Source organism: Rhinoraja longicauda, chromosome 9 (assembly GCF_053455715.1).
Source record: "Rhinoraja longicauda isolate Sanriku21f chromosome 9, sRhiLon1.1, whole genome shotgun sequence".
NCBI lineage: Eukaryota > Metazoa > Chordata > Chondrichthyes > Rajiformes > Arhynchobatidae > Rhinoraja > Rhinoraja longicauda.
Window position 1 is genome coordinate 53,297,972 of NC_135961.1, and position 72,089 is coordinate 53,370,060.

At 45.3% G+C, this 72,089-nt stretch overlaps 2 protein-coding genes across 2 annotated transcripts; both read right to left on the reverse strand.

Annotated features, from left to right (window-relative positions):
• Positions 1–14,454: 14,454 nt before the first annotated feature.
• Positions 14,455–31,422, reverse strand: LOC144596745 (uncharacterized). The gene is made up of 2 exons (XM_078405490.1): positions 31,301–31,422; positions 14,455–17,753 (listed from the first exon to the last, which is right to left on the reverse strand). The coding sequence occupies exon 2, from the start codon at positions 17,738–17,740 to the stop codon at positions 15,650–15,652; it is 2,091 nt and encodes a 696-aa protein (XP_078261616.1). The 5' UTR covers positions 17,741–17,753; positions 31,301–31,422; the 3' UTR covers positions 14,455–15,649.
• Positions 31,423–36,728: 5,306 nt separating this feature from the next.
• Positions 36,729–43,490, reverse strand: LOC144597005 (uncharacterized). Its single transcript, XM_078405908.1, has 2 exons — positions 43,293–43,490; positions 36,729–39,137 (listed from the first exon to the last, which is right to left on the reverse strand). The coding sequence occupies exon 2, from the start codon at positions 39,117–39,119 to the stop codon at positions 37,083–37,085; it is 2,037 nt and encodes a 678-aa protein (XP_078262034.1). The 5' UTR covers positions 39,120–39,137; positions 43,293–43,490; the 3' UTR covers positions 36,729–37,082.
• Positions 43,491–72,089: the final 28,599 nt, after the last annotated feature.

Sequence of the window (72,089 nt, forward strand, 5' to 3'; positions counted from 1 at the left end):
GCGCAACGCCAGCACTTCCACTTTCCCGAGCAGTTCACTCACACTGAGTGTTCCATGTTTCAGCTGGCAGTCTATTGTGAAGAAACGTTCCAGTTGCTGTTGCTGCCTGTTCAGTTGATCCTCCACAGCTTGTATTCTTTTTTCAGTCTGGTGGATCTCGTTTATCACCTGCTCTATGCGTGATATACAGGATTGCAGATCTGATGAACATTTTGAAACTTTCTCCTCTCCTCTCCGCACTTCTTCACCAAGCGATTGACAATTGCTCTCTGCCTCAGCTCTGCTGACTTCACAAACAATGGCAGATATACCTCCTGTGGGCAGAAATGATTTTACTCAATAAGCAACAGTTCACCAAATTGTGTGAATTTTGCAGCACTGAAATTGGCCCATTAGCCAAACTGTTCCCTGCTGGTGAATGTAACATTGGAACCATCTCCTATCTTTCCTCATCTAACTTCTTCTAACTTCTGCCAGCATATCCCGAATTTTTACACAGTTTAAAAAAAATGTCCACCAGATCACACCCTTCCTATCTTTCTTCAAGCCCATCATATTTTGATGGAAAATGCAAGTTTATAGAAGAATCTTTGTAAATCATCCCTTTTCACACAGATAGGCACAAAATGCTGGAGTAACTGGGTATCAAGCGATGCTGCCTGTCCCGCTGAGTTACTCCAGCATTTTGTGTCTATCTTCGGTTTAAACCAGCATCTGCAGTTCCTTCCTACACATCCATACACACATATTTTGCATCCTCTGCCAAAATATTCTTCATTCAAAATAATGATCAGAATTGTACATGGCTTTCCTCAGTGTAGCCTAATCAAGATGTAAGGGCTCAAATTCAGTGTAGCCATGTGGGTTTTATTGCAGGGGTGTAAAAAAGGTGTAAAAGCTCCAGCTCGATTATGTTGCCAGGACATCCTGTTGTCAGCAGGGGAGCGCGGTTTATGGCTAAGGGTATCCTTTGATATGGGCAACTGGCTTTAAGGCTTTGATGGTTAGCCATCATTTGAAGTGTTAAGAAGAACAACTTGCCATATGGACTGCCCTTTGTTCCCAAGAAAGAAGAGGTCACGATGGACACAACGGACACAACGGACACGGAGGTCCCGAAAGACACATAAAGACTTATAGGACATTGTAAAACTTGCCATATAAGGTAGCAACAGGAAATGTACTGGCACATGTATTTCGGGTATAAATATGTGTAATTGTTAGCATTCGGGGAGAGAGACTACACTAGCTTCCTAAGCGTTTCTAAACGCTTCGATTTCTAGACTCTCTCCCACCTGGGTGAGTAGAATAAAGAGGTTAAACGAATTCGGTTGTCTGCCTGTTTTTTCTAATAGGCCACAGACTACAACATTTGGCGTAGTCGGCAGGATCTCTTTGGCACCGTCAACCACGAACAACTAAGCGGCATCGGTGGCTGAAACACGTCCGAAGGGGACAGAGTGCACTTCTCGACCGTTGTTCAAGACGGACATTGACGTTTTTCAGATACTGAAGTCCCTCGTTTGGGGTTTGGGGTTGATTTCGTGTTCAACTGAGATTCACGGACGAACCGATAAGGATAAGGATAAGGATAAGGATCCGGATTTGGAAGGTAAGGGGCGGTCACTCTTGTTGTCATTGTCTTGGTCTGGGTGCAATTAATATTTATTGGTAATATTTATTGGTAGTATTTATTGGTAACATATTTTCGGGTAATTGGCAATCAGACATATGGGACAGTCTTTGGATAAGAGTGATGGCGGTGCCCCGGTACAACACATGTGTTATTTATTTATTTGCTTCGTTAATGAAAAGATTGGGAAACGAGGCCTGGCCATTAGGAGGTACATGGAATGTAGAGACTATCAAAGAGGGGGTGCAGAAGCGCCATCAGGAGTCGAGGGAGCGTTGGAGGGAAAATGCAAGTAGTAGAGGGATATCAGTGTGTGATAGGTTGGGAATACCGAAAACATGCGATATTTTGCAAGCGGAATGTAAGGTGTATGATCTAAAACTTGACTGTGATATCCGAGCTCAAGATGAATTTAAACCTGGTACCAAAGGGATATATCCCACCCAACAACAACAAAAGTCAGAATCCGAACCACTGGAGTCTATAGCGGCTTTATTAGGTAATCAGGAATCCGAGGGTGACGAGGAACCCTGGACGTGTCCGATCCCCACAGCCCCACAGGCAGAGCCACCGGCTGCGGTGGTGCCAGTCCCGGTTCTACCCTCCCCGTCAGGATATTGGGGACTACCCCCCCCCCCCCCCGATTATAAGGCAGCTTCAGGGAATATGGATAGGTCCCAGACAACCGTTGGTGAAAGGGTTAGGTTGCGCCACGAACAAGAATCCGCACGATCGGCGCTAGAGATTGAGGATACTGCCCACCCTAGCCTTTTTCAGTACACCTCATGCTGCCCAGCAGGTTGAATTATTTGCCCTCACACGGGCCTGCCACCTTTGCGCTGGCCAATGTGCTAATATTTACACCGACTCACGATATGCTTTTGTGGTTGCACATGATTTTGGTAACCTGTGGCAGCACAGGGGCTTTTTGACTGCAGAAGGCACTCCTATTAAAAATGCCCTGTTTGTCATTAAATGTAATTCGCATACATCTGTCAAGGATCCCATTTCTTTCGGGAATGCATTGGCTGACACATTGGCACGCACAGAGGCCCTGACCCCTACCATTTTAGTTTCTTCAGGCGAACAACAGCAGTTTTCTGCAACTACCGCTATGCCCAGTGTTTCGGAATTCTGCCAGCTTCAGGGGGACGCCCCCGAGGCTGAGAGGCACCAGTGGAGCCAGGATGGGTGTTCCCCTCGCGAATCTGACTCGCTTTGGGTTACTGCCTCTGGCAAAGTTTGTGTCCCTAACGCGCTTTTACCTGTTTTGTTGTATTATGTGAACTCTCTTACGGAATGTTGGATGTAATAAATGCTACATGGTATCACCCCAAAATACATTGGGGTTTACAAATTGATTTTATTGAATTGCCACGTGTACATAGTTATAAGTATTGCTTAGTTATTGTTGATGTGTTTAGCTGATGGATTGATTTTGCTATTGATGTTGCTATTTTGCTATTGTTACTCCTGCTATTAGGAGAAGTGCACTCAAGAATTATATGGTATTGTGGTCAATCTGTATTTACTCCATGACATTTATGTAAAGACGATCAGATGATGTGCAGAGGAGACAAAGGCACAATACCCTGGAAGGCAGAAAGAATAGGACCCTGCTCAGGATAGTTTAATGGTTTAATAAGACCAGAGCTAAACAATTGAGAGACCAAGCCTATTGGGTTGTACCCTGTGGACATGCTTTGTGCCAGTTTAATTTCCAATGCCTGACAGATGAATTTAGTTTTCCATGTAAGAAGCAGCAGCCGTATCAGGGTCAATCTAGACGAACTCGAGGGTTACATCAGTCATCCCTACGAGAGGAGATGAGGGGAAGAATAGACTGGGAAAAATTGGAGGTTACATGGGAATTTTGTTTTTGTCTTTCAGTCCAGGTATTTTTAAATTCATGTTACAAGTTGACAAAGCTTTTAATCAGGCGTAGCAATGTCATGGTGAACTATTTTATGGATAGCACCTTTCCTTATTCCTATTCCGTGCATGCTTTACTATTGACTTATTTACTGCCTAGTATTGAGAGCGATAACCATTTGCTCGGAGGGTGAGCTGGTGCTTTAGTACACCAGGTCTGCGCGGTTCTTTTTGAATCACTCACAGAGCCCTGGCTCCAATAATTGGTGTACGGATTATGACAACCAATCAGATGACTGTGGATTTCAATGTTTTAATGGGTGGTCCTTGAGACCCTATCTTAATCAAACATAGGAGAATTGGCCCCGGATACAAGTTAATTCTCCTCATGACTCTCCAGAAACACCAATAAATACAACTTGTTTCTGTAGAATGGGATCTAGACCAAATGAAGTTAGCCTGTCTGTGGGATTCAGCACATGCACCCATATCAGTACTGCAGTTCCCCCAAGACCTCTTAATGGGACTTACTTAATATGTGGGAGCTGAGCATATGTCTGATTACCAGGACTTTCGCCACGGTATGATCAGAGATCTTATGAGACCTGGACAGGGTGCTGTTATCTAGCTTTTGTAATCCCACATTTACGAATCATAAATCATCCTCCACAGCATCCAGAGTGGAGCTCTAAACGAGCTGTATCGGAGTTTGAGGGGTTTTGGTGGCTAATATTCCCGAGATGGGGAACCGCTCGGGCGGGAACTGAAATTTGAAACTTAGCTAGTGCCCTGGAACAATTAGCAAACTGTACCGCTGATGGACTGTACGAGACTCAGGAACAAATAAGCCAGTTAACAACTGAAATGATGGCCCTGCGTCTTGTCGCTCTCCAGAATCGTATGGCTCTAGATTTCCTGCTAGCCGAGGGAGGGGGTACCTGTGCTATGATAGGGCAAGAATGTTGTACATTTGTACCAGATGTATCCTCTAATATCACCAATATCGCGGGACATGTGAAGGAGGTTATAGAAAGAGCATTTAGAGTTTGAGCCCTCTGAGGGGGTGCTGTGAACTGTTTATGTATGTGCTGTTATGTTTGTGTGCCATTGTATGTTTGTTCTTAGTACCTGAACTGATGTACAGCGCTTTGGTCAATGTGGGTTGTTTTTAGATGTGTAATACAAATAAAATTGACTTGACTTGACTAAGAAAATAGGGGCAGATTTAGCCCAAGATCGAATTAATGCTTCAGGATGGGATTGGTTTGGTTTAGGATATTTGTGGGAGCCGATTCTCCATTATAGCAGTATCATTGCATTAATTGTTGTGATTCTGTTAATCTGTTATTGCTTCGGCCCATGTATACGCCAAATATTTGTCAATCAACCACTTTAAAAGACTGTGATTATAGTATAATCAAAGAGGGGATGTAAGGGCTCAAATTCAGCGTAGCCATGTGGGTTTTATTGCAGGGGTGTAAAAAAGGTGTAAAAGCTCCAGCTCGATTATGTTGCCAGGACATCCTGTTGTCAGCAGGGGAGCGCGGTTTATGGCTAAGGGTATCCTTTGATATGGGCAACTGGCTTTAAGGCTTTGATGGTTAGCCATCGTTTGAAGTGTTAAGAAGAACAACTTGCCATATGGACTGCCCTTTGTTCCCAAGAAAGAAGAGGTCACGATGGACACAACGGACACGGAGGTCCCGAAAGACACAAAGATTTATAGGACATTGTAAAACTTGCCATATAAGGTAGCAACAGGAAATGTACTGGCACATGTATTTCGGGTATAAATATGTGTAATTGTTAGCATTCGTGGAGAGAGACGACACTAGCTTCCTAAGCGTTTCTAAACGCTTCGGTTTCTAGACTCTCTCCCACCTGGGTGAGTAGAATAAAGAGGTTAAACAAATTCGGTTGTCTGCCTGTTTTTTCTAATAGGCCACAGACTACAACAAAGATACAGATTAGAACTATCTCTCACGGGCTATGTAATATGTAAATGGAAGGAGGGCAGTATCCATCACCAAACAGTCCATGCAAGAAATGTCTGTCTCAACGTGAATGTTATATGAACCTTCAACAGTGCAAAGGTTTTAGAGCCACAATTAGTTTTTACTTATGCAGTGAAGTCTGCTTCTTTGAAGATGTATCCAATAGTGTAGGTGAAGGGGAAGCCAATGGAAGTATTTGGATTTTCCAAAGGCATCGCAGACTTCACTGCCAATGTTAATGAGATGAGATATTTTGCTCCATGTCTTGCATTTGGCTCCATGTCTTGAGAATTTGTCCATTTTTCCTAGGGCTGCTGTTTGCTCATCTCCTCATTTGTTACCAAACTAATCATACAGGAGGCTGAATAGCCTCTTCCTGTAAAGTTACAGATCATGGTAATATGTTTTGTATTTCTGCTACATTCATGAGGGGTAAGAAAGAGCCACCCCTGCCACATCTCTCTGAAATCATCCTCCCTGGAAAGCCTCCATTCCTGGCCTCCGTACCCGGTCATGTCTCCTCCAAACATGTCAGACGATTAGGGAGATTTGACAGGAATGTTTTCACCACTGGGAGAATGTGGCGCATGAGACATTACTACAAGATAAGGGACAATAGACAATAGATGCAGGAGTAGGCCATTTGGCCCTTCGAGCCAACACCACCATTCCACCATTCAATGTGATCATAACTGATCATTCTCAATCAGTACCCCGTTCCTGCCTTCTCCCCATACCCCCTGACTCTGCTATCCTTAAGAGCTATATCTAGATCTCTCTTGAATGCATTCAGAGAATTGGCCTCCACTGCCTTCTGAGGCAGTGAATTCCACAGATTTACAACTCTCTGACTGAAAACATTTTTCCTCATCTCCGTTCTAAATGGCCTATCCCTTATTCTTAAACTGTGGCCCCTGGTTCTGGACTCCCCCAACATTGACTGCCTCTAACCTGTCCAACCCCTTAATAATCTTATATGTTTCGATAAGATCCCCTCTCATCCTTCTAAATTCTAGTGTATACAAGCCTAGCCGCTCTAGTCTTTCAACATATGACAGTCCCGCCATTCCGGGAATTAACCTAGTAAACCTACGCTGCACGCCCTCAATAGCAAGAATATCCTTCCTCAAATTTGGAGACCAAAACTGCACACAGTACTACAGGTGCTGTCTCACTAGGACCCTATACAACTGCAGAAGGACCTCTTTGCTCCTATACTCAACTCCTCTTGTTATGAATGCCAACATTCCATTGGCTTTCTTCACTGCCTGCTGTACCTGCATGCTTCCTTTCAGTGACTGATGCACCAGGACACCCAGATCTCATTGTACGTCCCCTTTTCCTAACTTGACACCATTCAGATAATAATCTGCCTTCTTATTCTTACCACCAAAGTGGATAACCTCACAGTTATCCACATATCGCTTCAAACTGAAGTAAGCAGAACCTTGAGGAGAAGGGTCCGAAGAGGGGACTCAACCTGAAACGTCATTTATCAGTCTGAAGAAGGGTCCTGACCCGAAGCGTCACTTATCTATTTTCCCCAGAGATGCTACCTGACCCGCTGAGTTACTCCAGCATTTTGAGCTGTTTGAAGTAAGCAGAAGTTCTCTCTTACAGCAGCAGGATAAGGCCACAATCCCTTAGGTCTGTCCCCTCATCTAATGTAATTGTGGCCAGTCTGTGTTGACCTCAACTTCAGACATACTTCCTCCAATATCATGAGCTCTTCATTTATGCACTAGACTTTTATGTGGCATCTTGTCAAATGTGTTTTGGAATTCTCGAGGGCCACAGAGAACATAGAAAAGTACAGCACAGGAACAGGCCCTTTGGCTCACAATGTCTGTGCCAAACATGATGCCAATCTAAACTAATCTCGTGAGCCCGCATGTGATTTATACTCCTCCATTCCCTACATATCCATATGCAATCTAAAAGCCTCCTAAACGTCATGAATGTATCTGGCTCCATCACCATTCTTGGAAGTTTGTTCCAAATACTCACCATCCTCTCTGTAAAAAAAACTTTTATAAGATTCTGGTTCACTATTCCACATTGGGTAAACCAGCACCCTCTCTGAAACAAACATTGGGGATATATTGTATTTATTAACTTTCCCTATCAAACAGAATATTCTGGAAACACCCAGCAGTTCAGGTGTAACTGTGGAAAGAGGGACAGACAGTGTTTCAGGTCATAGACCCTTCATCAGAACATAGCTTGTAATGTTAATGCTTTTTCTCTGTCCACAGATCCTGCCTGACCCACTCAATGTTTCCAGCAGTATTTTTGGAAAGGAAAGAGTCAGTGTTTAACATCTTTTCATTCACTGTCAAGATCCTTTGCAATGTCCGTAGTCTGAGAACAACTGCTGGATGTTCTGAACTTCCCTCTCACTCGGACTTCTGATAAATCAAAACCAGATGCAATCTCGTGGATAAACTAATACATTCAATCTATATTTGGATCTTTACTTGGCAATAACTCACCTGCTATGGTGCCAATAATGGGAATAAACATTATCCCAATGCTTACATTCCGCCCGATTTCCATAGCCCTCTCATGTTCCCTTTGTCTCTCCAATGCTTTCTCTGCCACTCTCAGTGACTCTCTTAAGCTCCTCATGTACTGTTCTTGCTGGTCCTTCTCCTGTCTAATGGTTGGTAGCTGTACTTGTAACGCGCTCAGTTCCTGTTTCTTCCGTTTCATCTCTTCTTGCATTCTGCCTTTCTCTTCCGTTAACTTCTCACAAACTGACTGAACTTCTCTCAGGTAGCCAAAAGCCACCTCATAAGCATCATTTGCTTCACGGTGTGCTTTCTGAACCAGCCGCTGGATCACATCAACATCCGCTGCACTCAGGGCTCTGTTCCCAATTCTGGTCAGGTTGCCGGCCAGCAACTCCACAGTTTTCACCTGTCTTGAGAGACGCTCTCCAATCTTGTTGGCAGCTTCTCCCTCCATAAAACACATTGCAACCGCCATGGTCCCTTTAGAAATACAGAGGGGGAATATTAACAACGTTGGGGGCTCCAGGGTCCTGGAATATCCCTATTTTCTCTTTTGAACAAAATATATTAGCTGCTCTCTAATCCTTCAGGACCTGGAATGTTAATATTGAAGATGCAAAGATCTTCACCTGGGCCCCAGCAATCTCTTGTTTTGCCTCTTTTAATAACCTGCAATAGATCCACATGAGGACATGTCCACATGTAATGAGGTCCTTCTGCAGTTATAAAGGGCCCTGGTGAGACCACATCTGGAGTATTGTCTGCAGTTTTGGTCTCCTAATTTGAAGAAGGTCATCCTTGCTATTGAGGCAGTGCAGCGTAGGTTAACGAGGTTAATCCCCGGGATGGCGGGACTGCCATATGAGGAAAGATTAGAAAGACTGGGCTTGTATTCCCTGGAGTTGAAAAGGATGATGGGATCTTAGAGAGACATATAAAATTATGAAAGGACTGGACAAGCTAAATGCAGGAAAAATGTTCCCAATGTTGGGGGAGTCCAGAACCAGGGGCCACAGTCTAAGAATAAAGGAAAGGCCATTTAAAACTGAGGTGTGAAAAAACTTTTTCTCCCAGAGAGTTGTGAATTTGTGGAATTCTCTGCCGCAGAAGGCAGTGGAGGCCAATTCACTGGATAAATTTAAAAGAGAGTTTGATAGTGCTCTAGGGGCTAGTGGAATCAAGGGGTATGGGGAGAAGGCAGGCACAGGTTACTGATTGTGGATGATTATCCATGATCACAATGAATGGCGGTGCTGGCTCAAAGGGCCAAATGACCTCTTCCTGCACCCATTTTCCCTGTTTCTATGTTTCTATGTTTAATGCTCTTCAAAACACCCCAAGCACCATGTCCTGTGTAGATTAACTTAGTTTAGTTTAGTTTAGAGATTTTGGATAGAAACAGGCCCTTCAGCCCCCTGAGTCCATGCTGTCCATCAATCACAGGATCACACTGGTTCTATGTTATCCAACTTTCTCATTAAATCCCTAGATATGAGGGACAATTTACAGGGACCACATCACCTACAAACATACATGCCTTAGGGATGTGGGAGGAAAACGCAGCACCTTTGGGAAGCAACCTGGTCATTAGATCGTGTAGATTTCACACAAACAGCACCCAAGGTCAGGATCGCACAGGGGTCTCTGGCTCTGTGAGGCAGCAGCTCTACAAACTGCACCACAATTCACCACAATTAATTTCCAGTCCTCCTTTACTGAGATTTTACCTGATAGCAAGCAGGAGAGTCTGGATCACCCACACACACTGGCATGGTCTCCCTGCTCCTTCAAGATGAATGAAATTCCTCGAAAGGTGGCTGAGGAATGGCGTCACTAGTGCCATTCATATTGTCTTTCCACTGACTGGATAGCATACAACAACAGCTTTTCTCTGTACCTCGGTGCACGTGAAGATAAACTGAACTAAACGAAAGTCCCACCTGCCCTGGAAATGAGCTCAATGATCCATAAAGACAAAGCCCTCCCTCCTGCCCCAGCTCCACTGCACTATCTTCATATTTCTTGCCTGACTAGCATGTGGCATGGACAGTAATCCTGAGATTACATTCCTGAAAGTCCGGCTTTTTAGCATGTGCCTCAAATTCTCTTTGCAGCACTTCATTTCCATACCTACCCGTGTCAATATAGACCCAAACATCTGGCTGCTCACGTTCCCCTGTCAACGTCCTGTGCCATTTACAGATATGGGTGGAGAAACGGCAGATGGAGTTTATTTCAGGCAAGTATGAAGTGTTGGACTTTGGAAGGTTAAATGTTAAGAGGAAACTAAACAGTTAATGGCAAGACCCTTAACACATTTGATGCACAAAGCGATCCCGGGGTGCAAGTCTAAATCTACCTGAAAGTGGCAACTTAAGTAGATATAATGAGAAAGACAAATGCTATGCTTGCCTTCATCAGTCAGGGCATTGAATACAAGAGGCAGGAAGTTGCATTGCAGCTTTATAAAAGGTTCGCTGGCTCGTATTTGGATGTCTCCTTGCACGACACAAACTTCTTTAATATCTTCTGCAGTGGCTGTGGATAGCAAGGTCTTCCTGTCTATTTCTGTCTGCACACATTTTTCATACAGCTCCTTGTCCATCTTAACAAGATCCTCTCTGGCTTTTGATGCTTCATCACAGTCTGATCCAAACATCTCATGTTCCCATTCCCATACCCGATAACTTAATTCTGTTCCCAGTTTGGGTCCCCTTCTAATCAACCTCCTCCATTCAGAGTGGTGAGTGACAGGAACACATTGCCGGGGGTGATGGTAGAGGCAGATATGATAGTGGCATTTAAGTGACTTTTGGATAGGTCCTTCTATATGCAAGGAATGGAGGGATATGGATTATGAACAAACAGATAAGAGTTGGTCTTGGCATCATGTTCAGCACACACATTGTGGACCTAAGGATTTAGTGCTGTGCTGTAATACTCTATGTGCTATGTTCTATGTGGCTGACCTTGGTTTTGAGAGTAGGAGTGCAGGTTGAACAGTTTCCAATTGTCCTGATGAGTGCCTCCTCTTCTGCAGACTTTTGTTTGAGGTGGATTCAATATTTTGACAAGAAAGACAATTACAATTGATGAAATCTTCCAAGTTTTGCTTCAAATAGATGTCAACTCCATCACTCTCTGCTGAATTCACACCCATTCTAGCAGTCAGAAAGTTGAGCATTAGGTGTTTGGGCCATGGATGGCTTTTACAGTGCTGAGGAACCAACACCCATTTAAGTCTGACAACTAGTTGCTGAGTCTCCTATCCTCTGGAAGGGCCATTTCCTGCTGCACTTTGTTAAGAATATAATTTAAACAATTATTCCCTTAAGTAATTGACCTTAAAAGTAAAGTTCATCTGCAGGCTTCAAAATCTTTTGAATGTACATAGTTTTTATTCCCAGTTGTCCTCAGATGAGTATGGGTCAGATACTAGAAAGAACTAGACCAAGTGGGTCCATTGGGCCCAAACATCTACTGCACTGGGCTGGAATGGAACCAATGTCCTTGGGAGAGTGTTTGCTAGTGCTGTCGGGGAGGATTTAAACTAATATGGCAGGGGGATGGGAACAAGAGCAGGGAGACAGAGGGGTATAAAATGAGGGTAGAAACAATAGGTAACAAGGTGAAAAGTAAAAGTGGCAGGCAGACAAATCCAGGGCAAAAATCAAAAAGGACCACTTTGCAACATAATTATATAAGGGGCAAGAGTGTTATAAAAACAAGCCTGAAGGCTTTGTGTCTCAATGCAAGGAGTATTCGTAATAAGGTGGATGAATTAAATGTGGAGATAGTTATTAATGATTATGATATAGTTGGGATTATGGAGACTTGGCTTCAGAGTGACCAAGGCTGGGAGCTCAACACCCAGGGATATTCTATATTTCAGGCGGAATAGACAGAAAGGAAAAGGAGGTGGGGTAGCGTTGCTGGTTAGAGAGGAGATTAACGCAATGGAAAGGAAGGACATTAGCTCGGAGGATGTGGAATCGATATGGGTAGAGCTGCGAAACACTAAGGGGCAGAAAACGCTAGTGGGAGCTGTGTACAGGCCACCTAACAGCAGTAGTGAGGTTGGGGATGGCATCAAACAGGAAATTAGAAATGCGTGCACCAAAGGTGCAGCAGTTATAATGGGTGACTTCAATCTACATATAGATTGCGTGACCAAATTGGCAGGGAAGAGGATTTCTTGGAATGTTTGCGAGATGGTTTTCTAAACCAACATGTCGAGGAACCAACGAGAGAGCAGGCCATTCTAGACTGGGTAATGAGGAAGGGTTAGTTAGCAGTCTTGTTGTGCGAGGCCCCTTGGGCAAGTGTGACCATAATATGGTGGAGTTCATCATTCGGATGGAGAGTGACAAAGTCAATTCAGAAACAAGTGTTCTGAACTTAAAGAAAGGTAACTTTGAGGGTATGAGACGTGAATTGTCCAAGATAGACTGGCAATTGATACTTAAAGGGTTGACGGTGGACATGCAATGGAAGGCATTTAAAGATCGCATGGATGAACTACAACAATTGTTCATCCCAGTTTGGCAAAAGAACAAACCAGGAAAGGTAGTGCATCCGTGGCTAACAAGGGAAATCAAGGATAGTATTAAAACAAATACTAGAAGCCAGAAAAAGTAGCATACCAGAGGACTGGGAGAAATTCAGAGTCCAGCAGAGGAGGACAAAGATCTTAATTAGGAAAGGGAAAATAGATTATGCGAGAAAACTGGCAGGGAACATAAAAACTGACTGAAAAAGCTTTTCTAGATATGTGAAGAGAAAAAGACTAGTTAAGACAAATGTAGGTCCCTTGCAGTCGGAAACAGGTGAATTGATCATAGGGAACAAGGAGATGGCAGACCAATTGAACAACTACTTTGGTTCTGTCTTCACTGGGGAAGACATAAACAATCTGCCGGAAATAGCAGGGGACCGGGGGTCTAATGAGAAGGAGGAACTGAGGGAAATCCAGGTTAGTCGGGAAGTGGTGTTAGGTAAATTAAATGGATTAAAGGCTGATAATGGCAGGCAGTGACTAGTGGGGTACCGCAAGGCTCAGTGCTGGGACCCCAGTTATTTACAATATATATTAATGATTTGGACGAGGGAATTGAATGCAACATCTCTAAGTTTGCAGATGACACGAAGCTGGGTGGCAGTGTTAGCTGCGAGGAGGATGCTAGGAGGCTGCAGAGTGACTTGGATAGATTAGGCGATTGGGCAAATGCATGGCAGATGCAATATAATGTGGATAAATGTAAGGTTATCCACTTTGGCGGCAAGAACAGGAAAGCAGAGTATGAATGGTGGCCAATTAGGAAAAGGGGAGATGCAACGTGACCTGGGTGTCATGGTGCACCAGTCATTGAAAGCAAGCGTGCAGGTGCAGCAGGCAGTGAAGAAAGCGAATGGTATGTTAGCATTCATAGCAAGAGGATTTGAGTATAGGAGCAGGGAGGTTCTGCTGCAGTTGTACAGGGCCTTGGTGAGACCGCACCTGGAGTATTGTGTGCAGTTTTGGTCTCCTAATCTGAGGAAAGACATTCTAGCCTTAGAGGGAGTACAGAGAAGGTTCACCAGATTGATCCCTGGGATGGCAGGACTTTCATATGAAGAAAGACTGGATAGACTAGGCTTATACTCACTGGAATTTAGAAGACTGAGGGGGGATCTTATAGAAACATATAAAATTCTTAAGGGGTTGGAGAGGCTAGATGCGGGAAGATTGTTCCCGATGTTGGGGAAGTCCAGAACCAGGGGTCACAGCTTAAGGATAAGGGGGAAGTCTTTTAGGACCGAGATGAGAAAACATTTCTTCACACAGAGAGTGGCGAGTCTGTGGAATTCTCTGCCACAGAAGGTAGTTGAGGCCAGTTCATTGGCTATATTTAAGAGGGAGTTAGATGTGGCCCTTGTGGCTAAAGGGATCAGGGGGTATGGAGAGAAGGCAGGTACAGGTTACTGAGCTGGATGATCAGCCATGATCATATTGAATGGCGGTGCAGGCTCGAAGGGCAGAATGGCCTACTCCTGCACCTATTTTCTATGTTTCTATGTTTCTCTGCACCCTATCCTCCCCCCCATCCCCCTCTAACCCCTCCCCTCCCCCCCCCACCCCCCCTTATCTTCCTTCCTCCCCCTCCCTCCCTTCATCCCCCTCCCCCCACCCTCCCTTGGAAATAGATTTTAACTTTAAAATGTGAATAACTTTAAAAATATAACACCGATTTCAATGAAACTTCTCCCATTATCACCAAAGGGACGACGGTGAGTAAGGTGGGCCTAAAATTGTGTGCCGTTTTGGCTGTAGTTCAGGAACAAACAAACAAGAGTTTTAGTATATAGATGTCATTAAGACACATTGGTGATCTTAAAGGAATTATCAATGAATGTGAGAAAATTCAAGGATTTGGTCAAACACCTCATCAAGCATAAACAGTTTATTGAAAAGTTAATGCGAAAAATTGAACATATTCTGGGATATCTTTAGCAAATTACAAACAGCTTAATCTCGGGCAAATGTGATCCTCGTCATAAGTCTCAATTAAAGCAATTCAAAACAATTCTATTCTAATAAACAAATAATAAATCAGAAATGCAAGATGTTTTACTGAATCACAGAATTAGTAGCACAGGAGGAGGGCAATTGGGTGATTGAGTTAATGTTAGGTGTCTGGCAAGAAATCTATTCAACCTCATCCTTCCACTTTACACAGAGCCCTATAATTTATTTATATGGAGCTTCAATTTATTTAGCTTACATGCCTTCCCAAATCTCCTTGGAAAGCTACAATCAATTATATTTCCATCATCTTTAGAAACAGCAAGTTCCAGATTATAACCACTTTCTGGACGAGTCCTTTCACTCCCAGATCACGTGCCATTTGTCTATTATTTAAAATCAGTGTCTACTGGACTTGCTAATGAGAACAGTTTTATTCTATTTAATTAATCCTGCTGTAACTATTCCTTCACTCTCTCCAGAATCATCAAATCATTCACTACAACACTGGTGAATATTTCAGTTGTGACTTAACCTTAGAAAGGTTCAGACTCAGTGCCTCTGCTTCTGAGGCTCCAGATCCCATTTCGCTCACCACCTTCTTCCACTGTAATAAATTTACGTGAAAATGTTTTGATTCTTTGATGTTTTGATTCAAAGTGTCATACAGCATGGGAGCAAGCCCATCGGCCAAATTCATCCATGTTAACCAAGTTGCCCATCTAAGCTAGTTCCATTGGCCACGTTTGTGGCATAACTGTCTAAACCTTTCCTATCCATGTACCTGTTGAAATATTTTATAAATGTTACTATACCTGCCTCTATGACATCTTTTGACAGCGCATTCCATGTACCCACAAGCCTTTGTGTAAAACATTGCAGCTCGGGCTCCAATTAAATCTTTCCCTTCTTACTTTCAACATATATACTCTCGTTCTTGATTCCCTTGCCCTTGGAAAATGACTACGTGCATTCAATATTTTGTCTATTGTCTAAGATGCTGTTTTTCATGTAACCTGCTGCCCCCTTCACAAAAAAAAGCAACACCCTCTTTATTAAAATATAATGAAGATAGAAATGATAAACTGCATTGATCTTTGGGAAGTGGAAGTGAGGTCTGTGAAGGAGCAGACGATTACTGAAAATCATCAATGACATCCTCTGCTATTTCCACATATCCCTCATGGATGCCTCCTTGCACGGCATTTTGAATTTCTTGAATTTCTTCTGGAGTGGCTGGGGCTAGCAAGGCCTTCATACTGTTATTCATCCTATCTATTCTCGCCTGCACACGTTCTTTATACTGGTCTTTGTTCCTCAGAACAAGATCCTCTATGGCTTTTGATGCTTCATTGCAGTCTGATCCAAACTTCTCATGTTCCCGATCAAACTTAAATCTGTCCCGATTTGGGTCGAGTCCCAGTAATTTCCCCAGGCTGTTGACTCGGTCCATCAGGTGGTGGGTGGAGACTTGCACATAGGTTTCAGCAATCATGTGGACAAGGCTCGCAATGTTAGTGGCCTGAGAGATCTGTGTGTACAGTAGATCCTGTGTCAGCTGGTTCAGTGAATAGCCGGAAATCTTTTCACTGTACTCCGTGAATTTGAGAAGTGATGGGTTCAGAGAGCTTTCGATCAGGTTTGACATCATGGTGAAGAAGAGCACCATCTTCCCCCATTGTTCCTTCACACGGCCTAAAGCATCCAATCCCTTCAAGAGCATCGTCACAGTGTTATCAAAGTCTATTTCCTGAACATTACAATGCTGCAGAGTTTCCAGGATCTGTTGGAGCTCTTGGTTATTCTCCTTTACATTCTCAAAGCTTCTTTCGTACATCTCCTGTGAGGTTCGCAGCTGTGCTGCAGACTGCTCCACTTTGACCCTGGCATTGAGACTGGCCATCTGTACACCGCTGTTTCCCCCTGCTGGCTGAGCTGTGGCAATGTTTGGTGGACTGGCAGTTAACCCCATGGACCCTGTCTTTCCCTTGCTACGAGAGGTGAATGTAATTGAATCCTGCATCACTTGTTTGAACTTCGCAGCTGTATCAGCCATTTTCTTTTTGTCAGCGTGTGTAGATTTTCGCATTGTTTCCATCTCCTCACATATTCCAATTCCTGCTTCACAGATCTTCAATGCTGTGTGCTTATCTTTGCAGTCCACTCCATCTGTTGCTTTCTGTTGAAAACCATCCAATCCACTTTTGCAAAAGCTTAAAATATCAGCTGCGCCCGCACTTTTCAACTTACCCAAGTTAATATTTTTATCCTTGCTCAGGAAAGAATGAAGGTCTGTTATAACATTTTGTAGAGCCTCCGCTTTATAAATGATATCATTCTCAACTTCTTCAGCAGAATTCGGATTGGAGTTATGATCGCTGGAATTATGACATTTTTTACTGCTTTCATCAGAGGAAATAGCCCTGAACATGCTTCCACTGATTAATGCACTGACACCATTCACAAGTGTTTCTGCCATAACCATGCCCGCAGCATCCCAGCCAACTGGTATATCATCCATGCTGGCTTTGTAATCTTCCTTTGCTTCCTTCATTTGGGTTTCCATTTTTTTATGATTTTCTTCTATCATGGCTTTTCTTTCTTTAGCTGCTTCCTCCTGCATTTTAGCACGTTCCTTTTTAAATTGTATTTCCTGTAATTGATCCTCATATACTCCTTTGGAGCTTGTGCAGGCCTCCAGTAGTTCATTGATCAGACGGATGACTGCGTTAAATTTCTCCTCCACAGCCGTGGAAAGCTTCAAGCATTTATTTGCAGAAGATTTGATATTCTTCAGAGGGATCGGGAGGAAGTCTTCAGTGATCTTTGGATTCTTCTGCATGAGGAACTTCACAACTTCCCTCATGTCAGTCGGGACTGTCATGGAGAGAAGCCGGATTTGGTCCATGTTCTTGTGAGCTATCTGAAAAGCCTCCCAGCCCTCATTGCTCACTTGCACTAAAGAGGCACGGAATGATTTGGGATATTTTATGAACTTAAATCCTTCCTTGGGCATACCCTTGTCAATTGCAAAGTCTTCTCTTGCAGAAAGGAATATTATTTCACCTAAAATGGCTACAGAAAGTGGGCCAGGCATCAGGAATTGTTCCCAGTTACTGTATGGCTGCAAGAACAAAGCATTGTCTTCCCTGACATCAGATGCTTTGGTGATGCTCCTCACCGCCGTCTTTATGGAAGCAACAGTTTTACATTCCTCGCTGGCCATGGTGACTCTTCTCCTGCAAGGGAAATAGTTGCAGTAAACACCAAGGATGTTTGAGTACCTAATATTAAAGAGGTAAACCTCTAGGGCAGCACAGTGGCACAGCGGTAGAATTACTGCCTTATTGTGTTTGCAGCGCCAGAGACCCAGGTTCGATTCTGACCATGGGTGTTGTCTGTTGTACGTTCTCCACACTCCAAAGACGTACAGGTTTGTAGGTAAATTGGCTCGGTAAACGTGAAAATTGTCGCTAGCGTGTGCAGGAGAGTGTTATTATGCGGGGATCGCTGGTCGGCGCGGACCCGGTGGGCTGAAGAACCTGTTTTCCCTCTGTATCTCTCAACCATGTGACACTACTCCCCCCAAAATGATAGAGTGATTCGCAGACAGGAGTATCTCACATCATCCCGATATCCTGTGGAAGTGTCTTCTTGGTGACTGGGATCCCAACAGCTCAATCTGGAGGATGGACTGTGTGCAGAGTCAAATGAGAGATGGGAAACAGCTCACTGCCATTTTCGGGCATCTTTTAAATATTAAACTTATTTCCAGCATCTCGCTGCATTATTAAAATGTTGATGATGGTGTTGACATATTGGAGTACATGGAAGCAATATAACTCCTAAAGTCTGTTGGTGCATTAAATGTGAAGGAGGGTTAATTCACGCCTTTGCTCCATCCACACACCCATGTTATGTACCCCACGAAACCTTAATGTGTGTCTGTAAATTAAGGACCTGACAGTGTCAAGAATGCGAGGTTGACTTCAGGGATTTGTGGCCTCTAGCTAGTGTCACTGGAGGCATTGTGAGGGGGCATCAGAGTTCTGTACTTTGGTAGAAATAGGTGTTCTGTACTTAGAAGGGTGCTGGCAATCGAGGTGTTAATGTGCTGAAGTCTGATGGATACATTGACGGGAGTTGCGGTCAGGTGTTGCCGAAGAGGCCTGAAACTTGGCGAGTTATGAGAAGTAGTGGGAGAGATGGCGGCAAGAGCAAATTTGGAGATTTATGGAAGTAAGGTGAAGTGACTCGGAATGTGATACACAGAAAGACTTATCAGATTCTAAATTATTTCTAAAATTTAGTTTGGGGTTTTGCAAATCCAATTTTACTTAATTCTGAACTATTAGAATCTGTTACATTGCTTGCTAAATCATTGAATCAAGGAAATTTTAGCCAGAAGTGGTCCTGCTGTTCCTTGTCTCTATCTTGCCCAATAATAGACTTTAGACTTCCCGGCTCAGTGTATAGTCTGGCACATCATGGTTCTTCAAGATGTCATCCGGGTATGTTCTCTCAAGCACCAGCCCACAAGTCAAAGTTCTGAATTGGGGCAAGGCCAGCTTTGATGATATTGGACAGGAACGTGACAAAATTGTTAGAATAGCTTGTCCACCAGCTAGGCCTCAGCTCGTCATTATGTGACTGGATCCTGGACTTCCTGCTGGAACGACCGCAGGCAGTGAGAATGGGCCCGCACCTGTCCTCCACTATCACCCTGAGTACCGGCACACCACAGGGCTGTGTTCTGAGCCCCATGCTCTACTCCCTCTTCACACACGACTGTGTTCCTGCATTCGACACCAACACCATTGTCAAGTTTGCAGACGACACAACGGTGATCGGGCTTATCACCAACGGGGATGAAACAAACTATAGAGCGGAGGTGCAGAACCTGGCGGACTGGTGCTCGGATAACAACCTGTCCCTAAATACCACCAAGGAGCTGATCATCAACTTCCGTAGGTCACATAACGGGGAATATGCCCCGATCTCTATCAACGGGGACAGTGTGGAGAGAGTGTCCAGCTTCAAGTTTCTGGGCACTCACATTTCGGAGGACCTAACATGGTCGAATAACACTGCTGCGCTGGTCAAGAAGGCACAACAAAGACTGTTCTACTTAAGAACACTGAAAAAGTCTGGTCTACCCCAACAGCTGCTGACGACCTTCTACCGCTGCACCATAGAGAGCATCCTAACGCATGGCATCCCTGTGTGGTACCTCAGCTGCACGGAGGCAGAAAGGAAAGCTCTACAGCGGATAGTCCATAGAGCTCAGAGGGCCATCGGAACACAGCTACCAGACTTGGAGGGCATCTACAACACACGATGCCTCAGAATAGCTACCAGCATCCACAAAGACTCTTCACACCCCTGCAACAGTCTGTTCGAACTCCTTCCATCGGGCAGATGATACAAGGCCTTCTACGCCCGCACCTCCAGACTCAGGAACAGCTTCATCCCCAGGGCCATAGCTGCTATGAACCGGTCCTGCTGAGCCGGATGGCCACAACGCATAGATCAACTTGCACTTTACCCTGTCTAAAAACTGTTACAATTGTTTCGTTTCGTTGGGTTGCTGTTAATTACTTAAATTATTGCATCGTATGGGAGGCACATTCCCAATCTCGTTGTACCCCTGGGTACAATGACAATAAAGATATATTGTATTGTATTGTATTGTATTTGTGGGCAAAGGGACATCTGCAAAATGGGATGCTTTTAATAGTGTGATGGTGAAAGTTCAAGGCACGCATGTTCCTGATTGAGTGAAAGACAAGGCAGGAGTGAGTAGGGAGGCTGGATGTTGAGAAGGATAAAGAAGGTGTCGGTTAGATATAGGCAGCTGAGATCAAGTTTTTGCCTGGTGGCATTTAGGGGACTGAAGAGCATACTTAAGAGAGAAATTAGGAGGATAAAAAGGAGGCAGGAGATAACTCTGGCAGACAAGATTAAGGAGAATTCAAAAAGATTCTACACCCATTAAGGGAAAGAGGGGATAAGCAGAGACAAAATAGGGCCCCTTAAACTTGAAGTGGTCATCTATGTGTGGAGTCACGGGAGAAAGGCAAGATCCTCGGTGAGTGTTTTTTCTCTGCTTTTACCATGGTGATGAGGAAACTTGGGATCGTTCAAAACTCCGCTGCCCGTCTACTCACACACACCCCGATCCGTGACCATATCACCCCCGTCCTTTATAAACTCCACTGGCTCCCCATCCCCCAGAGAATCCAGTACAAAATCCTCCTCATAACCTACAAAGCCCTCCATAACCTGGCCCCATCCTACCTGACCGACCTCCTCCACAGGCACACTCCCACCTGCACCCTCCGCTCTGCAGCTGCCAATCTCCTATCCCCCCACATCCGGACCAATCTCAGATCCTGGGGGGACAGGGCTTTCTCCATCGCTGCTCCCACCCTATGGAACTCACTACCCCAAACCGTTAGAGACTCCTCCACACTCACCACATTCAAAACATCGCTGAAGTCTCACCTGTTCAGTACTGCCTTCAACCACTGAAGGTCACCTCACCTTCTGTCTCCTTTCTCTGTTCATTTATTTATTTACTTATTTATCTATTTATTCATTTCCCTATGTTCTCAAAATCTCTGTAAAGCGTCTTTGAGTATATGAAAAGCGCTATATAAATAAAATGCATTATTATTATTATTATTAGAGATGTTTTGAGGGCAGTCCACATTATGGTTGAGGAGGTGCTGGGTTTCCTAAGGCATATAAAGGTTCCTGGGCCTGATCAGAAATATTCAAGGACACTACAGGAAGCTGAAAAATAAATTGCAGGAGTCCTGTCTGAAATATGTAAATCATCATTACACAAGGGCATACATAGTGAGGTGACTAGAGGATGACTAATGTTTTCCCTCTGTATGAGGTTTACAAGAAAAAGCCTGGGAACTATCGACCAGTGAGCCTAACATATGTGGTGATAGTTACTTGAGAGGATTCTGAGCAAAAAGATATATTGGCATTTGGGTAGACATGGACTGATTAGGGATAGGCAGCATGGTTTTGAATGTGGAAGAAAGTGTCTTACAAATTTGCTTGAGATTTTTGAAGAAGTAACCAAGAAGGTTGACAAGGCCAAGGCCATCGATGTTGTTTATATGGACTTCAGCTAATCCTTTACCGATGTTCCACAAGTTAAACTGCTCTGGATGGTTAGATTGCATGGGATCCAAAGAGAGCAAGCTCAAGGCATAATTATGAAAAAATACAGATGACATTAAAGTAGGTGGTATCGTACACAGTGAAGATGTTTATCAAAAATTGCAGGAACTTAATCAGCAGGGCAAGTGGGCTGAGGAATAGCTAATGTAGTTTAATGCAGATAAGTGCGAGGTGTTGCACTTTGGGAAGTCAAACCAGGCCAGGACCTTCAGGGTGAGTGGTAGGTCCCTAGAGAGTATTGTATAGCAGGGGATTCAGGAAGTTCCCTGAAAGTGGCATGACTGGTAGATAGTGTGGGGAAGAAAGCTTTTCTTCATCAGTTAGGGTATAGAGTATAGAGGTTGGGACATTACGTTATAGTTGTTCAAGGCATTGGTAAAGGTTTGGGGGATATGGGCAAATGGATCTAGCTTGCATGGGGCATCTAGGTTACCATGGACAAATGGCTGAAGGGCTTGTTCCCATTCTCTATGACTTTTTATTCCTTTGTCTCGGTCTCCTTTCTTTCAAATAAAATAATCACAGCCTGGATAGTTTCTTTTTATAGCTTTCTCCATCCTGCCAATATCTTTGTAAATCATCTCAGCAACTTACTGGTACTATCACATATGTGGAGTGTGGTGACCAGAATTGTGCACAGTATGTTTCCTGTGACTTAACTAATGTTTTGTACTATCCCAGCATTAGCTCTCTACACTAGCATTCTGTGCCTTGGTCAATAGGACAAGTCTTCCATATACCTTCCCGACCACTTCACCCACATCTCCTGTTACTTTCAGGATAACATGCACCTCTACACATGATATCCTGCCATTTATTACATTCCCTTGCCTTCTTTTCCCTCTGGAATTTGGAAAGAGATACAGTGTGGAAACAGGCCCTTTGGCCCACTCCGAGTCCACTCCAACCACCAATTACCCATACATCAGTATTATGCTATCTCATTTTTGCATGCTACACATTTGGGACAATTTACAGAAGCTAATTAAGCTACAAACCTGCACGACTTTGGAATGTGCGAGGAAACTGGAGCACCCAGATAAAAATCCACGCAGTCACAGGGAGAACATGCACACTCCCCCAGAATCCAACCCTGGCGTTGTGTGGCATCAGCTCTACCGCTGTGCCACTGTGCTACCCAAGAATGATGATAGGATTGAAGACCATTTATCACCAGATATATGGCATCTTTATGTAGCTTGAATTGTCTTCATAATAGACAATAGACAATAGGTGCAGGAGGAGGCCATTCGAGCCAGCACCGCCAATGTGATCATGGCTGATCATTCTCAATGAGGACCCCGTTCCTGCCTTCTCTCCATACCCCATGACTCTGCTATCCTTAAGAGCTCTATCTAGCTCTCTCTTGAATGCATTCAGAGAATTGGCCTCCACTGCCTTCTGAGGCAGAGAATTCCACAGATTCACAACTCTCTGACTGAAAAAGAGAGGGCCCCTTGTTGGGGCCCCTTGTTCTGGACTCCCCCAACATTGGGAACATGTTTCCTGCCTCTAACTTGTCCAACCCCTTAATAATCTTATACGTTTCGATAAGATCTCCTCTCATCCTTCTAAATTCCAGTGTATACAAGCCTAGTCGCTCCAGTCTTTCAACATATGATAGTCCCGCCATTCCTAGTAAACCTACGCTGCACACCCTCAATAGCAAGAATATCCTTCCTCAAATTTGGAGACCAAAACACCAAAGAGTACTCCAGGTGCGGTCTCACTAGGGCCCTGTGTGAGGACCTCTTTGCAGAAGGACCTCTTTGCTCCTATACTCAACTCCTCTTGTTATGAAGGCCAACATTCCATTGGCTTTCTTCACTGCCTACTGTACCTGCATGCTTCCTTTCAGTGACTGATGCACTAGGACACCCAGATCTCGTTGTACGCCCCCTGTTCCTAACTTGACACCATTCAGATAATCAACCATACTAGCAGTACTTGGGACTAAGTTACTTTTTGTGCTATGAATTAAGCTTTGTAGAGCCCCACTATACATAGTCATCCATTCACTACAATGGACACTATGTCTTCAGGCACATAAAAATGAACTTACCCCCAGGGCCTGACCATGTATACCTTTGGACGTTGTGAGAAGCGAGGGAAGAAACTGCTGGGGTTTCAGTGGAGACTGGTGTATCTTTCTTCACCACAGTTGTGATGCTGGAAAGACTGGAATGTGCAGAATGCTGTGTCATTTTAGAAAGGTTGCAAGGACAAACCCACATCCTGCAAGAAGGGCATACAATTGCCCTAACTGCCATCTCCACAGCATAAAGACCAAGGAAGTGTCACACAAAAAAAGGAAAACTGACCTTTCTCCTGCTATCACTCTCTCCTCCGCCTCCTCCGTGAAGCCTCATGAGGCAAAGTTTCATCGCTTGCCCTGAGCACAGCATTTGTACCTTAACACACAGCCTCTCGTAACATGCTACTTTCAAAAGGATGCTCTGCTAGTCAATAGGCTGTTGCACTAATTAATTAGTTGTAGGACCTCACGAGGTGTATCATAGGACATTGTGAGAAGCTAGCGAAGAAATTCCCGGGGTTCTGGCTGTGACTTTTGTATCTTTGTTTGCCACGGTTGTGGTACCGGAAGACTTAAAGGTGCATAATGCTCTGCCTTTATTTTAGAAGATTTGTGAGGACAACTATGGAACGACAAGCCAGTGAACCTGGCATCAGTGAAAGGTAAATTATTCAAGGGAATTGTGAGGGATAGATAGGATCTACAAGCATTTGGATAGACAATGGCTGATTAGGGATAGTCAACATGGCTTTATGCATGGAAAATTGTGTCGCGCCATTTTAAATTTATATTTAAAGAGGCGACCAAAAGTAATAGACAATAGGTTCAGGAGCAGGCCATTCGGCCCTTCGAGCCAGCACCGCCATTCAATGTGATCATGGCTGATCATTCACAATCAGTACCCCGTTCCTGCATTCTCCCCATACCCCCTGACTCCGCTATCTATAAGAGCTCTATCTAGCTCTCTCTTCAAAGCATCCAGAGAATTGGCCTCCACTGCCTTCTGAGGCAGAGAGTTCCACAGATTTACAACTCTCTGACTGAATTTTTTTTCCCTCATCTCCGTTCTAAATGGCCTACCCCTTATTCTTAAACTGTGGCCCCTGGTTGTGCACTCCCCTAACATTGGGAACATGTTTCCTACCTCTAATGTGTCCAATCCCTTAATAATCTTTCATGTTTCAATAAGATCCCCTTTCATCCTTCTGAATTCCAGCGTATACAAGCTTAGTCGCTTCAGTCTTTCCACATAACACAGTCCCGCCATTCCGGGAATTAACCTCGTGAACCTACGCTGCACGCCCTCAATAGCAAGAATATCCTTCCTCAAATTTGGAGACCAAACCTGCACACAGTACTCCAGGTGCGGTCTCACTAGGGCACTGTACAACTGCAGAAGGACCTCTTTGCTCCTATACTCAACTCCTCTTGTCAAAAAGGCCAACATGCCATTAGCTTTCTTCAGAGCCTGCTGTACCTGCATGATAACTTTAAGTGACTGATGAACAAGGACACTCAGATCTCTTTGTACTTCCCCATTTCCTAACTTGACACCATTCAGATAATAATCTGCCTTCCTGTTCTTTCCATCAAAGTGGATAACCTCACATTTATCCACATTAAACTGCATCAGCCATGCATCTACCCACTCACACAACCTGTCCAAGTCACCCTGCATCCTCATCACAGTTCACCCTGCATCCTCATCACAGTTCACACTGCCACCCACTTTATGTCATCCGCAAATTTGCTAATGTTACTTTAAATCCCTTCATCTAAGTCATTAATGTATATTGTAAATAGCTGCGGTCCCAGCACCGAGCCTTGTGGGACCCCACTAGTCACTGCCTGCCATTCTGAAAGGGACCCGTTAATCCCTACTCTTTGTTTCCTGTCTGCCAACCAATCAAATAACAAGGGCAAAGTCACAAATGTTTCCTCTATAGACCAATATACTGGTAACCAGTGCCTCAAAGTCACAATGTGTAGGAAGGAACTGCAGATGCTGGTTTAAATCAAAGAAAGACACAACATGCTTGAGTAACTCAGCAGGCCAGGCAGCATCTCTGGAGAGGAATGGGTGGCATTTCGGGTCGAGACCCTTCTTCAGACAAAGTCACGGGAAAGACAAACGAGAGATATAGACAATGATGCAGAGAGATATAGAACAAATGAAAGATAGGCAAAAAAAATAATATGATAAAGGAATGTAGAACTCATGGACTTCATTAACCTCACCATCAATTTCCATCAAATTGACTTGGACCATCTCTGACACATCCCTTCCCAATCTGCTTCCTGCAAAGACTCTATCCCCTACTCCCAATTCTTCTGTCTACGCCGCATCTGCGCCCAAGATGAGGTTTTCCATACCAGGACATCCAAGATGTTCTCATTCTTTAGGGAACAGGGGTTCTGCTCTCCCATCATAAATGAGGCCCTCACACGTGTCTCCTCGGCACCCCGCAGCTCCGCCCTTGCTCCCCTTACCCCTCATCGCATGTCCTGTATTTACCAAATGCTCTTTGGATACTGTACCAAGAGGATTCCAAGGCAATATACCTTCAGCTAGCCCCACTATTTATTTATCTAGGTGTGACAACCTTTGAGTTACCGTACTTCAATTAATCAGTTGTAGATTTATCATTATCAAGGAGAATATAGTCAACTTGAAACTCACTTTATATCAGCGCAGTTGTAATCTACAAATACGGCAGAGTAAATAGAATCTGGAGTTGCCTTTCCAGGAATCAGGATGTCACATTTAGTTTTACTTACGGGAAAACTGAAGCCTGATTTCCAGGAATTAAAACACACTTTAATTTAGTGAACTTTCACTTATTTTCTGTTTTCATGAAACTTTCTACTTGTACTAAAGATCGACTCAAAGTGCTGGAGTATCTCAACAGATTAGGCTGCAGCTCTTGAGCAAAAGGATAGGTGACGTTTTGGGTTGGGACCCTTCCACAAACTGAAAGTAGCAAGTCGGGTGTGGAGAGGGAGAAGAGGAGGCTGGAAATGCCCAGGACAAATCAGGGCTGGCAGCAAATGACCTCAGCAGGGTGCTGCGCGTTTGAGAGCTGGGGAAGGTGTGATTTCAAGAGGGATACATCGTGGCAAACTGTGAAACTGGTTAAATGACCAGGTTGGGGTAGGTGGCACGGGGGGAGGGGAAGGGAGTTTTAGTAGAAGTTACTTAAAATTAGAGAATTCAATGTTCTGCTGGTTTGTAAGCTACCCAGGCGAAATATGAGGTCCTGTTCCTCCAATTTGCATGCGGTCTCACTCTGGTAATGGAGTAGGCCCAGGACAGAAAGGTCAGTATGGGAATGGGAAGAGGAGTTAAAATAGTTAGCAACCGGGAGATCCAGTAGGCCTCGACAGACCAAATGGTTCAACGAAACAATCGCCGATTCTACGTTTGGTCGCGCCGATGTACAGGAGCCCACATTGGGAACACTGAATTCAGTAGGTGAAGTTTGAGGAGGTGCGTGTGAACCTCTGTCCAATCAGAAAGGACTGTCTAGATCCCCGGATGGAGCCGATGGAGGGGGTATAAGGAAAAGTGTTGCATCTTCTGCTGTTGCAGGGCAAAGTACCTGGGGAGGTGGTGGTTTGGGTGGGAATGGATGATTGAACCAAGGAGTTGCAATAGAAGCGATCCCTGCAGAAGGCGGAAAGTGGTGAAGATGGGAAGAAATGATTAATGGGATCACACAGGAGGTGATGAAAATGTCGGAGAATAATGTGTTGGATGCAGTGGTTAGTGTGATGAAAGGTGAAGACCAGGGAAACTGTCCTTGTTGTGACTGGGAGAGGGGGAGGGAGAGCAGAACTATGGGACACAGAGTTTCCCATTCCTCTTCACTTTCTCTTCTCTTTTATTCATATTTTCTGGCCTGCTTAGTTCAATATAATAGACAATAGACAATAGGTGCAGGAGTAGACCATCTGGCCCTTCGAGCCAGCACCGCCATTCAATGTGATCATAGCTGATCATTCACAATCAGTACCCCGTTCCTGCCTTCTCCCCATACCCCCTGACTCCGCTATCTTTAAGAGTTCTATCAAGCTCTCTCTTGAAAGCATCCAGAGAATTAGCCTCCATTGCCTTCTGAGGCAAATTCCACAGATTTACAACTCTCTGAGTGAAAAGGTTTTTCTTCATCTCCGTTCTAATTCTTAAACTGTGGCCCCTGGTTCTGGACTCCCCCAACATTGGGAACAACAAGTTTCCTGCCTCTAACATGTCCAATCCCTTAATAATCTTATATGTTACAATAAGATCCCCACTCATCATTCTAAATTCCAGCGCATACAAGCCACAGTCTAAGAATAATGGGTAGGCCATTTAGAATGGAGATGAGGAGACTTCCACATCCACACCTCACCTGCCCAGGCTTCTAATATTTATTTCATGTCATCAAGAGTTAGATATATGATCAACCATACAATATTTTGTACTTACCAAATGCTCATTAGATACTGTACTCAGAGGAGTCCAAGGCAATTCCTTTAGTGCATTCAGTCAGCCCCAATATTTATATAAGAAAATAACTGCAGATGCTGGTACAAATCGAAGGTATTTATTCACAAAATGCTGGAGTAACTCAGCAGGTCAGGCAGCATCTCAGGAGAAAAGGAATGGGTGACGTTTTGGGTCGAGACCCTTCTTCAGACTGATGTCAGGGGGGCGGGACAAAGGAAGGATATAGGTGAAGACAGGAAGATAGAGGGAGATCTGGGAAGGAGGAGGGGAAGGGAGGGACAAGGGAACTATCTAAAGTTGGAGAAGTCGATGTTCATACCACTGGGCTGCAAGCTGCCCAGGCGAAATATGAGGTGCTGTTCCTCCAATTTCCGGTGGGCCTCACTATGGCACTGGAGGAGGCCTATGACAGAAAGGTCAGACTGGGAATGGGAGGGGGAGTTGAAGTGCTCGGCCACCAGGAGACCAGTTTGGCCAACGCGGACCGAGCGCAGGTGTTGAGCGAAGCGATCGCCGAGCCTGCGCTTGGTTTCGCCGATGTAAATAAGTTGACATCTGGAGCAGTGGATGCAATAGATGAGGTTGGAGGATGTGCAGGTGAATCTCTGTCTCACCTGGAAAGACTGGTTGGGTGCTTGGATGGAGTTGAGGGTGTAGGTAAAGGGACAGGTGTTGCATCTCGTGCGGTTGCAGGGGAAAGTGCCCGGGGATGGGGTGGGTTGGGTAGGAAGGGACGAGTGGACCAGGGATTTACATAGGGAACGGTCTCTGTGGAACGCAGAGAGGGGAGGGGATGGGAAGATATGGCCAGTGGTGGGGTCCCGTTGTAGGTGACGGAAATGTTGGCGGATGATTTGTTGGATCCGCTGGCTGGTGGGGTAGAAGGTGAGAACAAGGGGGATTCTGTCCTTGTTGCGAGTGGGGGGAGGGGGAAGCAAGAGCGGAGCTGCGGGATGTAGAAGAGACCCTAGCGAGAGCCTCATCTATAATGGAGGAGGGGAAGCCCCGTTTCCTGAAGAATGAGGACATCTCTGATGCCCTAGTGTGAAACACCTCATCCCGGGTGCAGATGCGGCGTAGATGGAGGAATTGGGAGTAGGGGATAGACTTTTTGCAGGAGACCGGGTGGGAAGAAGTGTAGTCCAGATAGCTGTGCGAGTCAGTGGGTTTATAGTAGATGTCAGTCACTAGTCTGTCTCCTGTGATGGAGATGGTGAGGTCCAGAAACGGGAGGGAGATGTCGGAGATAGTCCAGGTATATTTAAGGGCAGGATGGAAATTGGAAGTGAAGTGTATGAAGTCAGTGAGTTCTGCATGGGTACAAGAGGTAGCACCAATGCAGTCGTCGATGTAGCGGAGGTAGAGTTCGGGATGGGGCCGGTGTACGCCGGGAACAGGGATTGTTCAACGTACCCGACAAAGAGGCAGGCGTAGCTACGGCCCATGCGAGTGCCCATAGCTACGCCTCTGGTTTGGAGGAAATGGGAGGAGTCAAAGGAGAAGTTGTTAAGGGTAAGAACCAGCTCTGCTTGGCGGAGGAGAGTGTTGGTAGATGGGGATTGGCTGGTTCTACGGTCGAGGAAGAAACGGAGGGCTTCGAGACCAATATTTATATGTTCAGTTGCAGATGGTTACTCATTTATCAAGGAGATTACGGTCAATTTGATCATCACTTTATCTCAGTAACATTGTTATCTACGGATAGGGCCGAATTAGGGAAGATAGATTTGCCTTTTCGGGAATCTGGAGTCAGTTTCACTTTTACTTATGGGAAAAAGAAAGCCTTACCTGGAACCATCACCCATCTGACCACGTAGACAGTTATTTCACAGGCAAAATATGTGCCAACAATGCAGAAACTCACAGCAAAAAAAAAAGCTCAGCGTGGCATCCGTACCAGATATTCCGAAAAGCTGTTCCATTAGTCTCGCTGTCTCTCCGCTCTTTACCTACATTCGTACATTCGTAACCCCCCCCCTTCCAGTGTGAACCTGGTGTGAATATTCCGACCTAAACGCTGACCTCGATAAGTCAAGATGTAAATTGGAGCAGGAATCGGCCACCCATCAGGGTCTGTGCCATCATTCAATGCGGTCATCGATGACCTGAATGAGTTCTCAACTCCTCCTCTGTGTCAGCTCCCCATTTTGTGTTGGCCCATATTGTGTCATCGTTATTGTGCGGGCATCTGTCGACTGCACAACTCAATGGGCACATCTTTAAATTCAGTGAATTTGCTCTCTCTTTCTGTTGTATCAGATCTTTCTATTTGTGCTTCCCATTCCCATTCCTCTTCCCTTTTTATTTTTATACTTGCACCTCAATATACACTGCCTCTCCCAACATGGTGTTTTCAATTGATGGACACAAAAAGCTGGAGTACCTCAGCATCTCTGGAGAGAAGGAATGGGTGAAGTTTCGGATCGAGACCCTTATCGGCGCTCCACTGGTCAATAAGATGTTGCGCTAATGAACCATTTCCAGATGGTTATTCATTTATCGCAGAGATTACTGGCAACATATTTCATTGCATAACTTTATCTCATTGCTTTATCTAAAGCTCCAGTTCTTCAACGCTGAGTTATATTTTCTCAAGGTGAAATCATTTACTGCAGATGAGGGCGCTATAGATCATACTTGTTATAGTTTAGTTTAGAAATACAGCGCAGCAACAGGTCCAACCGAGTCCGCGCCGACCAGCGATCCCCATACACTGATAACATTCTACACACACCAATGAAAATTTACAATTTCTACCCCCAAAAAAACCCTACAAACCTGTACGTCTTTGGAGTGTTAGACGAAACTGGAGATCCCGGAGAAATTCCTTGGGGAGAACGGACAAACTCTGGACATACATCACCCATAATCAGGATTGAACCCGGGTCTCTGATGCTGTAAGGCAGCAACTCTGCCGCTGCGCTATTTTGCCGCTCGTTCCCGCTGCGTGTCCTTGACTTCTGCATCCACACCCGACCTGGCCAGTCTTATACTTTTAAGTTCATGTAATCAAAGTTAGATATGATATGATCAATCATACCTCACCAATATTTTGTACTTACCAAATGCTCGTTGAATACTGTACTCCGGAGACTCAAAGGCAACTCCTTTAGTGCATTCGGCCAGACCCACTATTTATATATTCAGTTGCAGATGCTTTTCCCCCAAAAAAGGCAACTTGACACACTGCATCTGTGACGTTGTTATCAGTGATAGGGCAGAGCAAATTTAAACTAGAGCTGTCTTTCCGAGAGTTGGTTACCCTTCCGGGAAAACGAAACCCTGTCGTGGGACCACCACGCCTCTGATCACGTGCACCTTTACTGCAAAGGCAAAATAATATGTGCCAACAATATTGAAACTCACAGCACAAAGAGGCCACGCAGGGCATTTGTCCCGGATGTTCGGAAAAGCTGTGCCATTAGTCTCGTAGAAACATAGAAAATAGGTGCAGGAGTAGGCAACTTGGCCCTTCGAGCCAGCACTGCCATTCAATATCATGGCTGATCATAAACCAAAATCAGTATCCCGTTCCTGGTTTTTCTCCAAATCCCTTGATTCCGTTAACCCTAAGAGCTCCATCTTAGTCTCGCATGGAAAACATCCAGTGAATTGGCCTCCACTGCCTTCTGTGACAGAGAATTCCACAGATTCACAACTGAAAAAGTTTTTTCTCATCTCAGTCCTAAACGGCCGACCCCTTATTCTTAAACTGTGGCCCCTGGTTCTGCACTCCCCCAACATTAGGAATATTTTTCCTGCATCTAGCCTGTCCAATCCCTTAAGAATGTTATATGTTTCTGTAAGATCCCCTCTCATCCTTCTAAGTTCCAGTGAACACAAGCCCAGTCGACCCATTCTTTTATCATATGTCAGGCCCACCATCCCGGGAATTAACCTGGTAACCCTACGCTGCACACCTTGAATAGCAAGAATGCCCTTCCTCAAATTAGGAGACCAGAACTGCACACAATACTCCTTGCTTCTAAACTCAAATCCTCATGCTATGAATCCTCTCACTGTCTCTCTGCTCTTTACCTACTGCCCTGCGCATTCGCTCCCCTTCCAGTGTGAATCTGGTGTGGATATTAGGACCCTAAAGCTAATGTCAATAAGTCAAGAAGTAAATTGGAGCAGGAACGGCCACCCAGTCCCTCGGGTCTGTGCCACCATTCAATGCAATTCATTGATGACCTGAATGAGTTGTCAACTCCTCCTCTGTGCCAGCTCCCCATTTTGTGTGGGCCCATATTATATTGTCATCATTATTGCACAGGCTTTTGTAGATGGCACGACTCAATATGCATATCTTTATGTTCAGTGAATTTGCTCTATCTTTCGGTTGAAGAGAGGAAATTTATTTGCATATTTTATTTATACCATAAGACATAGGAGTGACATTAGACCATTTGGCCTATCGAGTATGCTCCGCCATTCGATCATGGTTGATCCATCTTTCCCTCCCAACTCTATTCTTCTGCCTCTCCCCATGACTCTTGATGCCCTTACTCATCGTGAATCCACCAATGTCAGCTTTAAAAATACCCAATAATTTGTGGCAATGAACTCCACCGATTCAAACTCCGGCTAAAGAAATTCCATCTCATCTCCACCCTGAGGGTGCGTTCTTTTCTCACAGTGATTTGCTCCTGGCTGACATGTTCAGACCACTGTATCCCAGGACTGTCTTGTCGTGTGTTTTGCTGCCTGATACTTCCGTTCCATGACTGTTTTGACCCACAACAGTCTTGCCCCATAATCTTCGTGCCCCATTTTATCTTTAATTAATCCCCATTATTGCTGAGGATCTCTCCTGGACCACAAACACCATAGCGGCAGTCAAAAAGGCACAGCAGTGGCTCTACTTTCTGAGGATCCTCAGGAAGAACAACCTGCAAGAGCAGCTGCTAGTGACTTTCTACCGTTGCACCATCGAGAGTGTGCTGACGTACTGTATTTCTATGTGGTACACCAGCAGCTCAGAGGCAGACAAGAAAGCCCTTCAGAGGGTCATCAACTCTGCAAAGAAAATCATTGGTTGCCCACTGCGCTCTCTAGAGGAACTTTACTCTGTCCGCTGCCTCAGCAGAGCAGCCAACATCCTGAGGGATCCTTCCCACCCTGGTCATCAGCTGCTCCAACTGCTGCCCTCTGGTGATGCATTTGCAATATGTTAGCTCTCATTGCTGTGCAATAACTTGCTGTCTTGATTGCACTGTACACTGCCTTGACCGTATTGTAATTGTTTTGTTTATATTGTATTCGAGGTCAGTTTGTTTAATTCAGTAGATTAGGTTTAGCTTGTTATGGATAAAGGTTTATCCTTTGTACTGTCTGCTGTGTGTGATTGCATCATCAGGACTGCTTTAATTTCGCTGTACTTTGTGCAGTGACAATAAAGGTTTTTTACATTTACATCTTGCTCGTGACATTCTTAACCCATGGCAGATTTGCCCTATGATCATCTTATCCCATGCCACTTTTGCCCCAAGCCAGTCATGCCCCATGGGTAAATTGCCCCATGACAGTCTTGCCCCAAAGCCCTCTTATCCTAAGACCTTATACCGTGACCATCTTAGCTCAGTCCACCTTCTTTCGTGACAGGTTTGCCCCACGACCATCTTTCTCCTTGACTGCCTTGTCCAATGGAAATCTTGTCCCACCATCACCTTGCACTCATGGTGGTCTTGTCCCCATAGTGGTTTAGCTGCATGACAGTGTTATCCAACGACTAACTTGCCCAATGACCAACATGTCTCACAACTGTCTTGTATGTCTTGCCCCGTGGTAGTCTTACCCATGATAGTCTTGACCCATAACCGTCTTACCCTGTGGCTGAATTGCACCTTGACAGTCTTGCCCCGTGGCTGACTTACCCAACGATGATTGCACCGCTCATTTATCTTTCAATACTGTCTTACGTCGTGACTGCATTGCCTGATAACCCTCTCACTCCACAACTGACTTGCCCCAAGACCATCTTATCCCAACTGCTTTCCTCCATGACAGTCTTGCTCCCTGATGGTCTAACCCCATGAACTTTATGCCCCATGACCTCCTTTCCCCATGACCTTCTTACTCAAATTGTAATTATGGCCGTCTTGTTCCATGACTGGCTTGCACCACCACTGCCTTGTCCAACAGCTGTCGTGCCCCACGATGATCTTGCCCACATGGTATCTTGTTCCATCAATGAATTGCCCAACGACTAGCTTGTCCAATGCTCATCTTATTCCATAGCTGTCTCAGCTTACAACTGTCTTGTCAACAATCTTACCCCATGGATGAATTGCTCCACGACACTTACCTCATGAATGACCTGCCCACTGGCCATCTCCCCCCCCACCCCCCCCCACCACCACCAATGAGTCTTAATCCACATTTGCCTTACCCATTTGGCTTGTTGACCTAATTTACCCGCAACCACTTTGCCCCACCAATGGCTCGCCTCAGGAAAGTCTTGCCTCGGGACACTTGCCTCAGAACAATCTTGCCCTTAGTAGTCTTTCCCACCACTCTTGCCTCATGACCAGCTTATTCCATTTCAGTTTTGACCACCACTGTCCTGCCCCATCACTGCGACACCAAGGTTCACTATTCTGTCCCAACCTCTCCCTCCCTTTCTAACCGTCGTTTCACCTCTTCCCTTCAACCATGCAGGACCACAGTCACCTTCCAGATGACGTAGAAATTCACTTATACATTTTCCATTCTACTGCGCTGCATTCATTGTTTGATCTGCTCTGCACTGGGAAAACCAAACACAGATTGGGAGACCTGTGCCGATCACCTGTGTTTGATCTTAGGGCGCTCTGGGCTGGGAATAGTGTAGAACTAGTGTAATTTGGACAGTGCAGACATGGCGGGCCGAAGGGCCTGCAGCTGCACTGAATGCTCTTCTGACTCTAGACGTACAACCCACCCCAATGGCAACTCTGGCTTCACCCTATTGGAAATATTTTTTTTGTTCCACGCATTCCTCGTGATCTCTCACCAACTTGCCGCTAACTTACAATCTCCCTTTCACTGTTGTGAGGGAGATCTTCAATCAGAAACATTAACTGTTATCTCCACAGACGCTATCTGACCTGCTGAGAGTTTCCATCATTTAATCTTAATATCACACATTATATTTTATTAGCCCTGTAAAACAGGTCATATATTAATAAAATAATCTTTCAGAAACCAGCAGATAAATGGAGAGATAAATAGAGTTGAAGTTTCAAATGGAGAACCACGCAGTGGAATATGATAATGAGAGCTCCAGTTTTCTTCTATATCCCAAAGCAGGGTTGCTTGGTGAATTGGCCACTGGAAATTGTCCCGAATGTGCAAGTGGATAGTGGAATCTGGGAGAGTTGATGAGCGTGTGGGGAGATTAGGTTGTGTTCAGATAGGATAGTGTTACGGTGGGAGGTTGATTGTTAGTGTAGAGTAAGTGGGGAGGTTGATTGTTAGTGTAGCGTAAGTGGGGAGGTTGATTGTTAGTGTAGAGTAAGTGGGGAGGTTGATTGTTAGTGTAGAGTAAGTGGGGAGGTTGATTGTTAGTGTAGAGTAAGTGGGCAGACAGGCCTGGTCCGCTGTATCCCAGCATTAGTAGAAAAACACAAAAATAATTTTGGAATTGTTTTCTCTCCGATGCTTTTTGATTATTTATTGAAGCATTCTTTGAAGGCAGAGGGACATGCATTCAGTGGTCCATTTTCAGGTTGGAAGAAGCATCATTTGCAGAATCTATCCACTTTTATTCACAGCAGTTTGTTCAAACCTGGCTGAAACAAACTCTTGAATTGCCCAGGCTACTAAGTTGCTCGTCGGGTACTCCCCTCACCGGCCCACCCTTGGCATTGCCTTCAACCTTTGAATCTATCCCCAGTGGCAATGACCTTGTTAAGTATCTAAATACATCAGGTGGGCTTCTTTGCGGTGCACAAAATTATCACACCAGTCTAGTGAGGCTCGACAGGACCCAGCCAGCCCATTTCCAATCTCTTTGGTCTGAACTAATAGCAAGGCAGCCCTCTTGAAGATTGTCAAGGGTTTATAAAAGCTCATGGAGGAGGGGTCATCAAAATCACTATCTCTACCTGGCCCCAACCTGCTGGGGGCTTCATCGATAAGTCCACACCAACCCCTCCCCATGCCATCTCCTGATATTCAGTCCTTGGGATTTTAGAGCCAAGGCCTGGTCTGGGACACAAGTACCTCACTGATACAGCAGTGGGCATCAAAGGCAAGCTCATAGGGACCAACAATTATACTGTTCAGAAGATCATTCCCTGAACCACAGATTACCTAGGGATGTGGTTGCATCTTTTGCAGTTTTAGCAAGGATAAAAACTTTTTTTTTTAAAGAAGAAAATGTGCATGTTCAATTTAACCCACTCACAATTTCTCTCCTGCCCATACAGACGCAAGACGCCACAGTGCAGCATCAAGGAGTGTACCCACCCCCCCCCCCCCCCCCACCCCCCCAGCCTTGGCTGGGATTGCCATCTGATTTCTGAGAACTAACTTTCATTCTCAGGGCATGGAGTCCTCTTTGGAGCACGGGGATATCACAAGCTCATGAAAGGCACCATGGAGGCAGGATAGGAGCAGAATTAGGCCATTCGGCCCTTCAAGTCTACTCCGCCATTCAATCGTAGCTGATCTATCTTTCATGAACTTGTGATATCCCTGAGCTCCACTGATGACCCCATAGGGTGGAGGGAACTACTTGGGTCAAGCAAAAGCTAAGTGGTCTTGCAGACGGCAAAGTTCAACATGTGCCTTCCACACCCTGTCTTCAGACTATGTGGAGACTGCTGGACAATTGGCTGGACAACTCTGGACAATCACGATCTATTGTTTCACTGCCAGTGGCACGGCATCTTGTAGAGTTGAGCTAATGTGTTCAATCCTCTGCTGAATTTGTCTCTCAAACTCCTCCTTGTTTTTAAGGACCAGGTCCTTGATGGCCTCCCTAGCGACTGTGTAATCTTCTTGGAGCTTGCTGCGCTTTACATTAAACAGGGGGTCCGAGGGACTCAGGTTGATGTAGGTTTCCAGACTGGTGACTTGGTCCCTCAGGTGCTTCTGGGAAACCTCCACGTAGGTCCTGGAGATCAGGTGGCAGAGGTTTGCAACGCTACACGCCCGAAAAGCCTCAGTGTAGATCATATCCTTGATAAACGAGTCCTGGGAATAGCCAGGGATGAGTTCACAGCCTTCACTGTCGCTGGTAAACTGGGTGATGGTGTCATTGAGAGAGACTTTAATCAGGTTGGACATCATCTGGAAGAAGTTGCTCATCTTGGCCCACTGCTCCTTGACCTGGCTCAGAGCACCCAGACCTGTCACCAGCAGCTTGAGGGTAGTGTCATAGTCTATCTCCTTCACCTGACATCTCATCATGGTCAGCAAGACCTCTTCGAGGTCCTTGGTCATCTTCTCCTTGGTCTCGGTTATTTTCTGGTAGTTCTCTCGACTTGTGTCCAGTTGGCACTTTGCTTGCTCCACTCTGAAACAAGCTTGATCCAAGACCATTTTTGCCAGCCCTTTCTGCACCTTCTCCTCCTTGGAGACGCTGGTCAGGTTTGGTGGCTGCAGAGCAATGGCTGGGGTGTTGCTGGACTTTCTAATGTCTGACATGTACTCCTGAAACTTGGTGGTCTGCTCATTAATGGCAGAGACAAGGTTTTGCATCTGGGCATCGCTGGGTTTCTCGCCGATCTCCTCCAGCTGCTCACACACGGCAATGCCACTCTGGCACAGCTCCAAGGTGGTACTCTTGGCATCACTATCCTCCTCCTGCTCAACCTGCTTCAGGCTGCTCAGGAACATGGACTTGTAGTTGGACGAGCTGGTGCCCAGCTGGCTGGGGTCGACGGTCCCACTGTCTGACACCAGGTCCTGGAGCAGTGTGCTGGCCACCACCATCTCCAGGGCTTTCACGCAGACATTGGCCGAGCTCACAGGCTTGGCGCTATTGGCCTTTGGGTCCACAGAGCCCGCCGTCTTCTTGTTCTCGATCTTCTTCTTGAAGTGCTGTGTGGCTGCATCGGTGATCTCGAGGGCCAGGCTGATGGGTTCCGTCATGCCCATGGCCACCAACTCAGTGGCCAAGCTGTTGGTGAGGTCCAGCAAAGACTGCGTCACGTAAACTCCCACTAAGTTCTTTCCGCTGGGGATCATCTTAACCGCCTTCTGGTAGGAGACGCGCACCTCCTCCATCCTGGCGTAGGTCTCGGTGACCTGAGCCTCCACCTTCTTCTTCTCCTGCTCCATTGTCGCCTTCTGAAGCTGTGACTCCTTCAGTGTTCGCTTGACGTCTTCCACCTGGTCGCTGTACTCAGTCCGGGAGCTGGCGCACACCTCCAGCAGCTCTTGCACCAAGTCAATGAGCAAGGCAAACTCCCCCTCCACAGACTCGGCCAGTTCTTGGCACTGCTCCGCCACCTTTTTCAGGCTGTTCAGCCGGCTGGGCAGCATGGCTTTGACTACCTTGGGCTCACGGCTCAGAACCTGCACGGCGCTAGCCAGGTGCTTGGGGGCCATCTGGGTATAGAGGCGTATCTGGTCCATGTTCTTGTGGGCCTTGTTGAAGGCCTTCCAGCCCTGGTCGCTCACCTGCATCAGGCAGGCATGGAAAGATCCCGGGTGCCGCAGGAACCTTACGGGGCTCCCTGTCGGATTGAGTTTCACCTGGAAGGCATCTGCTGCTGATATGAAGAGCAGCTCGCCCAGTATGGCTATGGAGATGGGCCCGGGAGTCAGGAACTCCTCCCAATTGGCGTAGGGCTTCATGATCAACTCCAGGTCCTTCCTGACTTCCTCCGCTTCGCCCAGCATCATCACACTGTTGACTTTCTCCAGGGCCTGAGCCTCTTCAGCTGCCATGGTATCTGACGAATTCACCTGGCAACGGAGACAAGAACACTGGGGTTAGTCAGAGATACGAGTGAGAAATGGTTCAGTCAGTTTCACATTCAGCAGCAGGCTGAAGGTTTATGATTCACGTCAACTTAATCAGGCACTCGGGGTTCTGCTGCTGGAGGGACATCTTTCACAGATGTGTGGGATCTTTAATGGGTGGCTGCCTATTTTGAAACATCGAACAATACAGCAAAGAACAGACCCTTCGGCCCACGATGCCTGTGCTGTCAAACTCATCTTTTCAGCCTGCACATGCTCCGTAAAACCTCTGTATCCTTAAAATTCACGCGCCCAACTAAAAGCCCTTTAAACACCACTATCGTATCTGCTTCCACTACATGCCTTTGCAGCGCTCCATGCCAAATGTTTGTCCTATACATTTCTTTTCCCCCTCTGTCCTTATAGCTATGCCCTCTAGTATTTGGCATTTCCTCCTTGGGAGAAAATTTCTGACTGTCCAATTTATCCATGCCTCTCAACATTTTATAAACTTCCATCTGATCTCCCCTCAACCTCCGGCTTTCCAGAAAAACGAATCCAAGTTTGTCTAACCTTTTATTATAGCTAATACCCTCTAATCTGGACAGCATCCCAATAAACCTCTGTAGTACTCTATCCAAAGCCTCCACATCCTTCCTGTATAAGTTCAACCGGAACTGCACACAAGACTCAAAATGTGGCCCAACCAATGTTTTATAACACTACCAAACATGACTTCCTGATCGTTATACATAAAAACCCTGACCAATGAAGGCAAGCATGCATGCCATTCACTTCTTTACCATTCTGACTACTTGTGTTGCTACTTTCAAGGAGCTATGGACTTGGACTCCACGATCCTTCTGTACATCAATAAAATCAAATAAATAGCGGGCCCCTAGTCCCATATTGTCCCACAAAAGGAAATGTCCTCTCCACATTCACCTTGCCTACACTCCTGAGCATCTTACAATTTACATCACCACCACACTCTTCTGAACTCCTGTGGATACAAGCCCAACTTGTCTAATTTTTCCTCATGAGACAAGGCAGCCCATCTAGGTTTCAGTCGGGTAAATCTTTCCTTGTTGTGGTAATTACTTTAAGCTAATTTATATTCTACCCCATTTTGCAATTTGTAAATTCAAATGATAAAACTTGCCCAAATTCTAAACAATCGAGGCCAGGCGCAAGGCGGGGCGATGCCAGGCGAGCGGTGGGGCGAGGTGAGGGGCAGGGCAAGCAGCACAGCATGTGTTTTGTGGAAAAATGTGAGGCGAAATCGGAATGGCGGAAATGAGATAAGAAAGTGGAAATTTTACGCCAAATTCGGAAGGGTTGGGAGGTCTGCCAGCCGTTACAAAACACTTAGAACTTAATAGTAAGTTTTGACAGAGCACACCTGGATTTATGAAATGTCAGGTTTGTGACAAGCCAGGTAGTTTGTTGAGTCTATTTCGCTAAGCGGAATAGAGAAGGACAAACAGGTCTGAAGAAGGGCCGTGACCCAAAACGTCACCTATTCCTTTTCTCCAGAGATGCTGCCTGACCCACTGAGTTACTCCAGCATTTTGTGTCGATCTTCAAGACAAACAAGTGTATTCAGACTTACAGAAGCCATCAGCAAGGTGCTTCACCATAGATTATTAAGGAACATTTGAGCACATGGTATTGCAAGTAGGTACATGTGGAATGATAATTGATTAACTAATAGTCAACAATGCAGGAATAAAAGGGTTGGGAAGCTGTGACTAGTGGGTGTTGCAAAGATCAGTGCTGGGGCCCCAGGTGTTCACAATCTGCATCAGTGACACGAGAGCATTATGTCATATATCCTGTTTTATTAATGATACAAAGCGGGGCGGCGCTGTGAGCCATGAGGAGGATGCAGAGGGACTTCAGGGAGATGTTTACAGGTTAACTAAACAGGCAAGGATATGGATATAACATCACCCACAGAAAAAAGCATGAGAAAATAGGGGCAAAGTAGGCCATTCAGCCCCTCTAGCCTGTCCTGCCATTCATATGATCATTGCTCCTCTGCATCAGGCCTCAACTCCTCTTCTGTGCAGTTTCTCATTGTGCACTATTCTCTGATCTTTCAGAAATGTATTTGCTTCCTCCTTAATATGTAGCGAAAAAACTAGAAAGCTGGAGCTCGTATGTTATAGGTGCAGAATTAGGCCTTTTGGCCCATCAAGTCTCCTCTGCCATTCAATCATGGCTGATCTATCTTTCCCTCTCAACCCCATTCTCTTGCGTTCTCTCCATTTAAACAGAAAGGTGTCAGTGTTGTGAAGGACTTGGTTTTCTTGGACCCACTTGAACGTTAACATTTATGTACGGCAAAGCATCAGGAAGACCAACAATACGTCAGCTTTTATTGCAACAAGATTTCAGTACAGGAAGCTTGAAGCTTGAGCAAAACACAAAAGCACTGATGCAATAGTGGGTGAGGCAGCATCTGTGATGGGAATGGACAGGCAACCTTTCTGCTCGGGCCCTTCTTCAGAAGAAATAGTGTGTCTAATTACATTGGACCCTGATGGGAGGCCATTGCATTATTGTGCACAGACCCAGTCTCCAACCAAAGGAAGAATGTACTTTTTACAGAGAGGGAACTGTATAGCTTCACCAAATTGTCATACGAAGAGAGATTAAGCAGACTGGTCCTACACTTCCTCTTTATTTTAGAGCCCTCTTCGGATCGTTCACCTTGTTGTGGTGAAGAGGCTTGCGTGCCCCCATGATTCCGAGAGCGATGCCGTCGGAAGCACTAGCGTCTGATAGGGCCACCCATGGCGGTAAGGTCGAGGATGAGGGTCCAGACTAAGAACGATCCAACATACAAGACCTCAACGGCGGACCAGGCAGACAAAGTTATCTTGAACTCAACGGCTGTGAAGGCGGATGAAGGCAGCAACAAATCTACCAGCTCCAATCGTCTTGGTTCCCTTGCCATTGGAATTAGTTGATTAATTTGTGAAGGACCGTGTGCTTCTTGGAGTGCAAGATCAAGTACACGTTAAACAAACACATGCACAGGCGTCTTCATTCCGACAGTGGAACGTAGACCATCATCCTCGACCTCGAGGGATAGCCACCGGGACGACGATTTTAGAGCAATGAGAGGTAATTTTAAAGTTAATGTTTCACCTGACCGAGGTGTCTAGGATTAGTGGGGGTGGGAGGGTCATCCAGAGCAATGGCAAGAATAAGCTTTACCCCCAATAGTTGGCGAGTCTCTGAAATTGTCTGCTTCAGAGGATTCTGTCTCTAAGAGTTGATGAATTTCTAGATATTAAACGATCTGGAGTTAATGCAGGAAAGTGGTACTGATAAATGCTTTCCCACAAATCTCACTGAATGCTGTTGCTGACAAGAGGGGCTGAACGAGCTTCTCTTTGTAATGCTCAATTCACTCCCACTTCCATAGCACCCCAACCTGCTCACAACTGCTCCCATCTCATGAGCCCCACCACTCCTAGTCACAACCTATCCTTCACCCCTTAACTGTCAACACCTGTCCCTCACTTCCTATCCCTCAACTTGCTCACCAGCACTCCTCCATTTCCACACCACCCAACCTTCCACCCCCTCGTCACCAGCCCCACGCTAACCATCACCCAGCAACCTCACCACCCACCTTCATCACCACTGGCTCACCCTTCACTCATCCCTCACTATCACTCCTCTCTCAATCACCCAATCACCTCATTCTTCCCCCACCCTACCCCATCCTCCCCCCCCCCCCCCCGAGCCTCTCTCCCCCATCTGCTAGGAAATGTGAAGACATTAAACCTCATGTCTGGCTCCCCCAGACAGAGCCTACCCTCTGAAAGCCTCCAGCTGTTACTGGTGTCAACCCCACTACCCGGCTCTGTTCATTCCCCGTATCGTCCTCGAGAGACGAGACAAAGGGAGAGCACACACTGCGTGTCCTTTGAAAGGATGAAGATTGTCTGAGCTGATTTTACAAGGCAACATCCATCCCTCAATAAAATGAACCGAGGCCCCGAGTAAGCGCCGCACAGCCTCTCCCACTGACAGTGTGAGACATTGCCTTTACATCCTGGGGTGTGCTCACTCTAACCGGGACAGGAAGGCTGGAAATGAGAATCGGAGGAGCAGGAACACTATGTTTCAGTAATAATGTACCTCGGGCGCTGCGAGTGGTTTGATGTTGCAGTTCAGATCCGACAGGCTTGGAGAGGAAGGGACTCACAGACCCCACAGTCGGCCGTGTGAATGAATGCGTGCCTTTCCACAAAGCTCCTTGCTATGTGCCTCGCCCACTGCTGCTGCTGCTGCTGCTGCTATCGGGGTTGGATTGGCTCTTCCTGTCATGTGTTCAGATCTGCCCAGCTGCCCAGATGCCTTTCCAGCAAAACAAGTACTTGCTCGACAGCTTTCGAGTTTCTCCCTTATCTGTCTTCCCACAGCAACCTCTCGAAACCGTAAAAACAGGAAACGGTACAACCGGATTACCAGGGTGGGGAATGTGTGCATTTAAACCTCCGGGCCGATTATTTATAGATCTGATTTATATTAATCAAATACATTTAGCAGCTTCTCACGAAGAATAAAATGTTTGTTATATATAAACAGGTATTGTTAAAGACTCGGGCTCTGGAACATTAGTCATTAGACAGTAAATGGTGTTAGGTAAACTGTTGGGACTGAAGGCAGATAAATCCCCAGGGTCTGATGGTCTGCATCCCAGAGTACTCAAGGAGGTAGCCCTGGCAATCTTGGATGCATTGGTCACCCATTCCTTCTCTCCTGAGATGCTGCCTGACCTGCTGAGTTACTCCAGCATTTTGTGAATAAATACCGTGGATGCATTGGTGATCATTTTCCAATGTTCTCTCGACTCTGGGTCGGTTCCCGTGGACTGGAGGGTAGCCAATGTAACCCCGCTTTTTAAGAAAGGAGGGAGAGAGAAAACGGGGAATAAGCGAGTCCGGTATCATGACTGTGCTTGTCCAGGTCATAGGTCACTTGTACTAATAAAAACATTATTGTTTTTTATTTTGGAGTTGGGGGGGGGGGGGGGGGGGGGTGGAGAATGAAATGAAATGTGTGATTTCTATAACTATCAATAGACTTTTGAATGAGTTGTGCATGTACATGTGTAAGTAAAGTTGTGTAGTACAAAACGTAGTCACAAGTCTCCTGACTAATCATGTCTCTTCTGATTCCCATAACATTGGATAATTTTAATCAGTATTTGACATTCTAATTTTCTGGTATAATCTTGTGATTGTATAAAGTTGGTTCGACATAAACATTTTCCTGTTGCAAATTGACAGTCGTGGCTGTCATACACATTCTGCATCCACTTATTCAGGTGATACGTGCTACTCCAACAGCCCAAAATTGCATAAATTCACATGGTTTTGACCAGTAAAATATAAAACAAAATAAATAACAATGTCAATCATATGTTAATTCATATAGGGTCCTGTAAGCATGTCCATTACATGCCGGTACAAGTTACAATGAAAAAGAAAATGGTGCAAGTAGATTGAACTAATCTAAGCAGACCCTTCGGCCCACCATGTCCGTGCCAACCATTGCGAGTTAAGGGTTTCTGCTGGACTGGGGGGGGTTAAAGGTTACAGACCGAGATCAGCGGCGAAATGATGGAGGGAGTGGGGGGGAGATGGGTGGCCATGATTCAGTTGTGGCTCGGGCAATGTGTAGAGATGATCTGACTTGGTGCTTGGTCAATGGAGCCCCCAGTGTCTGCAGGGACAGCACAAGGGTGAGGGCCCCTTGAGCACATTTTTGAAAAGTGCCGCCTTTTCAACAATTTTTTGACTCTTTAGTTCACTTGTGCGATAAAAGTCGAATCTCATTATTTTTTATTGTTTTTTTATCGCATGGCCTTGGAAGAACTTTCTGGAGTCATTACTTTATTTGACCAACCTCCCGGTGTTTTGAACTGTTTACTCAATCTCCTGTGATGTGTTGGTGGCCGCTGGCATCTGGCGAACCAAAACAAACCGTGACATCATAACCTCCTCTCTGACGCTGGACGATCCCATGGAGTTTCATCTTTCTCACGTCACAAGTCACAACTACACCAGTAATTGTAAGTTTCATACATAATGACACTATTACTGAAACATGAAATTAATGAATGTAGAATACAATTACGTATATTATAGCTAATGAAATATTTTGCCTAATGTAAGAGAAATGAGCATGCATTTACGCAACTCATTTGTTGATAACTGAAAGTCAAGGTTGAACCAAGGATCATTGCCCCAAATCTAATTACTATAATATATTCTAGTCACACACTGTTATTGTCTGTGGTGGCATAGACAAACATATAATTGCTTCATGAACTTCTGGTACAACACAGCCACCTCATAAAACACCTGCATAGAAATTACGATTGTCTAGTAGTAGGCTACTGTCAATTATATATTGCAAAGGCAAGTTTAAGTTGCTAAAAGAAGAACAACGCAGTCAGATCAAATCTTTCGCACTGACTCTAAAGAAACTTTGTGATACCAGATGGGCGTCCAGAAAGTCAGCAGTAGAGGCAGTCTTGCAGAATTTATCAGCACTAGTAGTTGCTCTACAAAGAATTCTGGATGGTGAGATAGAAAACTGTACTCCTAAGCAGCTCACTGGGGCAAAGGGTATACTGGAAACATTCAGCACTTATGAATTCTTAGTTGTTTTTATATTCTGGAGTAAAGTGCTACACAAGGCTTTCAATTTATCCACATATTTACAGAAAAGTAGTCTAGATCTGGTAACAGCTTCTCATTTGATTCAGCTTTTTGAAAAAGACATGAAAAATATGCGAAATGAATATGAATCTCAATTCAAACAGATTGAAAATGAAGCAACTGAATTGGCTCTAAAATGTGATATTAATACGGAATACAAGCAGCACAGGGAACGTAAAAGAAAAAGATTCCATGATGAAATTGCAGAGGATGAAGGAATACTTGATGCTCGAAAGAAATTCATGGTTGAATCCTACTTAATGTCCTTAGATTCTATTATAAACTAGACCAAGTGGACCCGTTGGGCCCATTCCTCGTAGAGGGAGAGCAGGGAAGGGGTGAGGGTGTCGTCACTGAGTGAGCCCTGGACTCAAAGCCTCTCCTGTATTGGTGTAGCACCCTCAACCCCCTCACTCAATCCCCCTTATCCCCCCCTCCTCCCCCTCTGACCCACTCCATCCCCCCTACCCCACATCCCTCCCCTGCTCCTACCCACACTCCCCAGCCCTGCCTCCACCCCCATTCCCCCCTCCCCACCTCATTCCCCCCCTCCCCACACCATTCCCTCCCTCCCCCTCTCCTGACCCCCACCTCCCTCCCCTCCCCCACCCCCACTCCCCCCTCCACCCCACCCCCACTCTCTCCTGCCCCCCACTGTCCCCGTTCCCCCCACTGTTCAACCCACTGCTCCCTTCCCCCACCCCCTCTTCCCCCACCCCCTCCCCCACCCCCTCCCCCACCCCCTCCCCCACCCCCTCCCCCACTCTCCCCAACCCCTCCCCCACCTCCACTCTCCCCGACCCCCTCCTCCGCCTCCCCCACCCCCACTCTCCCCTTCCTCCCCCCACCCCCACTCTCCCCCTCCTCCCACCACTCCCACTCTCGCCCTCCTCCCACCACTCCCACTCTCCCCCTCCTCCCCCCACCCCCACTGTGGGATGAATAAAGTACTTATTATTGTTATTATTAAAACAAGTCCTAGTGATGCATGTTCTGTCAAAGAAAGCTTTTCTCAACCCATGTTCTGGTGAGTTGTTATTTAAACAGGTTGCAAAGAACAAGCCAACCCAAATATGGCTTAGAACATTAAAACAAAATATTCTGCATATCATCTCTAAATATTTAGGATAAGCTCACTTTAACAGTTTATAACGAGATCCATGTTTCCAGATGAATCCATTCATTTCCAGATTCACTGAAACCATGGTGGTCTCCAAGGCAGATTTCAAAATATCTATGACAGCAATTAATTTTAAAGTACGGTACATTACGGTACAACAAAATGGCGGCACAATGTGTATTAAACAAGCTCAGCATAGCAACTAAATGGTAGTCATCACAATGTCTGGCGTGTTTGTATCAAGCAAGTTTGCTAAGGTATACATGGACGAGGGGAAGTAAAAAGTAAACAATCCAAAAGTATTTTATGACATTTTAGGCGACAGAGTTATAAATTAGTATAAACAGAACAGGGATTCTTACTGCATGACATTTTGGCACAAACAATCGTTTGGCAATTCTGTTATGTTATATACAAATATTGACCTCCCCAAAGCCTTCTCATAAATCTCTTATTTTGGACTAAACTTTCATGATTATATCATAGTTTATAGACTGGCATTGTAAAACAAATCACAGAACAAAACCAGCTTTAAAGTCAGGAAAGAATTCAAACAGTAGGGAAAAAAGTTATGAAATTAAAAAACACATCTGACCAAATGAGGGCCCATACTGAGGGAGCACTACACTGTGCCTGGGGCAGTACTGGAGAAATGCCATGCTGTGAGAAGGGCAGTTCTGAAGGAGCGATGCTCTGTAAGTGTGACACTACCGAGGGAATGCCGAGCTATGCGTGGAGCAGTTATGAGAAAGGGCTGATTCTTCAGATGACACATTAAGCTGAACAACTTCTTATTTACCTTTTATTAACCTTAATATCACACGTAATTTTGCACTGCTGTGCAATCTACAGACCAGTCAAGCAGAAACCAAAGCGGCCTTTCTGGGAATCAGTTTTAGTTTTATTTATAGGAAATGAAAAGCTGCTTTCGAATGATCACTCGTCTCAATTCCATGGACAGTTTCATTGAAAGCAGACAATGTGCCATTCATACAGAAGCTCACAGCACAGAGGCTACGGCTGAGAACTTCTTTTATTCACGGATGTTCGGAGTTTAATGGTCGGTGTCAAGGTTTCTTTATTCACAGCTTACAGTTGTCACATCTTCACACAAGAGTTGAATGCACTAAGACAAGAAGTGATGAGATCAGAAGTAGCCTGGGAGATGATGGCCTGCTGTTCGTCTGTGTAGTCATGGTCAAGGCATAGGCATGAGGAGATATCCGAGTACTAGCACCTGGTCTCGGCATGGTAGGTGTCAGCCTGCCAGGCGACAATGGCAACACCTTTGTCGGCGAGTTTAATAAAAATGTTGCTGAGTGCAGGGCAAACAGCACCAATCCTTCGCTGGAGGACTACACTTCCTCCTACCCTGCCACTTGCAAAGGTGCTGTCTCCTACTCATCACCTCCGTCTCTGCCACGTCTGCTCCCAAGATGGCAATTTCCATTCATGGGACACACAAGATGTACTCTTTCTTGGTAAACATGGTTTCACCTTGCTATCATCGATGGATCCCTTACCCATGTCCCCTCTGTGACCCGTCATTCTATTCTCACTCTCCTTCCCCCAAGACAGAATATGGATAGAGTTCCCCTGGTCTTTGCCTTTCACCCCGTTAGCCTCCTCATCCAACACATCATTCTCCAACAGTTCTGTCACCTCCAATGTAATCCCGTCATTGGTCACTTCTTCCCATCTCCACCCCTTTCCACCTTCTGCACAGACCATTCCACCCGCAACTCCTTGATTCACTCATCCTTACCCACACAAACTACTCCCACCTAAAGTACTTTCCTCTCCACAGCAGGACATGTATGACCTGTCTCTCTACCACCTCCCTGGCCATCCAGGGACCCCAGCAGTCTGAGGCAGAGGTGAGGCAGAAGTGAGACAGAGTTCACATGCACCTTCTCGAACCTCATCTACTGCATCATGTTCTCGTCGATAGCCTCTGTGCTGGGAGTTTCTGTGTAAATGGCACATTTTCTGCTTTCAATGCAACTGTTCGTGTGATTGAGATGTGTGTAAGTTGCGAATCATGATGCCTGGAAAGCTACCACCGAACTCTGAACATCTTTGAAAACGAAGATGGATGTATTCAAACACATGGCCTCTGTGTTGTGACCTTCTGCACTATTGGCATTTGTGCTGCTTTTGATAAAACTTTTCATGTGATTGAGACCTGTGGTCGTTCAAAGGCAGGTGTTCATTTCCTATAAATAAAAATCAAACCGTGGTGTTGCGGCGACCATAGAGAGTGGTCCTAGGTGTCGAACCCTCAGATTGGCCAGCAAGGTCACGTGTGGGTGCGACCGTAAGGATTGGTCGAGGGAGTGAGACCGCTGATTGGACAGCGTCGTCACGTGCGGTTTTGGCGCCCAAAAGAGACAGTTGAGAGACGTCTTCGAAGAGAACAGTTAGTTTTAATGGTTGTCTGTAATCTCGTTAAGTAAACTTTGTGATCGAATATTGCTGTCGCAATAAACTTCTTCAACAAAGAACGAGCCTCCAGACTCGCCATAGTGTTATTGATTCCCAGAAAGGCTGCTTTAGTTTCTGTTTGACTCGTCTGTAGATTACAGAGGTGGTTTAAGGTCAGAGATGGAAAAAAACAGGTGGCGTTGAGAGAAAAGGTTGCCAATTGTGACACCAGAGAAAGGACTGGAGGAGGAGGGGGAGGGGAGGAGAGAAATAGGTGCGAGTCCAGTTGTGGAAGGATGTTATAGACAATAGACAATAGACAATAGACAATAGGTGCAGGAGTAGGCCATTCAGCCCTTCGAGCCAGCACCGCCATTCAATGCGATCATGGCTGATCACTATGAAACGTGGCCTCTGTGCTGTGAGTTTTTGCCTGAATGTCACATTTTCTGCTTTCAATAAAACTGTTCATGTGATTGTTAAGTTTTTTTGTTTCCTGTAAATTAAACTAAAACTGTATGTTACTGATTCCCAGAAAGGTCGCTTTGGTTTCTGTTTGACTCATCAGTAGATTACAACAGCAGTGTCCTAAGGCCAGAGATGAAAAAACAGGCGTGAGAGACAAGGTTGTGAATTGTGAAGCTAGAGGGAAAATGGAAGAGGGGGGGAGGGGAGAAATAGGGGCAAGTCCAGGTGGGGCATAGAGGAAGGGCTGGGGAGAAAAAGGGGCGATGGTGATGAAGGAAAGGGAGAGGGTGATGGGTTGTTAGAGATGATCAAAAAATGGATACATTCAATGTTCATACCATTGAGTTGTAGGATACACAAGTGGAATATGAGGTACTATTCCTCGAGTTTGTATGTGGCCTCTGGCACAGAGTCGTCTGTGCAGAAGGCGAAAAGGAGTGGAAATGAGAAGAAGTGACCAATGGTGGGATCACATTGGGGGTGACAGAAATGTTTTAGAATGATGTGTTGGATGCGGAGGCTGGTGGGCTGAAAGGAAAGGACCAGGAGAACTCTACCCATATTCTGTCTTGGGAGAAGGTGAGTGAGAGTAGAATTATGGGACACTGATGAAAGACTGTGAGGGATGCATCCACAACAGCAAGGGGGAAACCATGTTTTCTAAAGAAAGCAGGTATCGCTTATGTCCTAAGAATGGAAAGCCTCATCTTGGTAGAAGATGCGGTGGAGCTGGAAGTATTGAGAAAAGGAGTTTGCATCTTTGCAAGAGTCGGGGTGTTAGGAAGTGTTGTGCTCCAGTAGAGGATTGTTGTTGATAGATCTCGTCTAGATCTAACCACCTGTAGAACCTGCACCTTCTTTTTCTCAATAACTCCAAACCTGTCCGCACCATATTGATGAATACCCTCTCCCATCTTATCTAACTTCTTTTCCACTGCCCCTTTCAGACTCACTAACATCTTTAATCTATATTAACTGTTTCCCATTCCTTCCTTTCACTTGCCCTAGGCCTTTTAACTCTAGGTTTCAGCCTACCTTTCTTCTCCTTGGCTGGCAGAATAACCTTACCACCACCTACATCCCCCTCCAGTGCTTGTCCCCTCTTCATCAGTGACAGGGGTGACGTTATCCTGCGAACTGTGGTTTTCTACCCGTCGCTGGACTTCACTCGACTGACTTCTCAAGAAGTACTGGTCAATGCGATTTCCCTCCACTCCCTCTAACAAGCACCTCTTCCTTCCCTTTACGGCCTGACGCAAACTCTGTCCGCAAATTCCTAGCTCTCCTAATAGCGATGTGGCCGATCGCACTATGAAACCTCTACAACCCACTTCTGCCAGATGTACTCTTTCTCTCCACCCTCGCTGCTCAACTTCTGTTGCCAAATCTACATATCTAAGCTTTTTCCTTTCGTAAGCCTCATCCACTAAGTTCTCCCAAGGCACCGTCAGTTCTATAAAATGCACTATCCGCTGACTAACTGACCATGACACTATATCAGGCCTCAAACTAGTAGTAATTATTTCCTGCAGAACGACAAGCTTTCCTCCCAAATCTACCCACATCTCCCAATCATTGGTTCCCCTGAACTGGCCTAACTCTTATCTGTCTGAAAACCTTCCTCCACCACCTTTCCACCCCCCACGGACAAAATGAAGAGCTACATTCCCAGTTCCGATGCCTACTGAATTCACTTGTGCTCTCCTCCTCTCAATTGCTGCAGCTGTGCACTTCAAGACCTGGTTATGCCACCAAGTGTCCCGACCATGAGCAAGACTAGTCTTCCATCCTGACAAAATATGCCTCATCGTTGCCACCTCTGAACACAGGGAACACGCCGGGTCCCCACCTACCCATTGGTTGAGGTTCTGCGGTGATGGCAGAACATCATATATTGCCCTTATAAGGAAACTTCCATGACCCGCCGCTATGCACCACAGGTCCCTCCAGCTAAACCTCCTCTTTTCTACACTTTCCCTATACATCCATTGTCCCTGCTTAACCTGAGCTTCTGCCCAATACATCTCATTGCCTCAGGTGGCGTTGAGAGAAAAGGTTGCCAATTGTGACACCAGAGAAAGGACTGGAGGAGGAGGGGGAGGGGAGGAGAGAAATAGGTGCGAGTCCAGTTGTGGAAGGATGTTATGAAACGTGGCCTCTGTGCTGTGAGTTTTTGCCTGAATGTCACATTTTCTGCTTTCAATAAAACTGTTCATGTGATTGTTAAGTTTTTTTGTTTCCTGTAAATTAAACTAAAACTGTATGTTACTGATTCCCAGAAAGGTCGCTTTGGTTTCTGTTTGACTCATCAGTAGATTACAACAGCAGTGTCCTAAGGCCAGAGATGAAAAAACAGGCGTGAGAGACAAGGTTGTGAATTGTGAAGCTAGAGGGAAAATGGAAGAGGGGGGGAGGGGAGAAATAGGGGCAAGTCCAGGTGGGGCATAGAGGAAGGGCTGGGGAGAAAAAGGGGCGATGGTGATGAAGGAAAGGGAGAGGGTGATGGGTTGTTAGAGATGATCAAAAAATGGATACATTCAATGTTCATACCATTGAGTTGTAGGATACACAAGTGGAATATGAGGTACTATTCCTCGAGTTTGTATGTGGCCTCTGGCACAGAGTCGTCTGTGCAGAAGGCGAAAAGGAGTGGAAATGAGAAGAAGTGACCAATGGTGGGATCACATTGGGGGTGACAGAAATGTTTTAGAATGATGTGTTGGATGCGGAGGCTGGTGGGCTGAAAGGAAAGGACCAGGAGAACTCTACCCATATTCTGTCTTGGGAGAAGGTGGGTGAGAGTAGAATTATGGGACACTGATGAAAGACTGTGAGGGATGCATCCACAACAGCAAGGGGGAAACCATGTTTTCTAAAGAAAGCAGGTATCGCTTATGTCCTAAGAATGGAAAGCCTCATCTTGGTAGAAGATGCGGTGGAGCTGGAAGTATTGAGAAAAGGAGTTTGCATCTTTGCAAGAGTCGGGGTGTTAGGAAGTGTTGTGCTCCAGTAGAGGATTGTTGTTGATAGATCTCGTCTAGATCTAACCACCTGTAGAACCTGCACCTTCTTTTTCTCAATACCTCCAAACCTGTCCGCACCATATTGATGAATACTCTCTCCCATCTTATCTAACTTCTTTTCCACTGCCCCTTTCAGACTCACTAACATCTTTAATCTATATTAACTGTTTCCCATTCCTTCCTTTCACTTGCCCTAGGCCTTTTAACTCTAGGTTTCAGCCTACCTTTCTTCTCCTTGGCTGGCAGAATAACCTTACCACCACCTACATCCCCCTCCAGTGCTTGTCCCCTCTTCATCAGTGACAGGGGTGACGATATCCTGCGAACTGTGGTTTTCTATCCGTCGCTGGACTTCACTCGACTGACTTCTCAAGAAGTACTGGTCAATGCGATTTCCCTGCACTCCCTCTAACAAGCACCTCTTCCTTCCCTTTACGGCCTGACGCAAACTCTGTCCGCAAATTCCTAGCTCTCCTAATAGCGATGTGGCCGATCGCACTATGAAACCTCTACAACCCACTTCTGCCAGATGTACTCTTTCTCTCCACCCTCGCTGCTCAACTTCTGTTGCCAAATCTACATATTTAAGCTTTTTCCTTTCGTAAGCCTCATCCACTAAGTTCTCCCAAGGCACCGTCAGTTCTATAAAATGCACTATCCGCTGACTAACTGACCATGACACTATATCAGGCTTCAAACTAGTAGTAATTATTTCCTGCAGAACGACAAGCTTTCCTCCCAAATCTACCCACATCTCCCAATCATTGGTTCCCCTGAACTGGCCTAACTCTTATCTGTCTGAAAACCTTCCTCCACCACCTTTCCACCCCCCACGGACAAAATGAAGAGCTACATTCCCAGTTCCGATGCCTACTGAATTCACTTGTGCTCTCCTCCTCTCAATTGCTGCAGCTGTGCACTTCAAGACCTGGTTATGCCACCAAGTGTCCCGACCATGAGCAAGACTAGTCTTCCATCCTGACAAAATATGCCTCATCGTTGCCACCTCTGAACACAGGGAACACGCCGGGTCCCCACCTACCCATTGGTTGAGGTTCTGCGGTGATGGCAGAACATCATAAATTGCCCTTATAAGGAAACTTCCATGACCCGCCGCTATGCACCACAGGTCCCTCCAGCTAAACCTCCTCTTTTCTACACTTTCCCTATACATCCATTGTCCCTGCTTAACCTGAGCTTCTGCCCAATACATCTCATTGCCTCCTCCTGATGAGTACCTTCTCCACAACCAATTTCCTCCTCCCTGTTGGACCTGCCTTACTCCACACTAGTTTCCCTGTACTGTCTTAAGCCTCCTGCTGCACCCGACCAACAATGTCTGCATGCTTCAGAGCTGCTTGTGTTTTGTATACTACCCGCTTTAAGTTCCACTTCCTCCCCCTCGTTACACTTGGCACGAGATTACTAACCACGGTATCCTTGCTCCCTGATAATTGCAACTCTAACCTCACCTTAGCACACTGCTGTTAGACTAGGCAATGGTAAATGGAGAATACCTTTCCATATAAACCCACATTACTAAGAGACCATGGAACTCCTAACCATTTTCTAATATATATCTCTAAACCCTTTCCACTTCAGCAATTGGCACCTCATATACTGTTAATGGCCATGTCAACCTAGGAAATAACCCAAACTGCAAACACCACAACTTCAACTTGCCGACTACCTTCCTCTAGCCACAAAAATACTCCGTGACTTAGTAAGTTCCACTTGTCTGAAGATGTGACAAATGTAAGTTAGTCAATATCATACTTTATTAGCCACGTATGTTTTGCATCATACGAGGAATTTGATTCGCCATACAGTCATACCAATAAAAAGCAACAAAACACACAAAATACATTTTAACATAAACATCCACCTCAGCGACTCCTCCACATTCCTCACTGTGATGGAAGGCGAAAAAAAGTTCAATCTTCTTCCCAGCTTTGTTCTCCTGCGGTCGGGGGCCTCGAGCTTTCCGTTGACAGGACGATCTTGGCTCCTGTAGCCGGCGTTGTTTGGGCCCTCCGCGTCGGGGCGATCAAGCTCCCACGCACCGGGCGCTCAGACCCGGGTCGGGGCTGGTCGAACCTTCTGCATTCTGCGACTAGTCCTTACACGGAACTCGGAGAAGCTGTAAGCAGAAGCGGAGAGAAGAGACCATTGGCTTGAAAGTCTGTGACAAAGAAGGTGAATCACAGGGAAAGACAGTTTAAAAAGTGAGCCAAGTCCCTGGTTCAGGTAATTTACTAATCAATTTACTGATCAGCCCTAAAGTAGTAGATTAGATAACAGATAAAGAAGTGCAGCTGTAGCAGAGCGACCTTTCTGGGAGCGGCATTGTTGAGGTGAAGTGCCTTGGAAGGTAAAGTCTTTGGCTCAAGAGTCTTCAGCGAGGAGGCTGAGGCGAGGAGGCTACGCTTGGTTGAAATTTGATTTTGTCACTGAAGAAATGGCAGGCAAGTTGGTACAGTGTGTTTCCTGCAGGATGTGGGAAGTCAGGGACACCGATGGAGCTTCTGGAAACTACACCTGCAGGAATTGTATCCAGGTGCAGCTCCTGAATGAACGTGTTGGGGAACTGGATAAGCAGCTGGATAATCTCCAGATAATCCGGGAAAACGAGATTTTCCTGGACAGGACCTACAGTGAGGTTGTCACACCAAGGATACAGGAAGAGCGAAGGAGGGTGACTGTGAGAAAGGGGAGTAAATGTGAAGTGCAGGAGACCCCGGTGGCTGTGCCTAATGAAAACAGGTACACCCTCTTGGGAGCTGTCGGGGCAGAAGACGCTTCCAGTCCAAGCGGCGGACAGGTCGGTGGCTCCAATGCCAGCGATGAGACTCGATCAGCGTGAGCGACGTCGGGCAGAGCCATAGTGGTGGGTGACTCCATTGTCCGAGGTGCGGACAGGAGATTCTGTGGCGGCAGGTGAGACTTGAGGATGGTCTGTTGCCTCCCTGGTGCCAGGGTTCAAGATTCCACGGACCGACTTCAGAACATCCTGGAGAGGGAAGGTGAACAGCCGTAGAAGTTGTGCATGTGGGCACAAACGACGTCGGGCAGAAGAGGAAGGAGGTTCTGCAATGTGAGTTTAGAGAGTTAGGAAGAAGACTGAGAAGCAGGACTTCCAGGGTGATTATCTCTGGATTGCTTCCTGTACCTCGTGCTGGTGAGTGCAGGAACGGAGATAGGGGATATGAATGTATGGCTGGGGGGCTGGTGCAGGGAGCAGGGATTTAGATTTATAGACCACTGTGATCTCTTCTGGGGTAGGGGTGACCTGTACAAAAGGGACGGGTTTCACCTTAACTGGAGGGGGACCAATGTTCTGCCAGGCAGGTTTGCTCGTGTTACACGTGAGGGTTTAAACTAAATAGAGGGGAGGAAGGGTTGACAAATTGGGAGTATAAAGATGGAGTTAAAGGGGAAGACAATACAGGAAAAGTTGCAAAAGACATCTGAATTAATGGGAAGGAAAGTTCGAGAAGGGATAACGGAGTAAGGTCAGGGCCAATAGTGACCGGTGAGAGAGGGGAGGTGAATACCGATGTTAAAGTGTTGTATTTGAATGTGCGAAGTATAAAAAATAAAGTGGATGAGCTTGAGGTTCAATTAGATATTGACAAGTATGATGTTGTGGGAATTACAGAGACATGGCTGCAAGAGGATCAGGGCTGGGAGCTGAATCTCAGGGGTATACATCCTATTAAAAAGACAGACAGGTGGGCAGAGGGGGTGGGGTCACTCTGTTGGCAAGGAATGATATTCAGTCCCTTGCAAGGGTGACATAGAATCAGGAGATGTAGAATCGGTGTGGACAGAACTGAGGAATTGTAAGGGTAAAAAGACCCTAATGGAAGTTATCTACAGTAGCCTGGATATCGGGTGCAAGTTGAATCATGAGTTAAAATCGGCATGTCGCATAGGTAATGCTACGGTGGTTATGGGAGATTTCAACATGCAGGTAGACTGGGAAAATCAACCTTTTCACTCAGAGAGTTGTGAATCTGTGGAATTCTCTGCCTCAGAATGCAGTGGAGGCCAATTCTCTGGATGCTTTCAAGAGAGAGTTAGATAGAGCTCTTAAAGATAGCAGTCAAAAGATATGGGGAGAAGGCAGGAACAGGGTACTGATTATGGATGATCAGCCATAATCACAGTGAATGGTGGTGCTGGCTCGAAGGGCTGAATGGCCTGCTCCTGCACCTATTGTCTATTGTCTATTGACTTGGGAATCAAGAAGCCTTGAAACCTACCACCGAACTCTGAACATCCTTGAAAAAGAAGACATGTTCTAACACAAGGCCTCTGTGTGTGGCCTTCTGCAATATTGGCACATGTTCTGCTTTAGATAAAACTTTTCATGCGATTGAGACCTGTGGTTGTTCAAAGGCAGGTTTTCATTTCCTATAAATAAAAATAAAACTGTATGTTACTGATTCCCAGAAAGGCTGCTTTGGTTTCTGTTTGACTCGTCTGTAGATTACACCAGCAGTGTTGTTCGGCCAGAGATGAAAAACAAGAGGATGTGACAGAAAAGGTTGTGAAATGTGAAGCCAGAGGAAAAATAGAAGGGGGAGAGGGAGAAATAGGGGAGAGTCCAGGTGAAGCACAGAGGATGTGGGTGTATGTGAGAAAGGTGTGGCTTTGTTAGACGTTACCAAAAATGGGAAAATTCAATGTTTATACCATTGAGTTGTAAGCTGCACTAGCAGAACATGAGCTACTGTTCCTTGAGGTTGCATGTGACCTCACTCTGGCAATGGAGGAGGCCCAGGGCAGAAAGGTCAGCATGGAATTGGGTGGGGGATTTTAAATAGTTAGCAACATGGTGATCTAGTAGGCCTTGGCGGACCGAGCGCATGTGTTCGGCGAAACGGTGGCCGAGTCTATGTCTGGTCTCCCCGCTATACTGGAGGCTACATTGGGAATACTGGATGCAGTAATAAGGTTGGAGTAGGTGCACATGGACTTCTGTTGCATCTGCAAAGACTGATGGGGCCCCTGGATGGAGGCCAGGGAGGATGTACAAGGTCAGTTTACATCTGCTGTGGTTGCAGAGGAAAGTACTTTTGGAGGGGGTGGTTTGGATGCGTGTCAATGAGGGAACCAAGGAGTTGTGGAGGGAGTGCTCTGTTCAGAAGGGGTAGAGACGAGAAGAAGCGACTGATGGTGGGATCACAGTGGAGATGCAGAAGTGCTGGAGAATGATGTGTTGGATGCCGAGGCTGGTGGAAGGCAAAGACCAGGGGAATTCTATCCATATATAGGCACAAAATGCTGGAGTAACTCAACAGGACAAGCAGCATCTCTGGAGAGAAGGTATTGGTGACGTTTCGGGTCAAGACCTTTCATCAGACTGAGAGTCAGGGGTCTCAGTAACTTTAGCATTTTGTGTCTATCTTCGGTATCCGCATCCGCAGTTCCTTCCAACACACAAATTCTATCCATATTCTGTCTCGGGGGAAGGAGGGTGAGAGTAGAATTATGGGACCCAGAGAAGACACGGGTGAGGGATCCATGACAGCAGGACGTTGTCGATCGCTTGGTGAAGAAGTGTGGAGAGGAGAGGAGGAAGTTTCAAAATGTTCATCGAATGTGCAATCCTGTATCTGTGCAGCATTTTAAAGTTTCTAGCTGACCATGACTAAATCATATCAACCAATTTCCTGTATTCATTACACTGAAATGTACGCACGGTGACTTAAATGATCAATGTATCGCTATGCTTGTTATTAAATGTGAATAATTACACGATTTGCTGTTGGACTTCATTACTGATTTAGAGAGTAAGATCCCATTCATTCATTCATTCATTCAGCGTGTAACTGTGCAGTGGAGGCCATTCGGCTGATATAAGATGGTCGTGAGGCAGATTCAATCACCAACAACACTTGAGACAGCGCTTCTAATGCATTAAAATATTGATAGATTTCACTTAAGCTATCATGCTAAAATTGAGACTGAGCCCCAAAGGAGTATTGCAGGGGATGCCCGTGTGCTGTGTCAAAGCAGCAGGTTCTAGGGAGCATCTTAACGGAGGAAGGTGGTTCGACGGAGTTCCTGAGCTTGGGGACTTGGCATCTACCCATGGTTGTGAGAATCAAAAAAAGGTCATGTACAGGCTGCCAGAACTGGAGGAGAGCAGTAATCTTGCAAGATTCCAGAATGGAAGCAGATTCCAGAGACATGGATTACAGAGGTGCAAGAGCAAGGAAGAGGACAAAACCTCATGATTAAATGTCTGTGCTTGCTGACCTACATAATTCTCCAGTTAGTTTAGCTTATTGTCATGTGTACCAAGGTACACTGAAAAGCTTTTGTGTACTAACCAGTCAATGGAAATACTGTACATGATTACAACCTTGCATCCACAGTATACTGATACGTGATAAAGGGAATAACAGTGGTGAGACAGTGGTTAAACAGTGGTGAGAGTTAGAGCATAGCAGCAGGGTGTGGATCAATATCCTGTTACACAGAACTAAACAAGAAAGGCAATTCGTCGGTGTGGTGGAGCAAACAAGTCTAGAGATCAGCCATGTTTACAGCGACAGACAAACTCAGAATTGGGGAAGTAACAGGTAGAGAGGTTAGAATCAACGGTTGATCGCAAAGCTTGTAGCAGGGACCAAAAACACTGGATTCAATCCTCCAATGTTGAGTTGGAGAAAATTCCCACTTACCCCGTACTTTACATGAGACATGCAATCTGATGATTCAGGGAGCAGAGGGTTGAGAGACCTGGGTGTTGACACAAAACTGAAGGAAAGTGATTTGGGTGAAATTGCCAGGGGTCATAAGCGAAGGTCAATGCCAGTTACTGAAAGGTAAAATGATGTGCGGCAAGGAAACCATCGCTGCACCATTCCTTCTCTCCAGAGATGCTGCCAGCCCCTCTGAGTTACTCCAGCTTTTTGTGTCTATCTTCGGTTTAAACCAGCATCTGCAGTTCCTTCCTACACAAGTTAAAAATGGATTTCTCTCCCCAAGAGTTACAGACCTACTGCAGAACCAAGGTGGGTCGATGAAATTAATATAGAGGTATGATGTAATCGTGCAACAGATCACATCCAAGCATTTGAATGGCCCTCAGTCCTCCTCAAAGTTCTCAAACCCAGCCTCTGTTCCCCAGAACCTTGTTATGGCTGCAATACCCCCAGCCCCACTACCAATCCATACCCAGAATTCATCTGCCTTACCCATCAGGCTTCTGGCATTAAATTAAATAGAGTTTAATCTATTAGACCTTCCTCACTCCCTGAATTGCCCCTGCCCATCCTCTACTGATATACATTGACATCTATATCAGGCTCCATTTTCCCATCTCCCACATAAATGCTCTGGGCCAGACCCCTCTGCCAGATTAGTTTAAACCCTCCCACAGCAAATCTCCACTCCAGGACATGTGCTCTTCCTGTTCATGCGCAAATCTGTCCCTTTTGTACATTGGCTTGTCATTTTCTGCTTAGGCATGCATTTATGTGTTCCACCTTCCTGTTCTCTGTCTCGCCAGCTGGTGTCTTCATTGATAGATTCTAACATCTCCCCTGTCACAGAAGTTGAGCTAATTGGCTTGATATTTTCTGCTTTTTGTCTGCCTTTTTAGAATAAAGGGATTACATTTGCTATTTTCTATTCTAATGAAAAGTTGTCGGAATCGTGGGGGGAAACTGTTGGTGTCAGATCACAAATGTTCTGTACCTCTAGTGATTGTAATTTTCCCAAGTTCCCTTACATCCAATTTTGAATAACCACTTTTTCGGGGATTTTGTAACATTTCTTTCCTCTCACGTTTGGACTGGTGCAAAATATTCACATAATTCATTTGTTTTCCATTATCAATTCCCCAGATTCACTTTTTATATAATTACTTCCAATGTTCACTTTGTTGGATCCATGGAACCTTTTACTCTGAGGTTTTACGTTTCCGGGGAGCCATGTCTGGCACTCCAGTCAGTAGGATGTTAGTCATTCTTTGTTCTTTGTTCTCTTTGTTCTAAAGAAAGAGGACATCCCGTATGTCCTAAAAATGGAAAGTCTCATCTTCAGAGAAGTTGCGGTGAAGTCGGAGGTATTGAGAGAAGGGGATAGCGTCTTTGCAAGAGACAAGGTGGGAGGAAGTGTAGTCTTCCACCAGAGGTTTGTGGGTGAGTGCGCCAACATTTTTATTAAACTCATCAACGTGAGGTTCTCGTGTGGAAGGCTGACCTCTAGCATGCTGAGGCCACGCACCAGATCTGGGCCACCTCCTCATACCCACCCCTTGATCATGACCCAACAGACGAACACCAGGCCTTCATCGCCCAGACTGTTGCAAATTCTGAAGTCAGAAGGACAGCATGGTGGTGCAGCGATAGAGTTACTGCTTTGCAGCTCTTGCAAATACTGTGCAAAGTTTTGTCCTCTTGATGCCAAAAGCATTTAGTAACATCGGAGGGTGTCCAAAATGAGATTCAGCATGCCTATTCTGGTGATTGCTGAGTTTGGCTTGTAAGAAAATAACTGCAGATGCTGGTACAAATCGAAGGTGTTTATTCACAAAATGCTGGAGTAAATCAGCAGGTCAGGCAGCATCACAGGAGAGAAGGAATGGGTGACGTTTCGGGTCGAGACCCTTCTTCAGACCGATCAGGGGGGCGGGACAAAGGAAGGATATAGGTGGAGACAGGAAGATAGAGGGAGAACTGGGGAGGGGAAGAGAGGGACAGAGAAACTATCTAAAGTTGGAGAAGTCAATGTAGAGGAACTATCTAAAGTTGGAGAAGTCAATGCAGAGGAACTATCTACAGTTGGAGGTCAATGACAGAGGAACTAGCATTCAGCTCCTCCTGTCTGAAGATGTGACAACTGTAAGCTGTAAATAAAGAAGAAATGAAACTTGCCACCAGACCCTGAACATCCACGAGATGAAAATATTTTTTTTTACACGAGTTTCTGCATAATGCAAATGTTCTGCTTGTGATAAAGCTGTCTATTCAAAGGCATAGTCATTCAAGTGTGTACTTTTATTTCCTATAAATGAAATGGGAATGGCATGTTGTTGATTCTCAGAAAAGCAGCTTTGATTTTGTTTGATATGGATGGGTTACATCAGTAATATATAAAGTGGTGTTGCCTATAATCTCCAGTGGAGCAGCCTATTGACTAACACAGTGGCCTATTGGAACCTTTGGGTTGGTTGAGGCTGTGTGTTGAGGTGCAAGTGCTGTTCTGAAGGCAACTGCTGAGGCTTTGGCTCGTGGGGCTTTGGCTCGTGGGGCTTTGGCTCGTGGGGCTTTGGCTCGTGGGGCTTTGGCTCGTGGGGCTTTGGCTCGTGGGGCTTTGGCTCGTGGGGCTTTGGCTCGTGGGGCTTTGGCTCGTGGGGCTTTGGCTCGTGAGGCTTTGGCTCGTGAGGCTTCGGCTTTGGAGAGCAGGCTGAACAGAAGTCACCTCTGGCTTTCCGCTCATCTTTGTTATGTTATACTTCTCTTTTATTTTTATGCTGTCCTTGACTTCCCTTGTCAGCCATGATCGCCTCTTTTATTATCTGAATGGTGTCAAGTTAGGAAAAGGGGAAGTACAACGAGATCTGGGTGTCCTTGTTCATTAGTCACTGAAAGTAAGCATGCATGTACAGCAGGCAGTGAAGAAAGCTAATGGCATGTTGGCCTTCATAACAAGAGGAGTTGAGTATAGGAGCAAAGAGGTCCTTCTGCAGTTGTGCAGGGCCCTGGTGAGACCATACCTGGAGTATTGTGTGCAGTTTTGGTCTCCAAATTTGAGAAAGGATTGAGGAAGTGCAGCATAGGTTCACGAGGTTAATTCACGGGATGGCGAGACTCTCATACTGAATGTTGAAAGAATGGTGCGACTGGGCTTGTATACACTGGAATTTAGAAGGATGAGAGGGGATCTTATTGAAACATATAAAATTATTAAGGGATTGGACACGCTAGAGGCAGGAAACGTGTTCCCGATGTTGGGGGAGTGCAGACCCAGGGGCCACAGTTTAAGAATAAGGGGTAGGCCATTTAGAACGGAGATGAGGAAAAAAGTTTTCACCCAGAGAGTTGTGAATCTGTGGAATTCTCTGCCTCAGAAGGCAGTGGAGGCCAATCCTCCGGATGCTTTCAAGAGAGTTAGATAGAGCTCTTAAGGATAGCAGAGTCAAGGGATATGGGGAGAAGGCAGGAATGGGGTACTGATTGTGGATGATCAGCCATGATCACAGTGAATGGCGGTGCTGGCTCGAAGGGCCGAATGGCCTACTCCTGCATCTATTGTCTATTGTCCATTAGGGCCTACTACACCGTGAAGTCCAGCTCTGGTTTGACTTTCCAAAATGCAACACTTCACACTTATCTACATGAAGCTCCATTAACCATTCCTCAGCTCACTTTCTCTGCTGACCAAGATCCTGTAGTCATTTTTGATAACCATTTTCACCGTCTATGATACCACCTACTTTAATATCATCCACAAAGTTACTAATCATGCCTTGTACATTCTCACCCACATTGATGATATAAACTACAAACAGCAATGGGCCCTGCACCAATCCTTGAGGCACGGCGCTAGTTACAGGCTTCCAGTGTGAAAATAAACCTTCCACCACCATCTTCTACTCCCTTCCACGTAGCCAATTCTGTATCCAGTTAGCAAGCTCTCCCTGAATCCCATGCGTTCTAATCTTCCACATTAGCTTACCATGTGGAACGTTATCAAAGGACTTGCTGAAGCTCATATTGATGATGTGCGTGGCCTTGTCTTTGTCATTCTTCTTGGCTACTTCTTCAAAAACATCAAACATTTGTAAGATGTTCTTCCCCCCGTGTAAAATCATGATGACTATGCTGAAAACGCCCATCTATATCCAAGTGCATATATACTGTATCTAATCCCTTAGAATGTTCTCCGATAACTTCACGTTCACAAGTTATAGGAGTACAATTAGGCCATTCGGCCCATCGAGTCTACTCCACCATTCAATCGTGGCTGATTTCTGCCTCCTTATCCCATTTTCCTGCCTTCTCCCCGTAACCCTTAGCCGTTCTAATCAAGAATTTATCTATCTCTACCACTACGTTTCAGTAAGGTCTCCCCCTCATTCTTCTAAACTCCAGCGAGTACAGGCCCAGTGGTGTCATATAATCATATGTTAACCTACTCATTCCTGGGATCATTCTTGAAAACCTTCTCTGGACCCTCTCCAGAGCCAGCACATTATTCCTCAGATATGATGCACAAAATCGCTCACAATATTCCAAATGCTGCCTGACCCAGCGTTTTATAGAGCCTCAGCATTACATCCCTGATTTTGTATATAAGGCCTCCTGAAATAAATGCTAGCATTGCATTTGCTTTCTTTACTACCGATTCGACTTGCAGATTAATTTTTTGGGAATACTGCACAAGCACTCCCAAGTCCCTTTGCACCTCTGATCTCTGGATTCTCTTCCCATTTTAAAAATAGTCTACGCCTTTATTCCAACTACCAAAATGCATAACTCCACAATTTGCTACATTATATTCCATCTGCCACTTCTCTGCCCACTCTCCCTACCTGTCCAAGTCCTTCTTCAGTCCCTGCATTCTCAACACTACCTGCCTTGGGCCATGGGGTCTTATCTTCCTTAGGAGCCTCCCGTGTGGCACCTTATCAAAGGCCATCTGAAAATCGTTCTAAACAACATCTACACCACTTGCTGGCACCAACTCCTCAGGGAATACCTTTCAGATTGCAATCAGTTATAGGTGCAAAAATTCCTCGTGACCTGTGTGGGTTTTCTGACAGCGTGATTCTGTAAGCCTCAACGTTGTTAATGAATAATATCTGTCCTCTGTATTTCTAAAGGTATCATGGCAGTTGCAAAGTGTCTTATGATGAGAGAAGCTGCCAACGAGATCGGAGAGCATCTCTCAAGACAGGTCAAAGCTGTGGAGTTGCTGGCCAGCAACATGACCAGAATTGGAAATAGAGCCCTGAATGAAGCGGATGTTAATGTGATCCAGCGGCTGGTTCAGAAGGCGCACTGTGCAGCAAAGGAGGCTTATGATGTGGCTTCTGGCTACCTGAGAGAAGTTCAGTCAGTCTGTGAGAAGTTAACGGAAGAGAAAGGCAGATTGTAAGAAGAGACATTTACAAGGAGAGCTACCAACCATTAGACAGGAGAAGGACAAGCAAGAACAGTACATGTGTAGTTTAAAAGAGTCACTGAGTGTGGCAAAGAACGCATTGGAGGGACAAAAGGAACCCCAGAGAACTATGGAAATAGGGCGGAATGTGGGCATTGGGCTTTTATTCATTCCATTTCTTGGAACCATAATAGGTCAGCTATTGAAAATTGAAGCTCCAAATAAAGATTGAACATATTAGTTCATGCAAGAAATATCATCTGGTTCTGATTGATCAGAAGTCCCAGTGAGAGGGAAGTTCAGTACACCGAGCAGTTGTTCTCAGACTACGGACATTGCAAAGGAATTTGACAGTGAATGAAAAGATGTTAAACATTGACTCTTTCCATTGCAATAACACTGCTGGAAACATTTAGTGGGCCAGGCAGGATCTGTGGACGGAGAAGAAGTGTTAATGTTACAGGCTATGTGTTCTGATTGAGGATCTATGACCTGAAACACTGTCTGTCTCTTTCTCCACAGTTACGTCTGAACTGCCGGGTGTTTCCAGAATATTCTGCTTGCACAACATTTCAAGCAAAGATCTTTAATTAGAACTGTGTAAAAAAAGGAAATAAATCAGTTTCAAGATGCAGTGTACCACAGAAGTTGAGAGACCAGCGAGATCTGCGATCAGGTGGAGGTCAGAGGATTTTAAATGACAAAAGGTGTTCAGTGAAAGTGGGTGGTAAAGGGAATAGAGAATAACAACAGGTGACTGGGATGGTTGATTATCTCAATGCCCTGAGCTCAGTGTTGATTTCCAAAGGCTGTATTGTGTCCCATTGGAAGATGAGGTGTAGTCCCTGAGCTTAAATGGGCTTCATTAGAGCAGTGGTGGTGAATGGAGCCTCGGTTAAGTGGGAATGGGGAAGAAAATGTCTTTCACATTTCCAGCAATTGCCTCAATTTGCTATTGAGTTCCTACTGCTGTTGAAGCATGATTTTTTTTTAAAGATCTCAAGAAGCTTTTGAAAAGAATATCACAGGATATGAAAACAGCAATCACGACTCCATTGTTCAAAGATGGAATTGTAGTCCAGTTAATCTAACGTCTTTTGTTGGCAGGATGTTAATCAGTAATCAAAAGATGAAATAGCTAATTATGTAGGAAAGCTGAATATAATCAAACCACTTCAGTTTTATGAAAGGTAAAGCCTGTTTGACCAATTCACTGATGTTATATAAGGATTTGACAGGGAAGGTTCATAAATACCCCAGATCTTCAAGTTTTCTTTGGAGAGGGTGCAGAATACTACTTGGATTAGAGGGTATTAGCTATAAGGAGAGTTTGAACAGACTTGGATTGTTTTCTCTGGAATGCCAGAGGTTAAGGGGAGACCTGATAGAAGGCATATAGGAATAGATAGCAGAGACAGACAGAATCGTTTTCCCAAAGTGGAAATGTCAGATTAGAAGTCATAGCTTTAAGTGAAAGGAGCAATGTTTAAAAAAGATGTGGAGGACAATTTTTGTTTCACACAGAAGGCGGCGGTGCCTGGAACACGCTTCTGGGGTAGTGGTGGAGACAGATACACTTGTGACGTGTAGGAGGCTTTAGATATGCTGGGAATGGAGACGTAAGGATTACATGCAGGGACACAAGATTAGTTTAATTTGGTATCATGTTTGGCACAGACATTTTGGGCCAAAGGGCCTGTTCTTGTGCTGTACTTTTCTATGTTCTATGTGGCCCTCTAGAGTTCCAAAACACAGTTGACAAGATGCCACATAAAAGTCTGGTGCATAAGTTAAGAGCTCATGGTATTGGAAGAAGTGTGCCTAAAGTTGAGGCGAAAGTTGATTGGCCACAATTACATTGAATGAGGGGACAGACCTGAGGGATTGTGGCCTGCTGTAAGAGAGAACATCTGCTTACTTCAAACAGCATAAACAGGATACTGCCCTCCTACCATTTGCATATGACATTACCCGTGAGAGATAGATCTAATCAGCTCTGTATTATGATTAGGCCACACTGAGGAAAGTGATGCACAATTCTGATCATTACTTTGAATGAAGGGTATTTTGGCAGAAGAGGCAAAATGTGTCTACAAGGAAGATTCACAAAGATACTTCAAGAAGTTGCATTTTCCATGAAACTATGATGGGGCTCCAACCCTTTTGTACTGTTGGAACAGTTTGGGTGACGGGTCAATTTCTATGCTGCAAAAAACACATAATTTGATGAACCATAATCTGCAAGTTCTCATGAATGGTCTTGTTTACTGGCTAGATATATCAGTATTAAAATTCAAAGCACAGCAAGGTCGTCACTGAGTGTTCAAAAACAGATAAAAGATGAAAAATAAGTATTTAATTCAGTAAAATAATTTCTGCCCACAGGAGGTATAACTGCCATTGCCTGTGAAGTCAGCAGAGCTGAGGCAGGGAAATGTTGTCGATCGCTTGGTGAAGAAGTGCAGAGAGGAGAGGAGGAAGTTTCAAAATGTTCATCGAATGTGCAATCCTGTATATCACGCATAGAGCAGGTGATAAACGAGATCCACCAGACTGAAAAAAGAATACAAGCTGTGGAGGATCAGCTGAACAGGCAGCAACAGCAACTGGAACGTTTCTTCACAATAAACTGCCAGCTGAAACATGGAACACTCAGTGTGAGTGAACTGCTCGGGAAAGTGGAAGTGCTGATGTTGCGCAGTGAGAGATTCCTGAATTTGGATGGTCTGATCATTGTTGTCCACATATTAAAGCTGCATAACCTGCTAGAGGGGAAGATTCTGCATTTGGAGCCAAACACTCTTAAAATGCTGACAACCTTCAGTGATCAGCTGCGAGCGATTAAGTGGTCAGATTCAGATCTCAGTGAATGGTCCTAATGCCAATGGTCCTAATGCCAATGAGCAGGGTAACTGTGTGCACTGGATTGTGCCACATTGCACTGTGTCACTGCAGGCAACTGATGTGATCAACGTTTTCTTATTCCTTCCTTCCTTTCTGTCCCTGTGCAAAGTTACTGATACGTGATAAAGGGAATAACAGTGGTGAGACAGTGGTTAAACAGTGGTGAGAGTTAGAGCATAGCAGCAGGGTGTGGATCAACATCCTGTTACACAGAACTAAACAAGAAAGGCGATTTGGGTGAAATTGCCAGGGGTCATAAGCGAAGGTCAATGCCAGTTAACATATAACATATAACATATAACATATAACAACTACAGCATGGAAACAGGCCTGTCCGGCCCTACCAGTCCACGCCGACCATTCTCCCTGACCTAGTCTCATCTACCTGCACTCAGACCATAACCCTCCAATCCCCTCCTATCCATATACCTATCCAATTTACTCTTAAATAATAAAATCGAGCCAGCCTCCACCACTTCCACCGGAAGTCCATTCCATACAGCCACAACCCTCTGAGTAAAGAAGTTCCCCCTCATGTTACCCCTAAACCTTTGTCCCTCAATTCTGAAGCTATGTCCCCTTGTTGGAATCTTCCCCACTCTCAAAGGGAAAAGCCTACCCACGTCAACTCTGTCCGTCCCTCTCAAAATTTTAAAAACCTCTATCAAGTCCCCCCTCAACCTTCTACGCTCCAAAGAATAAAGACCCAACCTGTTCAACCTCTCTCTGTAGCCTAAGTGCTGAAACCCAGGCAACATTCTAGTAAATCTCCTCTGTACCCTCTGAAAGGTAAAATGATGTGCGGCAAGGAAACCATCGCTGCACCATTCCTTCTCTCCAGAGATGCTGCCAGCCCCTCTGAGTTACTCCAGCTTTTTGTGTCTATCTTTGGTTTAAATCAGCATCTGCAGTTCCTTCCTACACAAGTTAAAAATGGATTTCTCTCCCCAAGAGTTACAGACCTACTGCAGAACCAAGGTGGGTCGATGAAATTAATATAGAGGTATGATGTAATCGTGCAACAGATCACATCCAAGCATTTGAATGGCTCTTAGTCCTCCTCAAAGTTCTCAAACCCAGCCTCTGTTCCCCAGAACCTTGTTATGGCTGTAATATCCCCAGCCCCACTACCAATCCATACCCAGAATTCATCTGCCTTACCCATCAGGCTTCTGGCATTAAATTAAATAGAGTTTAATCTATTAGACCTTCCTCACTCCCTGAATTGCCCCTGACAATCCTCTACTGATATACATTGACATCTATATCAGGCTCCATTTCCCCATCTCCCACATAAATGCTCTGGGCCAGACCCCTCTGCCAGATTAGTTTAAACCCTCCCACAGCAAATCTCCACTCCAGGACATGTGCTCTTCCTGTTCATGCGCAAATCTGTCCCTTTTGTACATTGGCTTGTCATTTTCTGCTTAGGCATGCATTTATGTGTTCCACCTTCCTGTTCTCTGTCTCGCCAGCTGGTGTCTTCATTGATATATTCTAACATCTCCCCTGTCACAGATGTTGATATTTTCTGCTTTTTGTCTGCCTTTTTAGAATAAAGGGATTACATTTGCTATTTTCTATTCTAATGAAAAGTTGTCGGAATCGTGGGGGGAACTGTTGGTGTCAGATCACAAATGTTCTGTACCTCTAGTAATAATAATAATAATAAGCATTTATTTTATATAGCGCCTTATGGGGAGCTCAAAGCGCTTTACAAGAACAATCATAACATAAAAACAAACAGACAAACTATCCTAACGGAGAAGCGGCGAATAAACAACGCCAGCGTCCTCTCACATCAGGGTCCGGCAGTAGACAACAAAAAGCACAGGACACACAGATACAATTTTTACACAAACAGCCATCACAGTGATTGCTCTAGGCACACCCTCACTGTGATGGAAGGCAAAGAAAAGTCTTATCTCCTCCTCATTCTTCTCCCGTGGTGCCACGAGGTGATCGAGGCTCCCAACTTTTTGAAGCCCCCACCGGACGATGGAAAGTCCCATCGTTTTGTGATTGTACACCCTAGTGATTGTAAGTTTCCCAAGTTCCCTTACATCCAATTTTGACTAACCATTTTTTCGGGGATTTTGTAACATTTCTTTCCTCTAACGTTTGGACTGGTGCAAAATATTCACATAATTCATTTGTTTTCCATTATCAATTCCCCAGATTCACTTTTTATATACTTCCAATGTTCACTTTGTTGGATCCTTGGAACGTTTTACTCTGAGGTTTTACGTTTCCGGGGAGCCATGTCTGGCACTCCAGTCAGTAGGATGTTAGTCATTCTTTGTTCTTTTTTTTAATCATGTTTGTGTAAGTATATGTTTTTCCACCATTTGATAATATCCTTCTTTTGTTTAAGTAGCCACAACAGGTGGTCCACCCTTTGTTTTTTTTTCTTGCTGAAATGTATTTTTCTATCTAGTCAGAGATCCCTTCCATGTCTGCCCCAGCATCTCAATTTGCCAATCCCTTAACCGAATTTGCCGGCTAACGTTAGCTAGCTCTGCTCTTATGCTCCCAAAACTGCCCATATTTAAATTTTTAATGCTAGAGTGGGTGATACTCTCTCAGGGGAGATGACGAGCAGAACATAGAACACAGAACAGTAAAGCACAGGAACCAGCCCTTCAGCCCACTATGCCTCTGCTGAACATGTCAAATTTCAGCCCTTCCGCCTGCATGTTATCCATATCCCTCCAATTCCTGCATATTCATGTGCCCGAATAAAAGCCTCTGAAACACCATCTGCTTCCTCCACCACTCTGGCAGTGCATTCCAGGCACCTTGTTTAAAACGCCCACACATCTCCCTTGAACTTACCCACTCTCACCTTAAAACTATACTCTCTAGGATTTGACTTCTGCCTGAGATAACTATCTACCCAATCTGTGCCTCTCATAATTCTACACACTTCCATCAAACCGTTGCTCACCCTTCAAAGCTCCAAAATAAAAATAATCCATGTTTGCCCAACCTCTTCTTATAGCTATTAAAAATACTATCAAAACATCTCCTGTTTCACCAGAGGCCCCAAAATCCTTTGCTATTGCTGCACAACCATCAAAGAAGCCTCGTACTCTAGCCACCACCCACACATTGGAAAGTTGGACCATCAGACTCTGTTTCTTCTTCTTGCTTACAAGTTGAAACTGAAGCATGAGGATCAAGTGCAGAAAGTTGTACAGTGCAGTCTGAGGAACTAGATGAGGTCGCACTTGACTGCTGTGAGTCGGTAGACTGATTCACATTTAAAGAACCGTTGGCCCACCTGGATGAATAGACCACAGAACTCACAGACTCTATCAGTAAGTGTATCGAGAACTGCATGCCGAAATGATAACACGAGCAGACACAACAAACTGCAGATGCTGGAATCGTGCGTAGAACACATTGTGCTGCATCTTTGGAGGACATGTATCGGTGACATTACAATACAATATGAGTGTTCCCCAGCCTGAAACCACAAATAAACCGAGAGTTCCATTCCTTACTGAAGTCCATGTCTTTAAAGTTAGACCTGACCTTTACAGGAAATCTAAGTATGACCTTCATAAAGCCACATGGACAGCAATAGAAAATTCCAGACCAAGCAGAAATCCCAAACTCACCACACAGATGCACCGAATTGTGGCAAAGCTTGCACGTTATAACAGGCCACAAGGTGAATGCAGGCAGAATCATTTGAACATCTACCTCCTGTTCCAATGTTCATCAGTATGTTAGCAATGCAGCACAATGATGGGAATGAGCTCACCATTTAAAAGATACGCAGACGGTGGGCCAAAGGGGCCTGCTTCCGCGCTGTATCTCCAAACTAAACTAAACTCTTGTTCCCCGTATTTCATTAGCAACTGCACACAACGTTATGTTTAGGGGATAGTCATATAACACTGCGGTGCACTGCAACAACTTATTACAGAGGTTGTTGAATCTCTGGAATTTTCTACTCCAGAGGGCTATGGAGATGTGGAGTGGCCGGGATAATAGGAGGAAGTAAATCCATTTTTGAGGGAGTAGGGAATTGAAGGAATTGGGAAACAGAGACAACACAGGAGATGACGCTTGGGGCAGAGCAGGAATGGCCATACTGAATGGTGGGGCAGGTGTGGGACTGTTTCTGCTCATC

Bases quoted from the DNA above. Each gene is read 5' to 3' on its own strand.
- LOC144597005 (XM_078405908.1), bottom strand. From the start codon at position 39,119: ATGGCAGCTGAAGAGGCTCAGGCCCTGGAGAAAGTCAACAGTGTGATG.
- LOC144596745 (XM_078405490.1), bottom strand. From the start codon at position 17,740: ATGGCCAGCGAGGAATGTAAAACTGTTGCTTCCATAAAGACGGCGGTG.